At 39.9% G+C, this 72,089-nt stretch overlaps 3 protein-coding genes across 3 annotated transcripts in view; all 3 read left to right on the top strand.

Moving 5' to 3' along the window:
* LOC308104248 (uncharacterized protein) overlaps nt 1–2,021 on the top strand; it is a 3,303-nt gene extending 1,282 nt beyond the window's left edge. The window contains exons 3-4 of the mRNA XM_080454631.1: nt 751–960; nt 1,665–2,021. Of these exons, the coding sequence (XP_080310757.1) occupies nt 751–960; nt 1,665–1,711 (257 nt within the window). The 3' untranslated portion in view covers nt 1,712–2,021. The remainder of the gene's footprint in view (nt 1–750; nt 961–1,664) is intronic.
* A 13,115-nt stretch (nt 2,022–15,136) lies between these two features.
* Nucleotides 15,137–36,783, top strand: LOC308104623 (uncharacterized protein). The gene is made up of 6 exons (XM_080455077.1): nt 15,137–15,305; nt 22,330–22,647; nt 33,665–33,934; nt 35,998–36,021; nt 36,200–36,283; nt 36,620–36,783. The coding sequence occupies exons 1-6, from the start codon at nt 15,188–15,190 to the stop codon at nt 36,697–36,699; spliced, it is 894 nt and encodes a 297-aa protein (XP_080311203.1). The 5' UTR covers nt 15,137–15,187; the 3' UTR covers nt 36,700–36,783.
* A 4,854-nt stretch (nt 36,784–41,637) lies between these two features.
* On the top strand, nt 41,638–66,102 carry LOC308104918 (uncharacterized protein; the record flags this gene model as incomplete). Its single annotated transcript, XM_080455560.1, has 14 exons — nt 41,638–41,761; nt 47,832–48,272; nt 49,119–49,562; nt 51,695–52,402; nt 53,854–53,972; nt 55,550–56,216; nt 56,581–56,648; nt 56,750–56,828; nt 58,740–58,807; nt 58,898–58,976; nt 59,401–59,468; nt 59,963–60,098; nt 60,334–60,467; nt 65,578–66,102. The coding sequence occupies 14 exons, from the start codon at nt 41,638–41,640 to the stop codon at nt 66,070–66,072; spliced, it is 3,630 nt and encodes a 1,209-aa protein (XP_080311686.1). The 3' UTR covers nt 66,073–66,102.
* Between the last annotated feature and the right edge of the window lie 5,987 nt (nt 66,103–72,089).

Here is a 72,089-nt window from a genome sequence, read left to right as displayed (position 1 = left end):
GAGATGTCCCATGTGTTACTGAGCTTGTGTGTTTGTGGAATGAGTCCCAGAAAGAACTAATAGACTAATTAATTTGTGGTTGCAAACAAGACAACAAGTCTATAACAGTGTTTATATTCTTTAACTCATTCTGTATTCCCATTAAGATATGGTCATTACAATACAAATAGTAACTCTAAACCTGGTAATACCACCTATATTCTGAGGTGGTATCCAAAAGAGTGGACACCTGAAAAGCCTTCTTTTATTTTCTTTACATTTATTACATTCGACAGAGTAAGGCTTCTAATTAAATTACTTGGTTTTCAGTGCCTGCCTTTACATTAAATACTCCTCCTCCTCCTACTACTACTACTACTACTACTACTACTACTACTACTACTACTACTACTACTACTACTACTACTACTACTACTACTACTACTACTAATAATAATAATAATAATAACAACAGTAATAACAACAGTAATAACAATAATAATGTTATATTTGCCATACAGGTATGTGCTGTTTATTAACAAATATTTTGTAACACATTTGCAAGAGCAAGAAATTACTAGATCACTGGTTCTCCAGAGGGTCCCTGGAGATCCCTCTGGGTTCTTTGAAGGGGTTCTAAATGGACCCTTACAGGTCTGTAACTCTGAGAGTTATGGGGGTCCTTGAAATTAAACAAGTTTGAGAACCAGTCGGGTTGCAGCAAAAATACAAGTACTGTACCATGTGTCGTTATCCATCCCTTATGAACAGATCATTTTCTTAATGACCTTGGTGACTGTGACAGCAGTGTGAGCAGCAACAGCAGCAGCACCAGCAGCAACAGCAGTGACAGCATTAACAGCAGCAACAGCATTAACAGCAGTGACAGTGACTGTGGTATGAGCTGGCTCCTGTTGGTTCTCTCCAGAGCGATGAATCTTCTCCTGCTGCCCTGTGCCTACTATATAGGAACCATCTGTGGTAGGTCAACATCAGTAACAAAAACAATTTACGCAAATACTGTACTTAAGATACATTTTGAGAATATTCTAGTTTACTTGATTCTTCAACACCTTACCCGACTACAAATATTTGAAAACTTTAGTTACTATTGACTTTGTACATTCTTATTAATACAAAACCCCAATTCTATAAAACAGCAGTTCCACAAGCTTTGCTATTTTCCAAATCATTTCGCCAATCTTCAAAAATGTGTGTATGAGTACTTTTACTTTTGGTACTTCTGATGCCACTACATATGTACTTTTACTCAAATAAAATGTTGAATACAGGAGTATATCTAGACTATGGTACTTTTACTTAAGTAACAAATCTGAGTACCTCTTCCACCACTGGTCATCATGTAGATTAAGCCTTGATCATTGAGAGAGCTTCTAATCTAATGAGGCTTAATTTGGTTTACAATTGAGAACCATTAGTATAATTATGGAACGCATGACACAATCTCTCTCTCTCTCTCTCTCTCTCTCTCTCTCTCTCTCTCTCTATCTCTCTCTCTCTCTCTATCTCTCTCTCTCTCTCTCTCTCTCTCTCCTGTCTAAAACAAAAGACAGTTGATAAAATGAGTATTGTGATCAATATGATTAAAACAAACATGCTTGTATGAATTACATTAATATGATTTATATATCAGTCTAATACATTTGTCTTCATGTTGTAACCAGGGTACAACCGTAGCAAGAGAGAAGAACTTCAGAGGAGAACCAACTGAACCAGGAACTTTTTAAATAAATAAATTACCTTAAAAAAAATAATTGCTTGAAACAGCTTTGCACATAATAAAATAATTAAGAATAGATTTTGAACAGAGTAGCCGTGATTAGCCTCTCCTGACAGTGGAAGAATTAAGCCACATACCAAATAAGAAATCTGGGTAAGCTCCTGTTCACCACCGTAGAGACTGTTTCCTACTAAAGTTTAGTCACCCTGATGAAAGCTATGTGCCGCAATGTGTAGACCCTTTCTTGCCATGCATTAGCCAATCCAATAAAGGCTTTTTAATTGGTTCCTTTTCTATTTTGTTATTCAACATTTACATTGGTGTGTTATCCGGATAGTTGATGAATGTATACTACTGTCAAGATTCAATGAATGAATAAATAAATAAAGGGAAAATTACATTATGAATGAACCACTTACAGCCCTATTTCAAATATAGTGAAAATAGCAAATGTACAATGTATGTATATATGTATATGTATATGTATATGCCACTTTAGATTAGGCTAATGCAGCCTTTAAAACCAGGAAAATATTCCCAATTCCCAGATTTACCATAATGAATTACTCTATGAGATATACAGTATAGGCCTATACCAGTCACACATCACTCAATATATTGTGAAACCTGCCTTACAAAGGTTATCCAGGGACAGACAGACTGCCACTCCCTCCCATTGTTGATGTGCCAGGCGGCAGCATAGTTTCAGTTGAACCCAGTCACCATTATGTGTGGGTGTTGTTTAAAATATATTAATTTGCGATCATTAGGTAGGCTATACTCTGAGATCTATTTAGCCACTGCCTTTTCATCTTATTATAGACCCCTAATTCAAATAATGCAAAGAGAGCAAGTCAATAGTTTAATATGTAAATTTATGAAAAAAAGTGTAATGCACATCAAACAATAATAAAAACATTATTTATGATTTACATACTGATGATTGCACGTAGATTAAGCCTTGATCATTGAGAGAGCTTCTAATCTAATGAGGCTTAATTTGGTTTACAATTGAGAACCATTAGTATAATTATGGAACGCATGACACAATCTCTCTCTCTCTCTCTCTCTCTCTCTCTCTCTCTCTCTCTCTCTCTCTCTCTCTCTCTCTCTCTCTCTCTCTCTCTCTCTCTCCTGTCTAAAACAAAAGACAGTTGATAAAATGAGTATTGTGATCAATATGATTAAAACAAACATGCTTGTATGAATTACATTAATATGATTTATATATCAGTCTAATACATTTGTCTTCATGTTGTAACCAGGGTACAACCGTAGCAAGAGAGAAGAACTTCAGAGGAGAACCAACTGAACCAGGAACTTTTTAAATAAATAAATTACCTTAAAAAATGAATTGCTTGAAACAGCTTTGCACATAATAAAATAATTAAGAATAGATTTTGAACAGAGTAGCCGTGATTAGCCTCTCCTGACAGTGGAAGAATTAAGCCACATACCAACTAAGAAATCTGGGTAAGCTCCTGTTCACCACCGTAGAGACTGTTTCCTACTAAAATTTAGTCACCCTGATGAAAGCTATGTGCCGCAATGTGTAGACCCTTTCTTGCCATGCATTGATTAGCCAATCCAATAAAGGCTTTTTAATTGGTTGCTTTTCTATTTTGTTATTCAACATTTACATTGGTGTGTTATCCGGATACGTTGATGAATGTATACTACTGTCAAGATTCAATGAATGAATAAATAAATAAAGGGAAAATTACATTATGAATGAACCACTTACAGCCCTATTTCAAATATAGTGAAAATAGCAAATGTACAATGTATGTATATTTGTATATGTATATGTATATGCCACTTTAGATTAGGCTAATGCAGCCTTTAAAACCAGGAAAATATTCCCAATTCCCAGATTTACCATAATGAATTACTCTATGAGATATACAGTAGACCTATACCAGTCACACATCACTCAATATATTGTGAAACCTGCCTTACAAAGGTTATCCAGGGCCAGACAGACTGCCACTCCCTCCCATTGTTGATGTGCCAGGCGGCAGCATAGTTTCAGTTGAACCCAGTCACCATTATGTGTGGGTGTTGTTTAAAATATATTAATTTGCGATCATTAGGTAGGCTATACTCTGAGATCTATTTAGCCACTGCCTTTTCATCTTATTATAGACCCCTAATTCAAATAATGCAAAGAGAGCAAGTCAATAGTTTAATATGTAAAAATATGAAAAAAAGTGTAATGCACATCAAACAATAATAAAAACATTATTTATGATTAACATACTGATGATTGCACTTGACTTGATATTTTTATATGGCAATGGTTGAAATTTCAGTTCCTTAGTTTAATTATTTTTCTCAGTTCTCTGTCTGCTGTACATGTCTAGTCAAATGATGTGTGGTTTGTCCGCAAGTGTCTTTCCAAGTTCTCTTTCTTCACCATTACTGCAGTTCTTGCTGATGAGACAAATACTTACAGTAGAATAATGATGAGAGAGCTCTATCCAGTTCCATGTATGGTACACAAATACATATGGCTGAGATTTCAGTTCCTTTTTCTCAGTTCTCTGTCTGCGGGAAAGGTCTAGTCAAATGATTTATGATTTGTCAGAAAGTTGACAAATCTTTCCAAGTTCCCTTTCATCACTTACTGCATAGTTGTTGTAATTCATTTTCCTATAAGAAATAATGTGTTATAACTATGCCTTTTGTCTCATGAGGTCTGTTACCAAACTCATTCAACTGATGTCTTGTCTCATTAGATGTGGTTGAAAAAGTAGTAGTAGCTAAATAAAAAAGTAACACACGTGTACCTTTGATATGCTGCCAAGGTCAGTCCTGTGTTAATTCACACTGCACCACTCATTTGTTAGTTTCAAGAGTTGTGGTTTCCGTTAGGTGAACAAGTATTCAATGTTGATGAGAAAGTCTTAGACCATGCGTGGGTGGTGTAAGGTATGCCAGTGGAACAATGAAAGAATTAAGGCAGCTATTAGTAAACATTACTTCTTGCTGTCTGTCTTGTCTTGTATCCTCACCTGATGCAATCATGTACCGGTACCAACACAACAAATCTGCTCCAACATATTAATGAGCATGCCATCCCGACACTGTACGAGTCACCAAAATCATTCAAACTAATTATTTAAAAATAATATTGTGAATAATTACGATAGACTATGTACATAAATAAATACATAAATACAAAATGTGGCACGGACATGGACAAGTCTTGCCATGGACACGTTTGTCCGTGTGCGGACATGTTGATGACCCCTGGTGTAGTATTGTTAGTGTTAAGAATTGGTATCATAACTAGCATTAAAGCGTGATGGTAAGAGTGTGAGAGAGGACATGCAGGTGGCTGCGGCAAGAGACAATATAAGCCGTTTCGCGGATACCGTCATTTTGGATATCCCGAACTGCATTATGGGTATGCGCAAAGCCGTATGCGAGTAAAAAGGTCCACCCGCACTTTGATAGTCTTGGGCTGTAGTGTGATGACGGCAGGATGACAGACACGGATGATCAATGTAGTAATTTAACTGTTCGTCAGTTAAGACAGTATTACTAGACCGTGAATTGTTGTGTCAAATGCATTACAAAAGGATTAAGTTGCCCTTTGCCGTGCAGCAACTGCTCAGCAGCTGCATGCAATTTCACAAGCAAAACTCATCTGTGCAAGAGTAATCCAAATAATATCAGAATATCAACATGCACTCAATCAGAGTCAATCACATTTGATTCTCTTTGTCAATAAAGCTATCACTGGGCTTTGACAGAAGACAAACAAATAAAAGCCCTAAAGAAAACAGCTGCCAACTGCATTTCTCCAGCCAGTAGTCTTCATGGCTAAAAAATAAAACATTTACAGCACTGCACCTACCTCAATGACACCATGTGGAGAAACAGTAGAATTTGAGGCAGTTTAAATAGATATGTACTGTATTGTATTGTATTGTATTGTATTGTATTGTATTGTATTGTATTGTATTGTATTGTATTGTATTGTATTGTATTGTATTGTATTGTATTGTATTGTATTGCATATGTTGTTGATTATTGAGCTCTGCATCAAACACTCTACAGATCACCCAAAGCTCTTTAAAACCTGTAGATGGAGTTGTGTATTTCAGATTTTTTTTTGCTATGATACAAGTATAATTATAATTGAATGACTTTTGGGAGGGCAGATGCCCATATATTAGTTAAAAATGTAAATCATGATTATTAGAAAAGCCCTAAGAGTTTTGAACGGTTAACCAATTTAAAAGCCTATCAAAGGGACAGACAGTTGAAAGTTGCACTTTTGGGCATAACATGCACGTGCATGAGATGAGACTACCCGTAGAAGCCGGCTTCTTCGACATAGGAGCAGAGACGAGCTCATGGCTGCACGACACTGAGTAGGCCATGTGACGATACATGAAAGAAGAAGAAGAAGTGAAAAAGAAAACCTTGGAAAGACACTTTCGGACAAACCTCAAACCGTTTGACTAGATTTTTTCCAGCTGAAGACAGATGAAGGAACTGAAATCTCAACCAGGTATATACGGTTCATGAAACTCGATCAGGATTTTGTAAGTCCTATGAATAATTTATCTTGCTTTTATTTGCCTTTGCTGGTCATATAAAGCTACTGACTTCTGTATTTGCTTATAAAATGTAAATGTAAAATTTCCTTGTCTGAATGTAGATCTCACCACCACCAGTCTTGAAAAACGATGAGTAGATCTCATTCCCAAAAAGCTCCGAAAGGAGTAAGCAGCAGAAGTAAATATTTAGACTTTCATGGGTAGAAGTGATTGTTGAGACTGTTGGGACCCTGAGCAGAAAATTCTGACCTTCTTGAATGAGCCTTCATGGGACACTTATTGCTCTGGGTACAGTAATTTCCTACTTTGCCTGATCATGAAATATATCTCTATATGTGGGGTATATTTTTGGTTCCGCTTCTGATATTCAGCATCAGGCTCTGGAGCAGTAGGTCTCAGTTGGCCCATTTTTCTATGTACAATGGAACATGTGGTATTGAGTTACAGTAGGACTGAGGGAAGGACAGTTTTGGTTTCTTTCATTGCATGTTAAAACACTGACTACAAAATGTGACAAGGGGCCATACAGCTCAAGTGTCACAGAAAAGAACCACAACATGAAAACATTTCACTCAGCTAACCAATCACATTATTTTGATCTGCTTATCACATGGTCGTGCCTACAGTATAGGGCGTACAGTAAGGTGTTTCGGTAACACTTTCTATGAAGGTCGCCTCTATAATGCTTTATAAGCTCATTTATAATGCCTTATAATGCCCTTATATGGCATTATAATGCTCATGTATAACGACTTATAACCACGTTTATAACGTATTATAACTGCTGGTCATAATGCATTATTTTGCTCAATGGAACAGCACATTATAACTACCCTAACTTAGTCAGTTGTAAAGGCTCATAGAGAGGTGCTGTAATGTGTCATAACGCATTATAACAAACATGTTTATTAAATGGAATAATGTCTTATAAACATCAATAATATGCTATAACATGACTTTGAGACCTTTAAGTAAAGTGGCCACATATGCATGCGTTATTGTCTCCGCCAGGCCGAAAGGCATGGCGAGAGAGTATGTTTTACCCTCCGTCCGTCCGTCCGTGTGTCCGTGTGTCCGTGTGTCCGTGTGTCCGTCTGTCACCAGCTAATCTCCGCCACCGTTGGCTTGATCGCAGCGAAACTGTGCACACACACTCCCTGGATGCCAATTCCGAACTTTTGCCCCAAATTTTTCACATGGGCCTTTTATAGCGCCACCAGGAGGCCGATTTGTGCAAAACATATTTTTTGACAGTACTCCTACAGATTTTGTCCAAACATCTCGCAAATCGGTACACAGTATCTCTATAGTCATTAAACAAAACCAGTCTTTCAGATTTTTCATATTCCATCCGGATTGGCTAAAAATGGCTTCCAAAGTTTGCAGGAATGCTCCATTTTCAACAAAATGCCTCAAATCATGAACACAGCATGCAATTTCGGTGAAATTTTGCACGCATATTTCCACTATGCCGAGAAAGAAATACCACTTGAAAATTTTCAAATCAGCCTCATGGTGGCGCTACAACAGGCCGATTCATGTTTTTACCTATAACTGCACGGATCTGTGTAAAACTTTGTATGCGCACTCCCTAGAGGTCAAGGAAAAACCTTTGCCCTGCATTTTTTCCATCTGCCTTTTATAGCGCCACCAGGAGGCCGACTTATGTAACGCAAATCGGTACACATGATCTCCATAGTCATGTGATCAAGACGGATGTGTTTGATTTTTCATATTCCATCCTCATTGGCTAAGATTGACATCTAAAGTTTGCAGTAGTGGCTTGTTTTGAACAAAATTCCGCAAATCATGAACGCACCGTCCGATTGCGGTCAGACTTTGCACACACATTCACACTATGTTGAGGAACAAATGCCACCCTTTTAACATTGGCCTGTTATAGCACCACCAGCAGGTCTAATTTAGCAAAATGCCTCAAACCATGAATGCAGTGTCCGATTGCCGTGCAAGGCCTAAGAACAAATGGTAACCTTTAAACATTGGCCTATTATAGCGCCACCAGGAGGCCACAATAACCTACCTGACCTGGCGGAGACCTGTGCTCCGAGGAGCACTTTTTCAAGTTAGACATTGTATCATACTATAATACCCTATAGCACGACACAGTGACCTTTAAGTAAAGTGGAAACATTCTTTAATGGTTATTAGCACTTGTATCATACTATAATACCCTATAGCATGACGTAGTGACCTTTAAGTAAAGTGACAACATTCTTTATAAGTCATTAGCATTTGTATCATATTATAATACTCTATAGCTTGATGTAGAGATAAGGAATGAGTCCATATCAGTGTGCTTTGAGTTTGTTCATTTTACTGGACATTATGGAACTGCAACAAGACAGTTAAACACATAAACAATGAATTTAAGGCACGTTTCTTCATCACATTATCATAACAGGATGCATTGGCTTTCTTTTTGATTGATAGCCATACTGTAACTGGACATAAACAGAATAATACATACAATAATACAACAGAAATAACATCACATTTAAACAAAAAAAATTGTTACAAAAATATAACATAAATACATGACACCAAATAGTTCTGTTGTTTCCAAAATAGTATTACTATTACAGTGGGGTAGAATTCATTAATTAATCAGAACACAGTCACACAGTAGCAGCTTGGGGCCTCTGCAGTTACTACTTCAGTGCAAGTTAGCTTTAGCTGCTAAGCTAAGATGCTAAGCTTAGTAAGCTAAGATGCTAAGCTAAGCTGCTCAGCATGGAGGACAATACTACAAAACAAACATTGTGGGGACAAATGGCCAACTTTCCCACGATTAAAGTACACCCTCGTCATATGCTACTTTATGCGTCTAAGTTTAGTTTACCCACTTTATGATATATCACCTACAACAAGAAGGTTAAACACAAACAATGAATTAAGGCACGTTTCTGTCCAGTCTTCATCACATTGCATAACAGGATGTTATGTTATTGTTCTCTTTGACTGCCAGAATCCTGTAGCACTCACTGGAGTGTAATGCCCCCTTGTGGCGTGGTGGAGCTATTGCTCTGTATGTGTTGTTGCTTTTTTTGATTGATTGAATATTTTATTAGGCAAAAAATGTAAAACAGCACAGTTACATTTAAAATACTTTGTCTAACAGGTCCGTTCATAAAAGTCCTTGCGGACTTGTTTCCAATGAGGGCCTTGGTATTTAATTCATAGGCAATTGCTATTCAAGTTCATAGTCGATGTCATGGTATTACAAGTTAAATAGTTTAAAAGAGAGAGTTCACGCATACGTGTATTTATTTTCTGTCATATTGTTGTAATATTAGTCTATTTACTTAATAGTCACTGTGTTCCATTCCTGCAAAAGACAACACATACAGAGCAATAGCTCCACCGTGCCACAAGGGGGCATTACACTCCAGTGAGCGCTACAGGATTCTGTCAGTCAAAGAGGACAATAACATAACATCCTGTTATGCGATGTGATGAAGACTGGACAGAAACGTGACTTAATTCATTGTTTAATTATGTGTTTAACTATCTTGTTGCAGGTGGGAAATCATAAAGTGGGTAAACTTAGACACATAAAGTAGTATATGACCAGGGAGTATTTTGATGGTGGGAAAGTTGGCCATTTGTCTCCACAATGTTTGTAACTACAATTGTCCTCCATGCTGAGCAGCTTAGCTTAGCATCTTAGCTCTTAATTTAGCAGCTAAAGCTAACTTGCACTGAAGTAGTAACTGCAGAGGCCCCAAGCTGCTACTGTGTGACTGTGTTGTGATTAATTAATGAATTCTACCCCACTGTACTAGTAATACTATTTAGGCAACAACAGAACTATTTGGTGTATTTATGTTATATTTTTGTTTTAAAAAAATTGTTTATGTGATATATGTGTTATTTCTGTTATGTATTATTCTGTTGATGTCCAGTTACAGTATGGCTATCAATCAAAAAGAAAGCCAATGCATCCTGCTATGATAATGTGATGAAGAAACGTGCCTTAAATGCATGTGTTTAACTGTCTTGTTGCAGTTCCATAATGTCCAGTAAAATGAACAAACTGAAAACACACTGATATGGACTCATTCCTTCTCTCTACATCAAGCTATAGAGTACTATAATATGATACAAATGCTAATGACTTATAAAGAATGTTGTCACTTTACTTAAAGGTCACTATGTCATGCTATAGGGTATTATAGTATGATACAAGTGCTAACTAGACGCGTCGCAATTCTGGGAAATTGCAAAGTGTGGTTGCGCCGTCGCGGGTCGCGGCCGGCGGCCGCCTGGACTCGAGGAATACGCCTGGAGGAATACCGTAGCGCGACGTGCGATTCGAATTCGGTGCCGATCGGATCCTGCGTTCGTGACGCGTGCCGTTTCGATTTGAGGAAACAGGCCCCTCCCACTAAAGAAACAGGCCCCTCCCACAAATGTAGCGGGCCAATGACATCGTCATGTCACTCCTGAGATCACTTGTATATCATTTTGAGAGAACTTATCCCCCAAAAATCATGTTTTTGCGTCAAGCGGTTACATTTTGCGCATTTGTGGCACCCCCTATGGATCAAAGTGGAAATACTTATGGGGATTCGTTGAGTGAACCACCCTTGACAAATTGATCAAATTTGGGATGGACCGGACGTTCTGTTTGTGATTTTTGGCATTTTTTGTAAAACGGACACCTTCCGCTAACTTTGGAAGCCATTTACGGACAAAAGGTAATGACTATCAAAATTCCGCTTGGAGATGTTTATCGCATGGGTCCAGAGATCATCTGTACCGATTTTTGTGAAATTTGGACACAAAATATGTGGGAGGAGGAGCTTAAAGTGTGTTTTGAAGAAAATTCTAAATGGCGGAAAATCTATCCTAACGCAAATGGGCGTGGCCTATATGGGGAGTTGCGTCATGACCCAAGGAATCCAGGGGTAAAGATTTTTTCATTTTATGACCTACGGTTCAAAAGTTATAGGCCAAAAGGTAAAGTGGGCTGTTATAGCGCCACCATGTGGCCGACTGGTGTAATTTTTTTATTATCAATTTGGCAATAAACTATGAACCTCCCCTCCAAGTTTTTCAACTCTAGCCTTTACGGTTTCTGAGAAAAAAATACTTGAATTTGAGTTTTTTTCATTTTCCCATTAACCCTCCAAGACCCGCAGTTGTAATATTACAACATTTGTATTTTATCAAAAACATGGTATAAATCATTTGTTTTCCTGTTATTCTTTCACCTAAACATCATCATTGGATCCTATTGTTTAGTCTTGCAATGTCATTGGCCGGGATATTTGCATATAAATACCCCCCACAGAGGCAGGAAAAGTCACAACTTGAAAATCCTTGAAGGAAGAACAATCTCTTTTTCACTGGACAGGATTTCTCACAAAAAAGTAAGTAAAATGTCTGCAATAATTTTTTTGGTGATCATTAGAATGTCTAGAACATGTACATATGATATTATTGGGAAAGATATCCCCCAAATGTAAATTAGAGCATGCTTTATACTTGTTGTTTTTTTACAACTCTGGGTCATAGTGGTAGCAAATAGCAATGCCACCTGTTCACCTGGCTAAGTGGAGTCTTATAGTTTTCACAATACATTTATACAATTATGTGTATTTTCCCCACATTGCATTACTATATATATATATATACCACAAATAACCACAAACATTACCAAAATGTTTTGCTAAAACATTATAGGCAATGAAATGTTATAACTTATAAGCTAAAGCAGTATATTTGTCTTCGAGTACAATTGGTTAAAACATACAAATTGGTATGTGTGTGTGTGTGTGTGTGTGTGTGTGTGTGTGTGTGTGTGTGTGTGTGTGTGTGTGTGTGTGTGTGTGTGTATATATATATATATATATATATATATATATATATATATACCAATTTGTATATTGTAACCAATTGTACTCGAAGACAAATATACTGCATCATTAGCTTATAACATGTCATTGCCTATAATGTTTTAGCAAAACATTTTGGTAATGTTTGTGGTTAGCAATCAGTGTATGGTAATTGTTCATATGGGAGTCGCCCAGTTAAGAATCTCTCATCATTGTTCATGTGATGGGTGTTGGGATTGCCCACTTACAGTCATCCCCAATCCCTTTGTTAGGCTAAGCATCATCATTCATCACTGATGGTGCTAAGTACCATCATCACTGATGCCACTTGTGAGGATAAGCAAAGTACAATAGGTTGGCCAGACAGTATTGTGTGACTTGTGAAATATGTACCTGCAGTGAGATGTGCTAGTACTAATGTACTAATGGTATTTCTTTATTTTCATTTCAGAATGCCACAAGCAAGGAGAGAGCCTCGCTTCACTGCAAGGGATGTGTTGGATATTGTAATGAATGGAGAGAGTGATGTGGACATCGACTTTACTGAAACTGATGAAGAGTCGGATGAAGAGGCCTGTGGAGAGGAGTCCAAAGAAAACCATCCACCCAGTGAACCCAGTGAACCCACTGACCCACTGCCCCCCCCCCAACCGGCCAAACACGCCAAACCCAGTGAAAGATATCAGTGGCAGAAGAAGACCTTCATCAGCCCTAATACAGACTTTTCTGGTCCACCTTTGACTGAAGATGTGAGTTCACTCCACACACCACTGCAGTACTTCCGCCGGTTTGTGTCCGAAGACATGATTGACTCCCTGACAACAAACACAAATGTGTACAGCCTTCAAACAACAGGAACATCAGTTAACACAAGTGGAAAAGAAATAGAGCAAATGATGGGCATGCATCTGAACATGGGCCTTGTACAAATGAATGGATGCCGAATGTACTGGGAAGCCAACACACGATATGCCCCTGTAGCTGATGTGATGCCACGCAACAGATATCAGTCTTTGATGACCTCGTTACATCTAGTTGACAACTTGACAGTGCCAGAGAGTGAAAAGAAGGACAAACTCTGGAAAATCCGACCATGGCTGAATTCGTTCAGAGAGAAGTGCCTACAGGTGGTGCCAGAAGAGCACAACTCTGTGGATGAGATGATGATTCCATTCAAGGCCTAACCCTAACCCAATATTATTCATAATGTATACTGTTCTGAGGCCAAATGATAAACCATAACCATATAAATGAACCCTTAAGTTGTTTTAGTGAAGTATATAGACATTTGCCATGCTATTCTGACAGTGAGTAAAATGGCCTATAGGAAATTCTGCTACCCGTTAGACCCACTGTTGTAATATTACAACATTTCAATAAAACCTTACGAAAACTATTTTTTTTAAAAAACATTATATTTTCCTCTCCAAAGTACTCCTAAAACACCATCTGAAAGGTTGACAATTGACAAAGGTTGACAATTTTTTTTTGTAAGTAGAAATATATCCGGGTCTTGCAGGGTTAAAGTGGATGGGGAAATTTAATGCACTAATAAATCAATATCAATTAAACTATGTAACCAATCTCTAATCTCTAATGATAATGCCTTATAAGGGCATTATAATGCATTATAGAGGCGACCTTCATAGAAAGTGTTACCGGTGTGTCTTTGTGGTTATGTCAGAGTCAGAGTGACGTCAGAGGTCCACCCGGCTGCCCACCGGTCCTCCCTTAAGCTAATTTTACTATAAGATGACCTAGTAATTTGTAGAAGTCCTGTTTCACAAGTAATCATATGTATAAAACATCTTTTGAAAATAGCAGATCTACAAGCTCACAACGCGTGATTGGCTATTTTCAATTGCCAAAGTTTAAATAGGGCTGAAGTGCTTAATGTATGTTTTGTAATAATAATCCAAATCTACAAAGTAACTAATAACTAAAGTTTTCAAATAATTGTAGTGGATTAAAAGTACAATATTTGCCTCTGAGATGTAGTGGAGTAGAAGTAAAAGTATTGAAAATTGGAAATACTCCAATAACATAAAAATATCTCAAAGATTTACTTAAGTACAGTACTTGAGTATATGTACTTAGTTACTTTACACCATTGGTATTGGTGCCATTCTTAACCAATCAGGATGGAATGTGAAAAATGTGAAAGATCTTTTTCGTTTAATGACTATAGAGATACTGTGTACCGATTTGCGTGACGTTTGGACAAAATCTGTAGGAGTACTGTCAAAAAAATTGTTTTGCAAAAAGCGGCCTCCTGGTGGCTATAACAGGCCCATGTAAACATTTTGGGGCAGAGGTTCTGAATTGGCATCCAGGGAGTGTGTGTGCACAGTTTCGCTGCGATCAAGGCAACGGTGCCGGAGATTAGCTGTTCACAGACGGACGGACGGACGGACGGACAGACAGACGGACGGACGGACAGGGTGCAAAACATACTCTCGCCATGCCTTTTGGCCTGGCGGAGACAAAAATATGCAGCTCACTGTATTATCCACAAATGGATCAACTGTTGGAATAAAGGAGAGGATGTTACTCTCTGTCTTAAATTGACTAAGGTTACTTTTGTTAAATACACATTTGACCTCTTATTTTTTACCATTTTGGAACCGATAAGCAGAACCGGAATCGGAATCTGACTCATAAATATCCTAACGATACCCATCCAGTCACACATAACTCAATATATTGTGAAACCTGCCTTACAAAGGTTATCCAGGGACGTCAGACACACTCTACCTGGAGGCTGTGTATACTGTATAGATGAATCCACAGACACGCTGCCTGTGGCAGTCATAACTGCGGTGTCGTGTTGCGGACACCGCAGTTATGACTGCCTACAGGCAGTGCGTGCGTACATGTATCAACAAATCCCTGTAACCGACCTGCATATTTGGGAGTGTCACTCCCTCCCATCTTTGATGCGACAGCATAGTTTCAGTTTAACCCAGTCGCCATTATGGGATGTTGTGTTGTTTAAAAGTTGTTAATTTGTGATCATTAGGTAGGCTACACTCTTCTGCATGGACAAGATGGGGATCCTGATTCAACACCTGATCCTGAGTGCTCCATTGTGCATCTGCCTGTTGGCAGCAGTTGGACATCTGGCTGTTGGCAGCAGTTGTAGGCACAGCATGGCAAGTAAGTGATGCAACTTGTCAACTTTCAGCACTTGTTTTACTCCTTCATGTTGTTTTGACACCTTTATATCCTACATTATATGGTGTAGAAACACTTCATCATGTATAGTTGTCTCCGCCAGGCCAAAAGGCATGGCGAGAGAGTATGTTTTGCACCCTGTCCGTCCGTCCGTGTGTGTGTCCGTGTGTGTGTCCGTGTGTGTGTGTGTGTGTGTGTGTGTGTGTGTGTGTGTGTGTGTCCGTGTGTCCGTCCGTCCGTCTGTTAACAGCTAATCTCCAACACTGTTGCCTTGATCGCAGCGAAACTGTGCACACACACTCCCTGGATGCCAATTCAGAACCTTTGCCCCAAGTGTTTCACATGGGCCTGTTATAGCGCTACCAGGAGGCCGTTTTTTCCAAAACACAATTTTTGACAGTACTCCTACAGATTTAGTTCAAACATCACGCAAATCGGTACACAGTATCTCTATAGTCATTAAACCAAACTGATATTTCAGATTTTTCATATTTCATCCTGATTGGCTAAAAATGACTTCCACAGTTTGCAGGAATGCTCCGTTTTGAACAAAATGCCTCAAATCATGAACACAGCATGCAATTCCGCTGAAATTCTGCACGGACATTCCCACTATGTCCAGGAAGAAATGCCACTTCAAATTTTTCAAATCAGCCTCATGGTGGCGCTATAACAGGCCGATTTGTGTTCTTAACTATAACTGCACCGATTTGTATAACATTTTGTATGCGCACTCCCTAGAGTCCAAGGAAAAACCTTTGCCCTGCATTTTTCACATTTGCCTTTTATAGCGCCAACAAGAGGCCGACTTATGTAAAACATTTTTTTAAATATTACTCATTCCCATTTTATCCAAATTTCACGCAAATCGGTACACATGATCTCTATAGTCATGTGATCAAGACGGATCTGTTTGATTTTTCATATTCCATCCTGATTGGCTAAGATTAACAACTAAAGTTTGCAGTCGTGCCTTGTTTTGAACAAAATGCTGCAAATCATGAACGCAGCGTCTGATTGCGGTGAAAATTTCCACGCACATTCACACTATGCTGAGGAAGAAATGCCACCCTTTTAACATTGGCCTGTTATAGCGCCACCAGCAGGTCACATTTAGCAAAACACATTTTTAGAACAAAATGCCTCAAATAAATGAATGCAGTGTCCGATTGCCGTGGACGGTATAGGAAGACATGGCACGCTTTTCACATTGGCCTATTATAGCGCCACCAGGAGGCCAAAATAACCTACCTGACCTGGCGGAGACCTGTGCTCCGAGGAGCACTTTTTCTAGTTTAGGGCTGTGCCCCTGTCTGATAAAATGTATATCAAATATCTAAATGTTGAATAAAGCAACTTGAAAACTGTCTGGGGTGCAATTAGTGTTTTAAAGTGAAATACCCCTTTAATTGGTTAATACATTTGTAATGTACCTTTTCCCTTCCTATAGTGTTGTAATTGTCTAAATGTAGTGTGGAGTCAAAAGTAGCCTACAATATTTGTCTTCGAATTAATGTAGTGGAGAGTGAAAGTCCAAAGTATCCCAAAATACAAATACTCGAGACAGATACTCAAACATTTTACTTAAGTACAATACTCAAGTAAAGATACTTTGTTACTGTCCACCACTGCAGACCAGAGTTCCACCCCTGCAGCAGGGCTGTTGCTGCAGCAACCACCATTGTGTCAAGAGGCAGCGCCAAACATCCGGTTAAACCGGGCGGTTAAACCTGTTGTAACCTATACGTTGTTATACCTTTCAATCCGGGAGCCACCTCTGTGTCTCATTAGTTGTTGCTATACATATAGCAACATAATTTTTTTTGTTTTCAGAAAACTTATGTTAGGTTTTAGAAGGCGTTTTTAGAATCGGCCTCAGGTCTAAGTGGGTTAAACCGTTTAGACACAGTAAAAAAAAAAAAAAAAAAAAACATGACAGGGGGACAGTGTCCAATAACAGCATGGCTGTGTGAATCTCACACTCCATGTGGCCAGTCTGTGACATCAGTTACCTTTGGGCACAAACAAACAAAACATCATTTGGCAAGAACAAAACATGTAGAACCAAAAGACAGAACAAGTTAAGGAACGATGTAAGTTGGGAACAATGAAAATAAGCAATGCTTGCCCCACCCTGTTATGCAATATGTTTTAACTGTCTGTCTGTCTGTCTGTCTGTCTGTCTGTCTGTCTGTCTGTCTGAAAATGACTTCCAAAGTTTGCAGGAATGCTCCGTTTTGAACAAAATGCCTCAAATCATGAACACAGCATGCAATTCCCCTGAAATTATGCACGGACATTCCCACTATGCCCAGGAAAAAATGCCACTTCAAACTTTTCGAATCAGCCTCATGGTGGCGCTATAACAGGCTGATTCGTGTTTTTCTGTCTGTCTGTCTGTCTGTGTCCCTTTTGTGCCCATATATGGAGATCTTTGTATCTGTCTGTCTGCCTGTATACCTTTTATGGCCATATGGAAATCCCCGATGTTATCAGTATACATGTTACAGGTAGATTGGCATTCCAGGTAGAATGGAAAATAAGCGCTTGTTTTCACCGCCCGTCCGCCCCCCAGGCAATTCTGTAGAACCAACGCCAGAGGGCAATGCAAGCCACACATGAGTCCCACACCACACACGCACGCATGCACACGCACACAAACGAGCACGCACACACGCATACGCGCACATGCACGCGCGCGCGCACACACCCGCGAACAAGGGGGCGAGACTGAGGAGGCGGGGCTGGCGGGCTATGTTAGTGCAGTGAGTGGCAGTTGGGGCAAACCATAGCGGGGCAAACGCAGTCCCCACAACATCATTTACTATTCTGTGCCTATCGGTACATAACTCGGACGGCGCTTAGTCGACTAGGAGACCATCGGCCGGTCGTCGCGGGCACTCGCGCCTGGAGGCGCTCGGGCGCGACTCCTTGGCCTCAAGGTCTCCTTAGTCGGAGCGCCTCCGTCATGGTCCAAAACTATACTTTATCGGCGAAAAAAAAGAGTCCGCGGTTGTTTGAAAAAGTAATGTCCCGAGCGGGAGTCAAACCCAGACTCCCAGTGATAGTGGATGGGGAGTCCAATGATTATCGAAGTGCGCCACTGAAGCCAGTATGTATGTATATTCATGTTGTCGTTGTCCTCGCATCGCAGCCCCGTCCCGAGCCTAAAAACAAGCGCTCCACTTCCAATCTACCTGGAATGCCAATCTACCTGTGACATACACACACACACACTCACACTCACACTCTCACACACACACACACACACACACACACACACACACACACACACACACACACACACACACACACACACACACACACACACACACACACACACACACACACACACAACTTATAGTAGGGGGTACTAAGTGAAAAATCGTTACGCGGCGGATAAAAGCATGAAATTTGATACAGATGTCCCTTGGGTCATCCTAAAACATCCTAGAAGGGGTGCCCAAAAAAATCTTAAACAGGAAGTGAGTTATGGACAAAATCCAAAATGGCCACGTAAACTGTTGACCGTTGACTCAAAAGACATCAAAAGAATCTCCAAAAAGCATAAAATTTGGCACACATGTCCCTTGGGTCATCCTAAGACATCCTAGAAGGGGTGCCCAAAAGAATCTGAAACAGGAAGTGAGTTATTGACCAAATTGAAAATGGCCGCCTAGTGTTGTCGATTGACTCAAAAGACAACTAAAGAATCTCCAAAAAGCATAAAATTTGGCACACATGTCCCTTGGGTCATCCTAAGACATCCTAGAAGGGGTGCCCAAAAGAATCTGAAACAGGAAGTGAGTTATTGACCAAATTGAAAATGGCCGCCTAGTGTTGTCGATTGACTCAAAAGACAACTAAAGAATCTCCAAAAAGCATAAAATTTGGCACACATGTCCCTTGGGTCATCCTAAGACATCCTAGAAGGGGTGCCCAAAACATTCTTCAACAGGAAGTGAGTTATTGACAAAATTTAAAATGGCCGCCTACAGTGTTGGCGATTGGCTCAAAAAGCCTATAGAATCTCCAAAAAGCATACAATTTGGCACATATGTCCCTTGGGTCATCCTAACACATCCTAGAAGGGGTGCTCAAAATAATCTGAAACAGGAAGTGAGTTATTGACTAAATTGAAAATGGCCGCCTACAGTGTGAAAGATCATGCAAGATACCTAAAGAATCTCATAAAAGCATGAAATGGGGTACAAATGTCCCTTGGGTGATCTGAACGCATCCTACAAGGGGTGCCCAAAGAGGTTTTAAACAGGAAGTGACCGCCTAAAGCAGTTGACACAAAAGAAAACATAAAGGGACGTCATAAAAGTGTATCATTTGGTACGTACATTGAGTGCTTCTTAATATATCCTAGAAGGTGTTATTTCTTTGTTTGTTTGCTTGTTTATTAAACTTTTTAGGAAGGGACCATGTTGAAGAAATTCTAAATGGCTGTTTAAACAGTTGACCACGGCAGTCTGCATATTATGCAGACTCAATACGACAGGTTATGCAGCGCATAACCTGCCTTATTTTGTAGTCTACCTTCTGTTTTCATTTCTACATCATCTTATTTATTTTACATTCTGCATTTTTTATTTTATTTTACTCTTTGAATCTTCTTTATTTATCTAACTCTCTGCATATTCTTATTTATTTTACTCTGCATCTTATCTTACTCTGCATATTCTTATTTTACTCTCTGCATCTTATTTATTTTGCACTCTTCTTGCTGGTTTTACACTCTATCTTCTCATGTATTTTCTTCTTGATCATTACTGTTTTTTTGTGATTAGTGTTTAGTAACTACATGTATTCATGTGTGCCATTTCGCAATTACCAGCACATTGGCATAATGCTCTGCAAGGTAACCCAGCATCCCGGCATCTACACTTTCTCGAACAGAAGGGCTCAGCTTTGCAGCCACACTTGAGTTCTCTACAAACTTTGGCAGACTCTGGCAAGAGTGTCCATAAAGGTGTCCACGAATCAGTGACTTTAATCCATCCATATTTGTCAGGAGATGGTAGAGATTGCATAGCTTTCAGGCTTCTGGACCAAATGCCAGATTGGCAAACTGCTCGATTTGAATGTTGTAGCAGTGCAGCCCGTGGGGGAGGAGTGTTTTCCATTGAGAGACTATTAAAACTTTTTTTTGGCACCCCTTAAGATGCATTCAGATCACCCAAGGGACATTTGTACCAAATTTCATGCTTTTATGAGATTATTTTTTATGAGTGTCTTCTGCATCATCTGTCAACACTGTACACGGCCATTTTCAATTTAGTAAATAACTCACTTCCTGTTTCAGATCATTTCAGGCACCCCTTCTAGGATGTCTTAGGATGACCCAAGGGACATGTATGCCAAATTGTATGCTTTTATGAGATTCTTTAGTTGTCTGTTGAGTCAATCGACAACACTGTAGGTGGTCATTTTCAATTTTGTCAATAACTCACTTCCTGTTTAAGATTTTTTTGGGCACCCCTTCTGGGATGTCTTGGGATGACCCAAGGGACATGTATGCCAAATTGTATGCTTTTATGAGATTCTTTAGTTGTCTTTTGAGTCAATCGACAACACTAGGCGGCCATTTTCAATTTCGTCAATAACTCACTTCCTGTTTCAGATTCCTTTGGGCACCCCTTCTAGGATGTCTTAGGATGACCCAAGGGACTGCCAAATTTTATGCTTTTTGGAGATTCTTTTGATGTCTTTTGAGTCAACGGTCAAAGGTTTAAGTGGCCATTTTGAATTTTGTCCATAACTCACTTCCTGTTTAAGATTTTTTTGGGCACCCCTTCTAGGATGTTTTAGGATGACCCAAGGGACATCTGTATCAAATTTCATGCTTTTATCCGCCGCGTAACGATTTGGCCATTTTTTGTGCTTAGTACCCCCTACTATTAAAGGGATATTTCACTTTCAAAACAACGTTGGGTCATTTTATCGTCTACTCAGGCTTTTGTGAGCCCCCCAGACCGTTTTTAAGTTGCTTGATTCAGTTTAGATATTTGATATTGATTTTATCAGACACGCCCCTTCCTATACAAACCCATTATAACTTCAAACTCCATTTTTAACATGTTAGATTCATCAAAAACACCCGTCCTTGGTTCTGGTGACTCACCCTGCCCTCCTAATACGCGAGGGGGCCGTGTTCTTTCAATTACTTTTTCCCCCCCTAAAACATAATCATCAGGTTGTACTAGGAGGAAGATTTTTTTCAAAAAAGTGTACAGAAAGTGTTAAAATTATGTTTTTATGTGGGCACGCCTCCAGTTCATTAAGTATACCTGGTTCTCACCTTAGCACCTCCTCCACCACCTTAGCACCACCCACCTGTCCTAGTCCCTCCTCCTCCTCATGTCCACACCTGTTGTGTTATGACAATGAGGGGGAGGGTATATTTTTACTGTGTCATTAAATGGCTGTTTTTCTGTTGAAACGATTGACCCTCAAGGTTTCAGCCTCCAGGAAGAAACTCAAAATAGTCAGAGAAGAGATAAAACATCATAAAAACACCACCAGAGGCCTTAATGAAAATCTATCAACCTCATAGACACATGAAAAACAGAAAAAGTGCAAAACCATGGCACCACCTCTTTAAAAATAAATGAAAAAAGTTATCGAAAAAACACGTCCCCCTCGCGTATTAGGAGGGTAGGGTGAGTCACCAGAACCAAGGACGGGTGTTTTTGATGAATCTAACATGTTAAAAATTGAGTTTGAAGTTATAATGTTTGTATATGAAGGGGCGTGTCTGATAAAATTAATATCAAATGTCTAAATACTGAATCAAGCAACTTAAAAACGGTCTGGGGGGCTCACAAAAGCCTGAGTAGACGATAAAACGACCCAAAGTTTTTTTGAAAGTGAAATATCCCTTTAAAAACTGTCTGGGGTCTGGGGTGCACACAAAAGCCACAGTAGACATTAAAATGACCCCATAAGTGTTTTAAAGTGAAATGCCCTTTAACTGACAGAATGTTTTTCCTCTACACAGACCAACAAGATGTGACATACATACCATTGGAAGGATGCCTTCAATTGCCTCTAGATTTCAACCTCACCACCACTGTCACCCTAAGGAAAAAGAAAACAGACTCAGACCAACCCGTGGTGGCAGAGTGGGATCGGAGCTCGCCTGGAAAAGAGACAGACTATGAAAACATGACATATGAAGGCCGCACAGAATTGGATGGAAAAAAAAAAGTAATCTTCATCAAAAATATGACCACCGAAGACAATGGAGTATATTACATGGTGTTTGGTGGTCAGAACCCGTATGTAAATCCTAAGTTGCACAGAGTTGAGGTCATCAGTAAGTATGAATTATGTCCTATTAAAAGACGTTTTCATTTGTTTGTATGTTCGTTCGTTCGTTTTAATGCCCATCTGTATTTTCTGATGTCATTAGAAGAGAAAATTAAATCATCACTTGTTTTACATCTGTTAAAGGAGCATTTCACCCATTTTCAACCTTATCTTCATATCATTGGTCCTCACTAATGCTCATTATAAGACACCATTTATCTGTCTACTCACTGTCTCTGAGGTGTGGATAGCTCAGAAACCTGCCTACTGATGATATCATAGGTGGTAATATGAAAAAAAAAGTATTTCCAGGTAGAATATCTATGGACGTTTTCACAATATAAAATTAAGTGTCCGTAACATTAGCTGCAGAACGTCTAGTTTATCAACCTGTGGATATTTATAACAAAATGATATAAATTATTTCTAATTGTCAGTAACAATATCATAAGTGTCCTGTCCTGTCCTTCTAGAAATAAGGTTAATTAATTAATAAAACTGCTCCACTGTGACGCTGCCATTGTTATACCCGGAAATCCATTTTTTGTTGTGGTAGCCTGAGCTACAGAATAAAACAAAAAAGGACACATGGCTCTATCTTGCGCATGCATCACCTTGCCCCTTATGCCTAAACTTTCAATTTTTTTGGTATTTTTGACTATTTTGATTTTGAAAAAACAAATGTTAAATGTTCTTCAAAATAGTAAAACAATTTTAGGAATAAGGGGTAAGGCGGTACGTGTGCTATAAACAGGGCCCACAGTCTCCACATACAGCATCTCGCCCCAAGCTTAGGCAAGAACGTGAGCAAAATACATTTAATGACAGTGTCATATACCATCACAGTAAATTCTGATATCGCTACAGTGTCAACAGTATAAATAGTAGAAAAAGCTTGGAATCCTCACCGATGATGTTATTGGTAGGCAGTTTTCAGAACTGTCCATAGCCCTCCAATGAGATGCAGAATTTTGCTCATTTTGGTGCATGATTGACACTTGCACGCAACCAAGTAAAAAAATGGCATGTAATCACAGCATCAAGGCCAGTGTTTATCTAATGGGGGTACCTGTAACCCTAGGGGGATGCAGAGGCACTATTGGGGGTATGTGAGGGAAAGTGCAAACTAAAATGTATTTTACCGTATACTGTTAACGATAAAACATTGACAAATGTCATGTGAACGTCTACTGATCTTGAAAGTAAACTTGACTAGCATTACTGAATATAAAGTAATGTAAGTCATTTGCCATTATATTGCTTTAATTATTGACATAAAAACTGGACCTTTGTCAATAGTTTCTAAGCTAAATATTGCTGTCAGGTAAAGGACTTAAATCAGGGAACGAACGGGACTGAAGCCAGACAAGTTTGAGAAACACTGATCTAGGCTATTAGCCCGACTTACAACCTTACAGTGTAATGATGGTGTCGTGTATCAGTATTCAAGACTGATGAATATGAAGTTAATATGCTATTAATATAATATGAACACAAATTGTCAAGAAGTTTCATGTCAGAGTGAGACCAAAACAAGGAGGCCAGAGGGTTGTGAGTGGGGGAGAACAGCTTTAGTGATCTAACTAAGGTAAACAGTCTAGCTATCCTGTCTATTGTCTTAGGTGCTAACCTAAAAGACCACACCCAGCCGAGTTCTTTGTTCCCAAAAAGGCATTGTAATTATGCGATCTATTCACACATGTTGCCATCTCTCTCTCTCTCTCTCTCTCTACAGCCAGCCAGTAAAGAAATAGACTTAAACTGAATTATTGTAAATTATAACTAGCTCACAGTAAAAGCTTATTCTATAGTAAGTACACAAATGTGAACAAATGTGGTTGGGGAGAAGCCAGTTAGTTGCATGTAGACTTTTCTTCTTGAATCTAGGGAAAACGCCAAGTCCCCTTTTAAATCATCTCTTTCTGTCTAAATCATTCATACAAAGTTGAATACAAATATGTGTGGTCTTATTTTGAAGGTAATAAGGTGTTAAACAAAGATTGCATAATATGAGCTTGTGTAAAGGTACAGTTTTATAGATAAGGGTTAAAGTAAATTGTCACATGTTTAAACCAAGTGAGATGCTAATTTCTTGTGCCGATTGAGAAGGCCTGCCCAAGAAGGTCTATTGTTCTATAAAATCTGTGTTGTGAGTGGTCAGAAGGAGGAATATCTGGTTGCTTATAACATGGTGCTATTGGGAAAAACGGGACTCTCTGTGTTTTTGGGCTACACACAGATGTCGCGTCCAACAGGATAAAATGGATCTATGGACTATGCACTGTACGTTGAATTGACTTGTATGTATGGGATGCTGAGAACTCTGACAATAAAATGGAATTGTTGGAAATGACTACCTCGGACTTTAAAGTATTGTGATTTATTACCGCCCAGAGAAACATGTCTGCTTCCGTCTTCCAAAATGGGCTCAGTTTACCACACAAATTATTGGCGAGCCAGCTAGGCCCTTTGCTGCTGGAACACGGGACATTTCTACAAAGTTTTCGTTGAAGGTATGTGTGAATTGTACCTCTAATGTTGAAACTTTGTCCGTGTTTATGGCGGTTGGAAAAAAAAAGACCTTACATGGGCCATTTTGGCTCCGGCGGAAATGGATATTCTCTGAGTGGTTTTAAGTTGCGTGCTTGGGGCCGCTTGGAGCCTGTGGAGTGTATGTTTTCATGCACGCATTGGTGAGACACTAACACGGGAAGCGTAGAATTGTGTGTTTCACCGTTTCCGTGTACCACAAAAAAAATGTTCGATCTCTTCACGGGGGTTCAAGCCGTGTCTGGGTTAAACTGCATTTCGGATAGTATAAATGGACTTTTGATTTGTCGTGGTACATTAAGCGTATAATTTCTTTCTAGGGGTTCAAGCTAGACATCAATTATATGTAGGATCTGATCGGAAAGTGTAAAACGCGCATCTGGTCAAAGAGGGCTCTTGTGATAAAATAGAGCCTTGTAATCTAGACTCTCGCTACTGGTATTTAATCTTGCTAGTTATAATACACGCGAGCGCACCGGATATTTCAGCATGGTTATGGTAAAGAGAAGGTATGTAGGTTGACAGAGTACTGTGGAAAATATTCGGTTCGGTAAGAATGTCTATAAGTATGTAATGTAAGGGCAGCCCACTGATGGCACTTAAAGTTGGTTCCTGGTACTCATTGTGCGTGTTTGCATATGTTGTTTCCAAGCGTCGCGGTGGCTTTTTGCTTGTAGCGTTTGTGACCTGTTTGTTAATGGGTCTCGGGTAGGGCTACGGCTCTCTCTCTCTCTTTTTCTCTCTCTCTTTCTCTCTTTCTCTCTCTTTCTCTCTCTCTCTTTTTCTCTCTCTATCTATTGTTAAGTGACTGTGGACTTGAGCTGCTGGTGCACGCAGCAGTTTGAGTCCATTTCCAATTTTTCTACGTGAATGGATTTTGTTGAGTTGAAACAAGGACATTCGGTATACGATACATGTTTTTTACAGGACTTTGTATTGCTTGTTCGTTAGTTTTTTCTCAAAACATTGTTAATAGGTATAATGTTTTGAAGAGGGGAGTGGAGTATGATAAGCTTTTAAAAACTTTGTTTGGACTTAGGGTTCCGTTTGTATTATTGTAAGAGATGGACAGAACTATATGGTTGAAATTTGAGGCTTTAGAGATGTTGGTTGAGAGGAGTGATTCTTTTATCTTGGCCTATTGTGTCGAGTGGAAATTTGTGTAAATATGAAGCTGGATTTGATTTTTGGAAACCTACGAAGGCGAATGGAACGGTTATGTTTTGGTTAGGAGCCAGTTTAGAATGTGGCTGTTTATAGGATTAAAGAAGCGTCTTGCTTCTTGACTTTGTGAACAGGTGAGGATAGGAGGTTTAAATTTAGAGCAGTGTAGGCTACTGTTTCGTGTTGTTGTTTATTCTAGAGGGGGAAGGTATTTTTCGCATAGCTCATTCTTTGTTCTTCTATGTGAGAGCTTTCACTCGCGCAATTTGTAGTTTTTGGGCCGGGAATGTAGTTTTTCTACGCGTCTTGACTTCCGCGTTTCTACGTCATATCCGGAGAGACGCAGTTTGGAGTTTTAACTTTAAAAAACTTAAAAGCTACTTTCTTATGTATATTACATTCGTAATATCTCCTTATTTCAACGCTTGTACGAGATTCCTTTTGTTTTGATGGAATAAGATCTTTGAAGGGAGTAAAGTATTAATTTTTTATTTTTACATTTAGAATAATTGTACGTTATACCCTGTAGTTGTACAAGGACACACGTTCTCTCGTGTGTGGGAAAGGCTTCTTTTCACTGTGTTTAAGCACAAGATGGCGTTTAGTTTTTCACACTGTTTTGTTTATGAAGCTTTTTTAGCTTTCTTTCTTTTAATAGGAAGACTTGTCTTTTTAAGAAACTACGGATCAGGTTTCTGTTGTTTTTAAGGTTCTCTGTAATGGTGTTATTTGTCTGTTTTGACACGTGAGTGTGGAGCAGTGCCATAATTTTCGTTGAGATGTTTTACCGTTGTTTTTCTTTAAATAGTCGTTAAGTGGTCGGGTGGGAACGTTGTGTGTGTATATATGAGTGGATGTAAGAAGGGGTGGAGTGAGGTTGGGATGCTGGGTGTATTGTTTATTGTGAGGAATGAATTGAATTGGCGAAAGTAGCTGTTGATGTTCAAATTAGGGTAGTTAAGGTATTGTGTCTAAATATGTTTAAATGGTTTGTTATTGGCCTGTTCTGCGTGCTTTATCCACGCCCGTATTCATTAGTGGTCTGGTCGTTAACCTGTGTGCTATGGAGAACGTTGTCTTTATGTTAAAATATGGTCTTTTTAGTGCACACACAGTAACCTTGGGGTACGCGTCCCCAGGGTCCCTAATTCTGGCTGGTTCCAGAGGAAAGGATTCTGTTGTGTGCCTTTGGAGTCACCATGGCATTCTGTAGTAATATGTTTAAACTTAGTCATGGTTACTTTGTAGGTTGGGCTAGGGTGTTTTACATCTGTGTGGTTCAATTCACAGATGTATTGCATTTTGGCTCACTGGGCTGTGGGAAGAAGTGAGATTATGCGTCGAATTTAAAACGAATTGTTTGATTGTAACTAAATAGTAAATGCTAGGATAAATTTGATAAAAACGAGTGCCTGCTTAAATACCCACAATGAGATATTTTCCCCATAATATCTGAAAGGTGTTTAAGAGTGGTGCTATAAGTGGCTTTAAAACCCTACTAGAGGTATAAATTAAAATTGTTTATTATGAGTGATTATTTGATGGGGCACAACCATTCGAGACTATTTCTGTCCTTTTAAACTGATGGACATTGCCAACGGGTAGATGAGAGGAATTATCACACCGTTTAGTAACCTATTTAGATCGATATGTTAAAGGAAAGTAGATATTCTTAAATAGATTAAACCCGAATTTGAATGACAATTTATGAACAGTTAACCAGTCTATGTTACTATTTTTAATGACACGAATGTGTAGGATTTGAAGCTGCAAACGTGTAATTATACTCGATTTTTGTGACGTACCACTGGTGGCTAAAAATAAGTTGAAATACGTTTTTTGGTTAAAGTATTGTAAAGAGAAATTAAAAGTTCACCCCACTGGAAGCACGTACCGTCACGTGATCATTACGTGATGACGTGTTGCCTGTAGGAGTGATCTATTTGATAGTGTATTTTACCTCTGAGGGGGCTGAGCTGACATTGTCAGATTGGCTCCCCCTGGCGGTCAAAATATGAAGCCTGTCCATTAATGACAGTTGATTTTCATGATGACAGAGTTGCTTCCTTCTAACAGTTCTTAGTTTTAACGAGGTTACCTTAGTAGTATTTTTTAGGTCTAGTGTGTTAAGAATGCTTGAATTAACATTGTTTGTCTGTTGAGTTAACGATTAATCCTTTATTTCATAGATGGCCTATACAAGTGAGGCTTCATAATTGTCAGTATGGCTTGAGTGTCTTGTACCAGCTTAATAAGGCCAGCTCCTGTCTGGACGAAGTAATGTATCGACCAGACTTTTAAAATTATTAGACGCTCAGAATGTTTGATTTGTATTTGATTCAGTTTTAGAAGTAACTAGAGGGGCTTAGTGTAGTCCCAGAGTGTCTTAATTCTAGAAAAAGGACCTTTTATTATTGATTTTAACCATTCATAGATAAGACCAAAAGTTTCTAAAACAGAGTATTTTTAAATTGAGCTTAAAAAAATTCCTATCCTTGGCGATATAGCCTAATACCTTTTGTTTACATTTGCTACAGCTTCTAAACAGAAATCACGATAATACATGTATTACAGCATGTACATAGAGTGTACATGTGTTGACCAAATTCACACCCATTTTCTATATTGTATTGACAATGCTTAAAAGTTTATATGTAATACTGGTTGTAGAATATTGTGTGTTGTGTAGAATGACACATTTTTCATACAATATTAAATTAGTATTAGTTTCCTTTTGAACAAACTGCTCTGAAGTAACCAACATAATGGTATCCATCGTTTGTGTTTTATTTTCAAGGAAGGGAAGTACAGTGTAAAACATACTTTCAGTAGTCAGAATAGTAAGAGGAGAATTTAACATTTTTATGAAAACAGCTGTATGCCTAGAAAATGAAATAGAATGACAAATGTTTGTGACTGAAACGATTTGAACAAATACTAATTAATGTGGCCTGAGGGGAGCATATTTGATCCAAAATAATTGGGAAAAGAAGGAAAGTGGTCGTATTATTTTTCAAAAAAGGGAACGAGGTAACCAAAAAGCTCAAACAAAAAAATCCCACACTAAAACTGACAACCGTATGGTGGTCCAGTGATGTCTTGCAAGAATTCCATGTGTCCCAACAAGTTTGATCCAGTAATACAGGAGACCGCAGTCACAGCAGAAGGAAGGTGCGACCGTTTCGATGACGGTATGCTGATACAAGCCTGCTGTATGTGGCACACCAAAGGTTTTCGTCAAACTCCAACTGACGGACACAAGCAGGACAACAGGTTTTGCCAACACACAGGTGCAGCTCGACGGACGTGGTTGATCATCAGGATTGTTTCATGCATAGAAGTCACATCATCTTGCATAATCCTGTCCACGGCCTCTCAACAAACCTTCGGCTCAACGTCTCATATCATGGTGTCCCTGAGGGGGCCCAGCGATTTCGCGAAGGAACCGGTGATCCATTGTAATGGTTCACCGGAGAGGGGAGGAGTCCAGTGGGCATGAGGTAAGCCTGAAGATATCGATTGCAAGAATTCAAAGTTATTACAGAAAAAGACATTTGAAGGACACTTGAAATGTACAGAGACATTACTTTAGGTGTTGGTGAATATTGGAAATACTGGAAAATACCAGAAGAAGCATCACCGTACAAGGAAAGAAAAACAGTAGTCATCTTTTGAACTTGACACAAGGACTTGACACAGCACAGATTATAGTACTGGTGTGGGAGTTTAAAAAAAAAAAAGAGCTAAATAATTTGCTTCCATGCCTATTTTGAAACTTGATAACAAAACTCTTTCCCTAAAACTAATGTTAGATTTAGCAAAATATGCTTTCAAGAGTCTACTAAATTGTAACAAAATTATAGAGTATGCAGGTTGCAGATATTGTCAGTTTATTTTGGAAAAATGCTCATTTAAAGAAAATATAGTTCTGTGGTTGTCCTTTAGACTTCACAGTTTTGGAATATTCTCATAATTATCAAATCATGGCAAAACACATTTTTGAACATGCTTAAAAAACGAAAACAAATAGTAAGTTAACCAGGACTCTAAGAGAATCACAGTAAATTAAGAGATTTGTCCTTAAATAAATTACAAACTTTGGAAATAATTACAGGAAAATTTGGAGCAAAATAAGATGCAATTGCAGTGTGCAGTAAAAGATTTAAAATAGGAGATTTATTATTAGGAAAATACAAGAGTCATATATGGAAAAAGGAGAAAGCTGTGGTAAATGAATAACGAAATGGAACGATTGATTGACAAAGTACAACAGGAATTAGAAGAGTAAAATAGGGATAAGGTGGCAAAGATCACTTTAATATTGGAATTTAGTTAGTACAATGTATGAAGGAGCGAATGGACCAGCAGGAGAATGTACTGTCTGAAAGAATCGGATAGCAGTCAAAAATGTGATGATAGGTTCTCTAATTTTAACAGCATGAGTTAAACTGTGCGTCTATGAGTGACTAATCCCTGAATGTATGAGTATTAAAGCAGTTAGGCATCTGTTTAGCTTCTGTGGAGCAGGTATAGGTGGACTTTTGTTTTTGTACTAGGAGAAATAAAGCAGGTGCTGAGATTGGAGCCATCCATCTTGACCAGGATGACAATGCAGAAGGGAACAGCTGACCTGGAACAAACAGAGGTCGCCTGAACTTCTACCTCCAGGGAACCACAGCTACCCTATCTTCACATCTCTCCACCTACCAGTGACCATCACAGACCATGGTCGAGAGGGGAGTCGTGGGGATAAAACCTGCATGAGATTCAGCCGGCCACACCGGAGGAGAGAGTTCCAGACCTGACAGCCGTTTCATCTCCGCGTCATAGATCCAGCAGGAAGTGGCGACCACCAGCTATCTGTCAACTCATCATCACCGGCCCTACAAAAACACCTTGCCAAGGCCAGGGTGCAACACCTCTGTCGTCACAGATCTACAATAGTTTCTGACAAACCAGCAGCGGTTGGAAGTTCCAGGTACCTATAGGAGTTACCCGTGACACATCAAGTTGCATCTGCAAATTGAAAGACATGACACTTTCTTTCGATCATATGAAAAGAGGGGCACCCGTACGGATCAGGTATGGATAAGAGAATCCTGATTGTCAATATCAAGTCAAGTACTGAAATAGCTGTGATTCGGTTCAGAAGCAACACCCTTAGGATGACAATTCTTGTGTGATTCCCAAATTCGGACAGAAAGGATATGGGCGGGTTTTTTGGGCTATGGTGGTGTGCAAATCTGCAGATTGCATATTCCATCATGTCCAGAGAATTCGTACTTATGCCTCATGTCAAATTGTGCAAAATGGACGGTCAAAAGAATGAATTGCGTTCGTTAGAATAGAAAAAATGAGAGCAGAGCTGTGTCTCTGTATTTGCGCGTTGTCAATGTAACCGCCAACTTGTAATAATGATGTTTGTATTAACTTGACTTTTCTTAGGTTTTGTGAAAAGAAGTCCAGCTGAGAGTACAGCGATATTAGTTCTGTGTGTTTGATGTACAATGTTTGTTGATGAGTCACTTTTATAATTCAACAGTCTTGAGGGGTTACGGATTGACCATTTTAATAGAATAAGTTGTCTTTTGGTTAAAACAGATTCTAGTTGATACCTACACAAGTGACATCAGTCTTGAATATCCTTTTGTGGAGATGTATTAATATATCTCCATGAGGGGAATATGTCGTGTATCAGTATTCAAGACTGATGAATATGAAGTTAATATGCTATTAATATAATATGAACACAAATTGTCAAGAAGTTTCATGTCAGAGTGAGACCAAAACAAGGAGGCCAGAGGGTTGTGAGTGGGGGAGAACAGCTTTAGTGATCTAACTAAGGTAAACAGTCTAGCTATCCTGTCTATTGTCTTAGGTGCTAACCTAAAAGACCACACCCAGCCGAGTTCTTTGTTCCCAAAAAGGCATTGTAATTATGCGATCTATTCACACATGTTGCCATCTCTCTCTCTCTCTCTCTCTCTACAGCCAGCCAGTAAAGAAATAGACTTAAACTGAATTATTGTAAATTATAACTAGCTCACAGTAAAAGCTTATTCTATAGTAAGTACACAAATGTGAACAAATGTGGTTGGGGAGAAGCCAGTTAGTTGCATGTAGACTTTTCTTCTTGAATCTAGGGAAAACGCCAAGTCCCCTTTTAAATCATCTCTTTCTGTCTAAATCATTCATACAAAGTTGAATACAAATATGTGTGGTCTTATTTTGAAGGTAATAAGGTGTTAAACAAAGATTGCATAATATGAGCTTGTGTAAAGGTACAGTTTTATAGATAAGGGTTAAAGTAAATTGTCACATGTTTAAACCAAGTGAGATGCTAATTTCTTGTGCCGATTGAGAAGGCCTGCCCAAGAAGGTCTATTGTTCTATAAAATCTGTGTTGTGAGTGGTCAGAAGGAGGAATATCTGGTTGCTTATAACATGGTGCTATTGGGAAAAACGGGACTCTCTGTGTTTTTGGGCTACACACAGATGTCGCGTCCAACAGGATAAAATGGATCTATGGACTATGCACTGTACGTTGAATTGACTTGTATGTATGGGATGCTGAGAACTCTGACAATAAAATGGAATTGTTGGAAATGACTACCTCGGACTTTAAAGTATTGTGATTTATTACCGCCCAGAGAAACATGTCTGCTTCCGTCTTCCAAAATGGGCTCAGTTTACCACAATGGCGTTTGAGACATGGTAAAGACATTAGACATGATCGTAAAAGATGCCAGTGCAGTGTTTCACCCCAAAAATTGTCCCAGAGTTGATCATCAAAGTAAAGAGTGGCTGAAATATAACACAAAGTCATCTGAGAGCATATTGGTGAAACTGCAGCCCTGCACAAGTTAACACCCCAACAAACACACTCTCATTCCCTAAGCACAACATCAATTATACAGTGCATTACTGAAGCTTAAACTTATAGTACTGTACGATTGTGTCACTTGCCAAAAAGAGTAGCAAAAAATGTGCCACATCGCAAGTCAAGGGGCACCGTCATATAAATTAAGATAACAGTCTGCTCATTCAATAGACTGATTGCTTGGAACGGTTCAGTACAGTATGGACAGTATGGATATGCTTACTGTGTGTTCTCTTATTTTCTTTGGCCTGCCCTATGCAAGCACTGTTGATACCCTGCTGTATCTACAGTGCAACCGTACCTTAACTGCTGTACTTTGGCATCTGAATTTCAACTGCAGGAACAATACATGTCCTATTTATATCTTATCCTTCTGGTAAGGGATGATTTCAATGAGTTTCCTATCTTTCTTCACTCTTTCTCCTAACAGAGAATGTCACAAAGCCATCAGTGGTTTACAGACCACCTTGTGCACCTCAATCTACCACCTGCTCACTGGTCTGTGAAGGAAACATCACAGATTCAGGTCCGGTCACCTATCGCTGGAAGAAAGATGAAGGGGAATGGATGGAGTCTGGACAGAACTGGACTATCACCATCGATGAGGAATGGAAGCGGGTTGAAAAAGTCTTCTGTGAAATGAAGAACCTATTCAGTGTGGAGCAGAGTGATCCCTGTGACAACCCATTTTATATAAAAGGTATGTTTGTGTTTCTTGTTATTCTGTTATGCCATCTCAATAAATATACTTTACAGTGTTATTGTAAGAGATTGTGTCATGCTGTGAAGATGATTTCTTATTCCTCTATCCGCTCTATGTTTTTGATGCCTGATGATGTGGCTCTGAGGTTAAGCTAGTGTAGGATCGGGACCCATTTTTTGGGCACGGAGCCACGGACCAATTTTTATGGGTCGCAAGTAAATTATACCCCTCTTTGTTTTCGTGTCCTGCATTAAAAATGTCTATTATTTTTTAAACATTTTCAACATTTTCAACAACAAAAGAAAATACATTTTTCATGAATAAAAATAATTAAAACATTTTTTGAAATAATTTCATGAATAAAGTTTTTTTGAAAGAATTTCCTTTGAAAAAATAATTAAGAAGTAGTGAAAATGGCAGATCTACAAACATCACATCGCATCGCAAGCGTTGTGAGCTTGTAGATCAGCACAGGTACAGGCCGCGTAACTCATTTTAATTTGGCTATATGGGCTTAATCCTAGCGGTTACCTGAGGAAGATCACATATTGAGGAGAGAACTCTGAAAATGTTCTAGGCACTCATTCAATCCAATCGAGGAAAAAACTGTGACCATTAATCACGCACCAATGTTCCAGCTATGGAGACTTTATCAGGGTTTATTAGCATGGCTAAATTGCCAACATGAGAACCAGTTGTCATCAGGGCATACTGTAATACTAATGGCAAACAGGTGAGGCCTGGCTTAGCCAGTGGATAGGCAAACTGGTAAAGGAGATATCATGAAAGTTGGTGAAATTCATAAAAAATAGGAGTTCCTGTATCAGCTTTTCATTCACATGGCTAACCCTTATTTCACAATTGTCAAAGTGGATAACTCTTAAAAATACATGAGAGGTCTTACTTATTACATTGTTGCAGGGACAAATCCCAAGTCCATGGGCCCCTGGGCCTGAGAAAGCCTTGCCCATTTAGTGATTCAGACCTGCTGTTGGTGATAACTCATTGGTGATAACTCACTGATTCATTAATCACCTTTGTTGATGCAGCTGTAAGAGATGATACTTTATGGGGTGCCTAGTGGTGCAGCCAGTTAGCACACTGACCACACATGCTTCTTGTCGTCTCAAGGACTTGTGTTTAAGTCTGGCTCATGTCTGCACTAACTGTCTGTATGTATGTGCATGTCTGTTTCGGGGGATAATTTTGCAAAAGACTAGAGTAGTCTTGCTTGGCTCAGTAGGCCAATACTAGTACCTGTACCTATCCTGTTATTTACAGTGTGGCTCTGAAAGAGGCTAAATCGTCATTAAGGTGGTCTGTTTAAATTGTGTCTGCTGTCTGGAGCTAATCTGGCAAACTGCTGGACTGATCACCTTCAACAATCGGACAGTGTTTTGTTCAAATAATTATGTTCTATATACTTTAATTTGGGCTTTCATAGCCAAGCTGTCTATAAGGAAGTGAATGGCTGGAAGTGGATGGATGGATGATGAAAAGTAGTCTTGGGGATAAAGTTGGATTATTGTTTGGGATTAGGGCCCACTGCAGTGATGTTCTATAAGAACATAACGAAAGTTGTCTTGCCCATGTGATTCAGATATGCTTAATATTAATATAAGCTTAGTATTGATATTTATGAACTGTTTTATTTTTTTGTTTTTGGAGCACCTCCCCAACATACGTTTTTAACAGTGTGTACTTGTACATCCTTGTTACAATAAATCTCTTGAATCTTGAAATCTTGAGATGATTTCAGGATCTGCAGCAATCGTTCTAAATATAGATCAGTGGGAAAAGTATTACCAAGGATAGAACAAGGAAAATATTGGAATAATACAAAGATCTGAACCATGCATTCAAATGTTGTCCATTTGGTGTATTTTGATGAGTTTCATATCAAAGGAAATACATGTTAAATCAGTCCTGTTACACTCACATGACAAGACCAATAGAAATATGTGACTTACAGTAAATGAGCCTGAAGCTGGTGTATATTTCCTAACTTGACTGTAACAATGTGAAACAAAACTGATTTACTTTTGTTCTCTACTCCGCAGCCACACCAACGAACACAGATAAAGGTACTAATGGTCCCAAAACTCCCAATGATTTCTATCTCATGATGATTTATCTATAGCCTAAATGTTTTTTTATTTTATAAAACATGCATCACATAGGCAGAGAATTCAAGACATGCTACAGATACTGTATATTAAACTGGACCCAGTAACAACAAATGCTTTTTCTTTTTCTTTTAAGGAAATACACCCGTTGTTGGAGGAATTATTGGGTTTCTTATCTTTGTTCTTATTGTCTGTTTGGTGCTGGGTGTGAAATATCGTGGTAAGTTTCTCTACTGATTTTAAATGACACATAACATACAACATTCTTGCAAAGTTACTGCTCAGCAGCTACATGCAATTTCACAAGCAAATATTGAATGCTTTAATATTTAGTTTGTTCTGTAATGCGCGTTTAATGTGCTGTGTGTGTGTGTGTGTGTGTGTGTGTGTGTGTGTGTGTGCGTGTGTGCGTGTGTGCGTGTGTGTGTGTGTGTGCGTGTGCGTGCGTGTGTGTGCGTGTGTGTGTGTGTGTGTGTGTGTGTGTGTATATCCAAATAAGCCAACGGCTGTAACCTCATCACTGTTATGTTATCATTGTGTTTGAACTTCATAACAGATCATATACATGAAACGTGTAGGTTGTCTCCATGTGGCTCTGTTGATCCTCAATATGGTGAGTTTGAGAATTTTATTTGAGCAGTGACTTAGTGGCTAGCCGTCTATAAGAGGGTTGATGTGTTTCTCTGAGTGTGTTTTTTCCAGAGCTAATCTAACGAACCGCTTGGCCAATTAGTTTAACCAGACTATCAACATCAGGGGCCAGTTTCTAAGCATTTGTGATTTTCATAATGCCATAGTGTGTCAGTTGTGAGTGCAGTTTTTGGTTTGTTAATGTTCATCATAGAGAGTAAGAGAACGCCTGGCCTGTTCACAGAGATATGTTGTTGTCCCGAACGTGCGAAGGATCTTTGAGGCAAAGTCTGTTCTATTGGGGGCAGGGGCGTAGCCAGAATGCTGGCAGTAGCTGGGCCTGGGCATTTGTGAGTGCCATGCGTGCGCGCCCGCGCTTTGCGCGGGCGCGCGATTTTTTGGGCGGTTTTGTGCGGATTTGGGAGTTTTTCGGGCGGTTTTGTGCGGATTGGGCGAATATATTAGGGTGAATGTATATTAAAAAAAATATTGGGTGGGCACAACAGCCAGGTGGGTGGGCCCAGGCCTACCTATGCCCACCCGTGGCTACGCCCCTGATTGGGGGTATGTTGTATTAGAATGAGTCCAGACCCACACTATCACATTTAAATTTCAATACTGTCTGAACATCAATTAGTTCCACATCATTGAAAAAATAACAACAGCATTTGGGGGCAGAACTCCTGCACAACTAGTGGTGTGGTAGGGTAGGTTGTGTCCTGTTTTACTTTTGAACAAAAGAGTGCGGGTGGTAGATGCTTATGCGTTTCTTGAAGGAGAGATCCGGACATTTTAAGTGTTATCTTTGATGTGTCGTTAGTCACTCACCCACGTAGAAAGTGGCGTTGATTTTTTCCAGCGATTCCCCTGTCGTCATTTTTTCGACCCCCTCCGTTGGCATAATGGCATCTCTCCCAGAACCTGGCAACTCGGTGTTGCCAGGTAGAGAAACAAGCAACTAGCGTTAGCTCGTTCGGCATTAGCGTTAGCTTCTCATGGACTTTCAGTGCATGTTTGAGTATCATGAGACTCTACAATGAGCAGTAGTAGAGAAAAAAATAACTTTGCATCGGTTATAATAGACGAATTTCACTCAGACACACGCTCCCATTATGCCAACGGAGGGGGTCGAAAAAATGACGACAGGGGAATCGCTGGAAAAAATCAACGCCACTTTCTACGTGGGTGAGTGACTAACAACACATCAAAGATAACACTTAAAATGTCCGGATCTCCTTTAAGTTCACACAATTTAAATGTAGCAGGTGGCACAGCCACAGACAATAGTAAGAGAGTAATGAAATGAAAGCGGCTGCTGTGCACAGATACATAATAAATGAGAATATCTTGTCACTTAGGACCAATTTACTTTATTTAGGACCAATTTATTGACCTGGCATTACAGCAATAAAACAGAACTCCAAAACTGTGTGAAGTGACCTGTTACAGTTCACTACCATTATCTGAGTAGTCTCCTCATGTAACTAGCTCAGAAGACGCCACACAGTGCTTGGTCTCTGTTCAGGCAGGTACCCCGTTTATCGTCATCAATCAACTGACGAGGACAAGACAACATGATGTGGTCAATTACTGCAACGTACTGTATGAGCAGATTTGACCACAGGGAAGTTTAGTTCAACCAGAAGAGGGCACTGTTGTTTAACAAAGTATTACCAGGGATAGAACAAGGAACATTGACATAATACAAAGATCTAAACAATGCATTCTGTTTTCCATTAGGTGTATCTTGATGAGTTTCATATCAAAAGAAATACATGATAAATCACTCCTATAGAAATATGTGACATACAGTAAATGAGCCTGAAGCTGGTGTTGATTTCCTAACTTGACTTTAATGATGTGAAACAAAACTGATTTACTTTTGTTCTCTACCCAGCAGCCACACCAAGGAACGAAGATGAAGGTAATGGTCCCAAAACTCCGATGATCAATCTCATGATGATTTATCTATAAAATGAATCACATAATGCAGAGAATTCAAGACATGCTTAGGAAGGCTGGCCCTGTGCTCAGACCTCCACATAGACGCTGGTCTGCTAAAAGGACATTTCTCCATGAGAAACAATAATATTAAGTCTTTGTCTTCCTTTTTAAATTGCAGTTGTATTTCTGGTGGACACAGAACTCATAATTAGCATCATAAGAGAACTGCTTCTCATTTGTTCACAGAAGTGCCTCTACAAGTGAGGGCAGAATCAACACCAGTAGAGAACAACCTTCCAGCAGATGGTATGTCTGTTCGTTCAAGCCGAATTTTCAATTTGTGTTTTTTAGAATACCTAATTATTTTCATTTGTCTTATTTTCACTCGTTCCCTCCATGCGTGTATGTCTGTGCATGTGTGTTTGTGCATGTGTGTGCAGATCTAATCTCATAAACCGCTGGACAATACCAAATATTTTGTGCACACTGCCATGGTGGTGCTATAGCTCACTTTATGTTTTTTGTCTTCAGGGCATAGCAGTGGTAGCCATTGTGTGGTGCCACTGATAGAAGACCCATTTATTTTTCCCATAGAGATTTCAGAAAATATTTTGTATCAATTATTTTAAGCCTGAAACCAAGCCATCCGGGCTCCTGGTGAATCATGACCATAAAACCTTTGATTCTGTGTCCAAAAATATTTGAATATTTAATACTATATCTAATAAACACTGTACCATTTTTTTGCGGTTTTCAAATATTCTTTGACACAGAATCGATTTTTTTTTGTCACCAGGAGCCTGGAAGGCTTAGAATTATTTATAAAATATTTTCAGAAATCTCTGCTATGCCCTATAACGGTGGTTCTCAAAGTGGGGTCCGGGGACCCCCAGGGGTCCTTGGGAGGGTACCAGGGGGTCCCCAGCAAAAGTAGTCACAATCATTTTAACCACTATCGATTTATATGTTGGCTATTCAAAAGTAGCAGATGTACAAGCTCACAGCGTTATCACAGCTGCGAGCTTGTAAATCTGCTATTTTAGATTTTTTAATGAAAAATATTGAAAATGTTTGGGAAATTGTGAATATTTAGATTTTGTTTTAACATAACTCTTCTCTTCTGGGGGTCCCTGGCACAAATCCTTTCAGATGGGGGTTCGTGGCCAAATACATATCAATTTGGGGGTCCTTGACATGAAAGTTTGAGAACCACTGCCCTATATCTCTTGAACCTAGATCGTACGATGACATGGTGTCACAGCTTGGCTCTAGGCCGTGACAAACATCAGGGAGGACCAGGTTGAATGTATAAAGTAAATACATTTATTAAACCAAAACCTAATAACAACAAACAACGGAGGTATAAACAGAACATACGGATCCTATGGAGTGTGAAGTCAGTAATCAGTAGTGTAGATGTGGATGTGTGGAGCATGGTGTGGTGCGAGGTGTGTGGATGGAAAGAAAGAACATAATCATAATGGTAAGGGCATGGAGAGTAGAGTTGGAGCTGGTGGAGATAGGTCTGCTTCTCTCAGGCTTCTCCTAGAGACTGGCCAGGGTGGGGCTTTTATAGCCTCCTGGAGGCACCGGGCCCAGGTGCTCTCCAATGAGCAATCAGCTCCACCCTGCTCCCCTATAGGGCAAGAGTTAGTGCAAAGCATCCACCCACAATCACCCAGACTAATATATGGGGCATCACACCCCCCCCCCCCCCTTAAAGTCGTGGTCCCACTAGGAACCACGGCTCCCCATTGAACAATACTTAAATACTAAACAAATAATCAAACCCCAAAATTCAAACATAACCACTTAAGTGCACTTTATCACACAATTTTAACATTTATATTTTACCATTTTAGACTCAAATACTTTCAGAAAATCTGTCTACTACTAGAGTGTCATAACACCCTTGGTCCCTTAGAGCCCTGACTTTGCAACCCCCCTGGACTCTCCTCCCCCCTCAACAGCTGGATCCTGGTGTTTCAGCTAGCAATAGGGCTGTCAAGGAGCAGGACAGGCCAGGGACCACAACGCCAGGCTCTAAAAAAAACCAAAAGACATCAAGGATTAGACAGACATTTTGACTGGTGCATTATCTCTGGCTCCAGTTTACTCTAGACACCAAACATTGGGTAGCTGACCCAACTGTCTTCTACCTCAGTCACTGCCACTGACTGAGAAGAAGGACCGAAGGTGGCTGACCTAGGACCATAGCTAGGTCGTAACAGGTTTACATGACACAACTGAGTAGCATTTCGCAGCTTCGGAGTTGAAATGAGGTAGCTGACCTCTGACATGCGCTCAACAAAATATGGACCTGAAAGATTCGCTTGGAAAGGCAAAAGAGCCAGCACTTGTTCACCAGGTCTGAACTGCCGACGTTCAGCCCACCGACCAAATGAACGCTTACTTTTCACCGTAGCATTTGAACTGACCTCTTTAGAATGCGTAGCAGGACCTACATGATTCAACAGTGGTGGTGGCGACACATTAGCCCACACGCGGCCCCCAGCATGCATGTTACCCAGGAGAACATCGACCCCAGCCATCGGCAACGCTGTGCGCAACGCCACTTCCACCTCGCCCTGAACCAGACCACACTCCAGATTGAGTTTGTGTATAGGAGAAGGGATTATGGACATGCCCATACCACGGCTCAACATGTCACCCCCAGTAGCAGACTGTGCAGAGAATGGCAGGAGAGAGTCAAGCACGTATGTGCCCAGTGCAGCTGTGTCCCGCAGAATTGTAACGGGTACTTTTTCACTGGACCCAGCAAGGGAGACAAATCCCCTCTCCACGAATGGACGGTATGCCTCGTCTACAGCCGCTGCCGACTTCACCTCCCTTTCTTCTCTCTGTTTCAGTGCATAATGCTTTAATGTGACCCTTCTTGCCACAATAGTGACATGTTTTGTCACCGTCACGGGCAGCCCAACTTGTCCCGTCCTCCATTTTAAAATTCCTACTGAAAGGTGAGCTGCGCCCGCCGTCGCCATGGCTGGATGCGGTGCCCTCCTGCTGCGTAATATGGGAGCCCCGTGGTACCCATTCACGGTGCGTCAAGACGTACTGGTCAGCCAAAGCGGCTGCTTCTGCCACAGTCTTAATCTGCTGCTCGGTGATATAAATTGCTATGTGACTGGGAATTGCATTTTTAAACTGCTCTAGCAGTATCAAGTCGCACAACCCCTCACATGTGCTCCCACCTGCAGCCATACGCCAACGGTTAAAGTTGATCACTAATTCCCGTGAGAATTCTAAATGTGACTGTTTGTCGTCTTTTCTGTTGTTTCTAAAGCGCTGACGGTAACTCTCAGGCACCATTTCATACACTTTAAGAACAGCAGACTTAACAGTGGCATAACTTAAACTTTCCGTTACTGATAATGTCGAAGACGCATCCTGTGCCTTCCCAGTAAGCACGCACTGCAGCATCACAGTCCGGTCCGCATCAGGCCACCCTCTCGAATTTGCCAGTCTTTCAAACAATGAAAAAAAAGTTTCAGGCTCCTTCTCACTGAACTTTGGCATCAAACGCAAGCTCTTCACCAAATCAAAAGGTTGCTTTTCTGAAGCTACACTTCCTCCTCCCAACATTCTCTGGTCCATCTTACCTTCCTTTACTAGCTCTACCTTCTCCCTCTGCAGAATAATTCTCAATTTTTCCATTTCAATTCTCTCTCGCTCTACTTCTACCCTTCCTTTTTCAATTTTAAGCTGTTGTTTAGTCCTCTCCATTTCTAGCTGAATAAGCATCAGTTGTTTTTGTTCCGAAAAAGACAGATTTTGGGTTGGTGGCGGCACCGCTGCACCGTCTCTCCCCTGTTTCAATACCTGGCAAGATACCCATATCTTCCAAAACAGCACTTAATACTACCTTAATTGTATGTACTTTACGTCTCCTGTCCCCAATGTCACATTTATAATAGTCAGCAATTTCTAGGAGCTGCTCCTTTGTACAGCTTTCCAAAAAATCTTCTGACGGCGACGCAACAAATTTATCAATTTGAGCCATTTCAATTATCACTTGAATGTATATTGGACACAAGTTAAATACAACACTGATACAAACTAACTGCGTAATCAGGAGCGTCCCCTAGCTGCCTAATCCAATCTTATATAACTCACCCTAGCTCTTCATGAGGTGTTGCGGGGGTATTTACGCACTAAAGATACGCAGGAGACAACATAATCAGTTAATAATTATGCCGTCAGCCACGTACCGTGCTCCCGAGACAACTGCTACTACCGCGTTCACCCCAACATCACAAAAATACAAAAAAAAAAAAAAAATCCACGAAAGTTTAAAAACTAACCGTGGCTTATGCCTAACATGGGACAAACAGTAGCTCCTATATGTATACTCAATTTGTCAGTACCAGTGTGTCAAAAACTTAGCCCACATACATTCAAATAACTCCATGCTCAACGAAAAAAATACGGGAAATCAAAAAATGTAACTAACAAAACGTTTAACAAAACACCGCACGCACTGAAAACACTTTGAAACCGCTTTACACAAAGAAAAAGGGAATCCCGAGTTAGGCCCTCCCAAACCGCATTTGATTGGCCCAACTTTACATTACATCACGGGGAATCCCCAATTACTTCAAGACCGGCTTTCAAAAAACACTCAGTAACTGCGCGCAACAAAACTTTAACTTTATGACAATACTCACTTAAGATCGGAACGAGCCCCCATTTGTCACAGCTTGGCTCTAGGCCGTGACAAACATCAGGGAGGAGACCAGGTTGAATGTATAAAGTAAATACATTTATTAAACCAAAACCTAATAACAACAAACAACGGAGGTATAAACAGAACATACGGATCCTATGGAGTGTGAAGTCAGTAATCAGTAGTGTAGATGTGGATGTGTGGAGCATGGTGTGGTGCGAGGTGTGTGGATGGAAAGAAAGAACATAATCATAATGGTAAGGGCATGGAGAGTAGAGTTGGAGCTGGTGGAGATAGGTCTGCTTCTCTCAGGCTTCTCCTAGAGACTGGCCAGGGTGGGGCTTTTATAGCCTCCTGGAGGCACCGGGCCCAGGTGCTCTCCAATGAGCAATCAGCTCCACCCTGCTCCCCTATAGGGCAAGAGTTAGTGCAAAGCATCCACCCACAATCACCCAGACTAATATATGGGGCATATCACATTGATACAATGAATCTTTCGTCCCAATTGCCATTTTTCACTGCACACCTCGGGACACACGCCAAGTTTGAGACCGTTTGCTTTCTGAGTTATGTATGCATATATTCCCGACCTGCATTGTTCACGACATGCATGGCCCGGCCTACTCAGCCTACTCTATATATATAGAGAGAACAACACAACAGTAGCCTACACAAGATGCATCCATAGCTGCACAATGTTTAATTTCCTTTACCTTCCTCTCAATGCTTCTGATGTGAGAGGAAGGTAGTATGTCTGCTAAAAATCTAAATATCCTATAGACAAAAGACAGACATGAGCAGGATGTATAATTAAACCCATTCATGAGCCACTTATCGCATTGATTTAGAGCCAGGAGATAAATCACTGTTTCCCAAACTATGGGTCCGGACCTATTTGTGGGTCACGGACACAATTGTATGGGTCGAAAGTAAATATCCCTCTTTTTTCCCCCCTGTTTCCTACAGTTTTTATAATTATTTCAAAATATAAGAAATAACTTTACACATTGAAAAACAAAATGTAAAAACAAATGTAAAACTTTAAAAAAATAATACAAATATTATAAGAGTAGTGAAAATAGCCGATCTACGAGCTCATAACGTGTGAGCTTGTAGATCGTCTATTTTAGCATAAAAAGAGGGAACGACCTTTATTAATTTAAGTTAATGGTTTGACCTACATAGGTCATCATCAGGGATATTTTTCATCTGATGTTTTAATCTTTAGTTGTTCTAATCTAATGTGTTTAATAGTATACACACTGTGCGTGCGCTCGCGCGCGCGCGTGTGTGTGTCTGTGTGTCTGTGTGTGTGTGTGTGTGTGTGTGTGTGTGTGTGTGTGTGTGTGTGTGTGCGTGTGCGTGCATGTTAGTGTGTATTGTATCACTATTATGTTATCATTGTGTTTGAATTTCATAACAGATCAGGGTATGTTGCCTTGATGCTGAAGGTGAGTTTGAGAACTTTATGTGAGCAGTTTGTGAGTCTGATTGAACCTCCAACTAAGTTATAACAGATACATTAATTAATTCTAAACTAGAAAAGTGTGTCCTCGGAGCACAGGTCTCCGCCAGGCAGATCTGAAAAATCAAACGTATATCTAGTAACAAAAAGTCTGTTTTGAAGAAAACACAAAAAGGCGGAAAAAGTAATCTGGCACAATTGGCCGTGGCCTATATGAAGAGTGAGAATCCAAATAATCCAGAGAAAAAAATATTTTTAATGGACGAGCTGTGGTTCAAGAGCTATTGTCCAAAACATGAAGTGGGCTGTTGTAGCGCCACCATGAGGTCTTGATCACATGACTTCAGAGATAAGGTGTACCAAATTGCATGAGGTGTGGAGAAAATCTGTAGGAATTGTAGCAAAAAAAAAATGTTTTGCAAAAATCGGCCTGCTGCTGGCGCTATAGCAGAACGATTTGAAAAAGAAATTGGGGTGGAGGTTCATCCTTGGCCTACTGGGAGTGTGCGTTCAAAGTTTCTCACTGATCGAAATTGCAGATGGTCCCTTGGCTCTATTGTGTGCAGTGTGGTGCTTATGCACAGAGGGTGGTTAAGTGCATCTGTTGTTTTCTAAGTTAACTCATTGGCCGCCATTATCGCATTAACGCGATCTAATAAATAGCGCGCTTGGCCGCCAGGATCGCGTTAATGCGATCTATGGTCTTTATTGATCTTTATGCTCTGATCACGCTATTCTGTTATGAATCAGGCTAAGTTTCGGGTTCCACTTACTTCAACCACCACTGCATCCGGTTCCATGACTTGGGTTCCGTTTTCGGTTTTACATTTTTCCCCCCAGTCATTTTGACCATAATAGGGAAACAAACGGGTTTTCACACGCTATGAAAAACGATCGGAGACCTCCCCTCCTATAATCTATGGTCTGGGTGACGAACAGTCATCCCCGTTGTGTATCACAAAGTAATTGAGACATTTCACTTCCGGTTCATGTGTTTCACTGTGTGAGTGGGTCTGGGAGGGGGCGAGTGTGATCGAGAGGCGATCAAGCTTGGTATGTGCTGCTCTCTAGTGGTGGAACGATCAAAACGATTCAAGTGTCAAGCTAGAGTTTCTAGATGTGAATTAAATAACAAAATAACGAAACAAAAAAACACGAAAATCGCTGGCAAGGGCTGCTATGAACGAGGTTTTAACTCTGGCAGTCAATGAGTTAACACAACAAGCTGCTGTAGCAGGCGGAACACACAGTGGTAATCCTTTATACCAGAGAGTTGCATAAGGAACCGAGTCGAGCATATAGGCTACAGATAATGTGGCAGTTATATCTGTAAGTATAGCAGGTGGGCTGGGCTCACAGATCGACAAATTGTCAAGAGACAGCACATTTAATCTACTGTCACCAGTATGGCTAATACAGTGCAAATACATCATCCTATAAACATATTATGAACACTGAATAAAAACTCTACTCCATTTGCAAAGTAGCCTACTTAAGCCAATAAAACAATTAAACTAGCTGACAGTTGCAAAGCAAGCAAAACAAATGATGTAAGTGTCACAGCTTGCTTAAATATTAGATCCTTCACACACACACACGTGTCAGGGTGATAGATAGACAGACACCTCATCCATCTTCTCCAAGGAATGAAAATTAAGGTACAAATGATTCCAATAGTTTTCTAACGTGTTTTATTTAATAAAATGGACTTTGGGGGGCTGGACCTATATGCTCAGAACCCAGAGGCTGGTCTGCTAAAAGGACATTTCTCCATGAGGAACAATAATATTTAATCTGTGTTTTCCTTTTCCTTTTTAAAGTTCAGTTGTATTTCTGGTAGACACAGAGCTATGTGCATAACTGTGTGTGTGTGTGTGTGTGTGTGTGTGTGTGTGTGTGTGTGTGTGTGTGTGTGTGTGTGTGTGTGTGTGTGTGTGTGTGTGTGTGTGTGTGTGTGTGTGAAGAACAACCATAATTCAGCAGATGGTATGTTCATTTCTCTTCTTTTATTACCTGTCTATTAATATGTCATGCCAAGGAAGTCTCTGCACCCCACATTTTTTAAATTGGCCTCATGGTGGCACTACACCAAGCTACTTTACATTTTGTCTTCTAACTCTTGAACCGTATTTTACATAATAACATAGGCCCTATGCATTAGATTTTTACTAATTTCCAGGTCTGGATAAATATGGGATTTTTTTTTCCCCAGACTATATTTTTCCTATTTTCTTTCCTAAAATATTTGTTTCCTAAAATGTAAAACAAACATACAGGATTACGTAAAGTTACAAAGCGTTGGATTTGATGCACTGGGTAGGCTACTCTAATGTCTAGTACAACCGGTATTTCATAAACGGGTGGGGTATGCATTCCCAACTTGCATCGTTCCCAAGTAAGACAAAGCCGGATGCACCACTGTGAATTTTGACTCCGTGGTGGTGGTAAAGTACTTTACCACTGTGCCACTCGAGCGCCCTGAATGTGTCATTCTGATACAGATATGCAGGTAGTGTGTCTGGTAAAAATTCTGCATGTTTTAAAGCCAGACAAGGTATGCCACCTTCTGAAAACTGGGACTACAGTTATGCACAGAGCCTATTTAGCAAGATATCTGCTTCTCATTTGTTCATTGAAATAGCTGACGTGTGTGTGTGTGTGTGTGTGTGTGTGTGTGTGTGTGTGTGTGTGTGTGTGTGTGTGTGTGTGTGTGTGTGTGTGTGTGTGTGTGTGTGTGTGTGTGTGTGTGTGTGTGTGTGTGTGTGTGTGTGTGTGAGCTGAAGAGAAGTGAGAGGGGGGTTCTACTAGTTTAACGATCCATGTGAAGATGTAGTAGAAAAATCTGTCTATGATGAGTTTTATTTCAGCAGATATCTTAGTCACAAGAATAATTAACAATGATGTTTTGTCTTTCTACGCGTGGTAATCAGTTTGGGAAATGACAATCTCTAGAAAGCATTGCGGACTTGATGTTATGGTTCAATCTATTGCATTTCAACCTATATCTGTGCCCATTTCTCCTTTTTCTATTTTTTTTTCATTCAGTCATGGATCTCATCTTGTCGAAAGCAACTTCACTCTGCAATTTCTGTGAAAAGGTCAAGGGCAACAAGAAACAGTGCCAGCGTTTGGTTAAGCGTGTAAAAGGGCTGGAGGAACTGGTGGGGGCAATCAAGCAAAAAGGAGCTGGTCAGATCTCTGCTGATGTGGAGGAGGATCTCTGTGATCTCAATAAAACACTGGAGTCTGCAGAAGAAGTTGTTAAAAAGTACATCTCTGATAGTTTCCACGAGCATGTGTTTAAAGACTACAACGACAACAGTGAGTTTAAGAGTTTGAACCTTGGTCTGAACAGTGCATTCAACAAGCTTTCCAAGCCTCTGCAGGTTGACCACGATCATAAACTACACAAGCTGTTCGACGAAGATTCTCAACAGGCAGAGGATGAAGCAGACAGGAAGGAGGACCATGAGGAGCTGAAGAGAAGTGAGAGACGGGGTCTACTACTTTAACAATCCATGTGAAGATATAGTAGCAAAATCTGTCTATGATGAGTTTTATTTCAGCATATATCTTATTGGTTGATTAGTCACAAGAATAATTAACCATGATGTTTTGTCTTTCTACGCGTTGTATTTATTCAGTTTGGGAAATGACAATCTCTAGAAAGCATTAGCTCAAGTTGGCTGGTTGTCTCAAGAGGGACTAGAAATTGTCTCTGTCAGACCCCATGTGTTTCCAGGGAAGGGCAACTAGTTTGTTTTGAGAGCAAATTGCCCCACAATATGAATGAATTTTTTAAATGTTTTATTTAGATTCTATAATCACAGTATTACACTCAAGGGTGTGCTTTACTGTCATTATTGGCACTTCACTGATGCTTACGGCACTTGGCACAAACACCTCATCAAAAACAAGACCGCAAGGACTTTTTTGGTCGGACCTTTTAGACAAAGTATTATAAATGTAATTGTGCTGTTTAAAATTTTGCCTAATAAAATATTCAATTAATCACCGTTTTGCCAATAATGATGGTAAAGCAAACCTTTTATGTAATATTGCTTAAGTAAACAACTTTAAAATCAGCTGTCACTTCTCGTTCAATATAATGAGAAAAGCATGTTAATAATAATAATAATAATAATAATAACAATAACTTGAATTTATATAGCGCCTTTCAGAAAACCAAATACGCTTTACAATACAAAAAAAAAAAACGAATTGCCAAAAGCCTGAGTAAACAAGTGTCTCTTCAGTGCGGACTTGATGTTATGGTACAATCTATTGCATTTCAATCTATCTGTGCCCCTTTCTCTCATTGTTTTCAATCAGTTATGGATCTCATAGACCCCATCTTGTCGAAAGCAACTTCACTCTGCAATTTCTGTGAGGAGGTCAAGGGCAACAAGAAGCAGTGCCAGCGTGTGGGTAAGCGTGTGAAAGGACTGGAGGAACTGGTGAGGGAAATCAAGCAAAAAGGAGCTGGTCAGAACTCTGCCGATGTGGAGGCGGACCTCCGTGATCTCAATAAAACACTGGAGTCTGCAGAAGAAGTTGTTAAAAAATACATCTCTGATAGTTTCCACAAGCATGTGTTTAAAGACTACAACGACAACAGTGAGTTTAGGAGTTTGAACCTCGGTCTGAACAGTGCATTCAACAAGCTTTCCAAGGCTCTGCAGGTTGACCACGATCATAAACTACACAAGCTGTTCAACGACGATTCTCAACAGGATGAAGCAGACAGGAAGGAGGACCATGAGGTGCTGAAGAGAAGTAAGAGGCGGGTTCTACTACTTTAACAATCCATGTGAAGATGTAGTAGTGAAATCTGTCTATGATGAGTTTTATATCAGCAGATATCTTAGTCACAAGAATAATTAACAATGATGTTTTGTCTTCCTACGCGTTGTATTTATTCAGTTTGGGAAATGACAATCTCTAGAAAGCATTAGCTCAAGTTGGCTGGTTGTCTCAAGAGGGACTAGAAATTGTCTCTGTCAGACCCCACGTAGCATCGTGACGAGAGGAAAGTGGTTAATTCTGTCTGAGAGTTTTATAAATATTTAACCAGTGGAAAGCTGTAACCCATTAAGACCGGGAACGCATCTGTGTAAACACTTTAACCATTATTTTATACTTTGGTTAAGCTCATAGCGCGGCACTCGGTGCCGCGCTATGAGCTTTTAGATCTGCTATTTTTTAGAAAAAACATGAAAATGTGTGCAAATCTTTGAATATATATTTTTAAGCGAACATTTATAACTCAAATCTTTGCTTCTGGGGGTCCCTGGAACAAAATATTTTGAGATGGGGGTCCGCAGACAAATACATATTATTTTGGGTGGTCCTTGACATGAAAAAAGTTTGAGAACCACTGATATATAGCAACATAAGTAAAAGAAAATAAAACTGTTAGGATTTAGAAGACACGTTTAGAATTCACTGAAGCAAAGATTTGAGTTACAAATGTTTGCTTTAAAATATGTATATATATTAAAAGATTTGCACAAATGTAATGTTCGCGATTAAAAAAAATAGCAGGTATACAAGCTCATAGCGCGGCACTCGGTGCCGCGCTATGAGCTTGTATACCTGCTATTTTTGAATAGCCAAAGAAATCTTAAAATGACAGATGCGTTCACGGTCTTAATGGGTTAACAAGAGCTTGTGACTAAATAATAATTACATTACAGTAAATACATTGGAACACAGGCTGTTTTTTCTATTTCATATCAAGCAGTGTTCATTTTGTCGACTAAAACTATGACGAAAAATGTTCATCCGCTACCTTTTTATACTGACGGAACAAAAACATGAAATAAAAACTAAGCTATGATGACTAAAACTAGGACCAAATATATTTACAATTTCGTCAACAAAAATAAATAAATAAAAAGACTACAATGTTAGAATGAGGGACTGGTGTTCTTTCATGTCATTTTATTATGTCATTCTACAAGTTCACAACACGTCACAGACTTGTAGTGAGCTTGTAAATCGGCTATTTTGGGCACACAGCTAAGTATAAATCAGGCATTACAACGCTATCACAGCCCGCTAAAATACATATTTTTGTCGTCTAAATGAACTGTAGATCTAGTTGACTAAAATCCTATGATACTAAAACTAAAACTAGACTAAAACTAAAACATTTCAAATGACTTAAATATGACTAAAAGTAAATGGAATTTTATTCAAAGACTATGACTAAAACTACAAACTAAAACTGATGATAAGTAATGGTTTTGGACATACAATGTTTCCACCCGACAATGTGCACACGCACACGCACCTGCGCACACACACACACACACACACACACACACACACACACACACACACACACACACACACACACACACACACACACACACACACACACACACACACACACACACACATTGTTACATGAGTCTAGTCTACGTAGTAATGTACATTATTATGATTCTATGATGTCTCCTGGTGGACATTTGTTCTGAACTGTACACTGAACACACCTTTCTGCTGTTAATAATAACAGTAATAATAATAATAATAATAATAATAATAATAATAATAATAATAATAATAATAATAATAATAATAATAATAATAATAAATGTAATAATAATAATAATAATAATAATAATAATACATTTTAAGCAATTTCATCATTAGATATTAAGAAAAACATATAGACCTGGACGTATCCTTGTTTCTTAATCATATCAATCCTGGCATCCCTAGTTTGGGCATGTTGTTATACTGTAGGTGGAACTTTCCAAAGAAATCTACAAGCTCACAACAGCTTTTAGATCTGCTATTTTCACTATTTGTCGTGTGATGAATTATGTATTAATTATATGTCTTAAGTGGTTAAATAAGAAGCTGTCAAAGTGAAAGTGAACAATGTTTTTTTCTGACAGGACTGACTGACCTCAGGATTGTGTTGTTGGGAAGGAGTTGCTCTGGGAAGAGTTCAGCAGGAAACACCATTCTGGGAGGAAGTGGTTTTAAAGTTAGTCAGTCACTACAGAGGTCAGGGGTGCAGTGTGAGGTGAGACATGGTGAAGTAGCAGGGAGACATGTGACAGTGGTGGACTCACCAGGCTGGTACTACAACAGTCCACTACAGGACACCTCAGAGATGGACAAACTGGAGATCCAGAACAGTGTGTCTCTCTGTCCTCCTGGACCACATGCTGTTCTTGTGACGGTTCCTCTTCATAGAGCATTCACCAAAACAAATAGAGTAGCATTAGAGGAACACATGACACTTCTGTCACAGAGCGTGTGGAGTCATGCTATAGTACTGTTCAACCATGGAGACTGTCTGGGAGACACAACCATTGAGCAGCACATTGAGGCTGAAGGAGAAGACCTCCGCTGGCTTGTTGACAAATGTGGGAACAGGTATCATGTCTTCAACAATCAGAAGACAGATGACGCTCAGGTCACAGAGTTGCTGTGGAAGATAGAGGAGATGGTGACAGGAAACAGAGGTGGACACTATGAAGATGATGGAGATGTTTCAGAGACGTTGTCAGAGAGGAAGAAGATCACAGAGGAACATGTCCAGACATTCCTGACCAAGACACAGAGACAAAGAACTTCTCTGACAGCTCTGTTTGAAGGTGATGTTTATCCTATGTGTGTGTGTTTGTGTTTGTGTGTGTGTGTGTGTGTGTGTGTGTGTGTGTGTGTGTGTGTGTGTGTGTGTGTGTGTGTGTGTGTGTGTGTGTGTGTGTGTGTGTGTGTGTGTGTGTGTGTGTGTGTGTGTGTGTGTGTGTGTGTCTGTGTGTGTCTGTGTCTGTGTGTGTGCGTGCGTGCGTGCGTGCGTGTGCCTGTCTCTCTTTTTATTATGATTAATAATGTATATTCTCAATATTGTGCCACATTCTATATAAAAAGATGCTGTATAAATTAAGCTTAATTTTGTAACGCATGGGTCTTCAACAGGGGACCCCTAGGGGGTCCTCAGAGTTACTACAGGGGGGGCCGCCAAATCTTTTTGGGATTGGAACTTTTTAACCACTAGAACCCTAGCATCCCTATTCTGAGGGGAACATTAGTCCAAAACAGCAGATCTACAAGCTTATAGATCGGCTATTTTCGGCAAAGAGGTTTGGTGTAGACAGAGGGGGAAAAAAGAGAAGACCAAGTACAGAGTCACAGGTCAAGTTTACTCAGTATTGAGGGTTTAAATGGTTAAATGTCTGAAAATACACATTAACATGAATCCAACATATTAATAGATAAGATAATGTATAAACAAACATTCATTTACGCAACATTGATGATAGTGCTGTCAAACTAATCTATGAAGCTATCTATGAAATCTATGAAAAAGTTTAATCTGCAGCATAATTGTATCATGTATTGGGGGTCCCTGCTTCATTTGCTAAGGGGTCCTTGGCCTGAAAAACGTTGAAGACCCCTGTTATAACGGATCCATTGGTCAAAAGTAACTGAGTACATTTACTAAGTATGCAAATTGAGATAAATAATAAAATATAAGCAATACATACATTAATAAATATATAATATATTTAATATATATATATAATATTACTTTTGTAGCTTTAATAGTGAAAATGTCTATGCAGGACTTTTACTTTTGTATTTGTACACTCTGGTATTTCTACTTTTACTCAAGTAAGAGATCTGAGTACTTCTTCCTCCATTGAACTGATCTAATGACCAACAGATTGACACATTGGTGATTTAATTCATGTATTTTCAACTCATTTGCATAATAGATCACAAAATATTCAGTATAACTTCAAATTATTGATACATTATTTGTACTGTTCTGTGGTCAGTTTAGTCAGAATTGTTATACATGTATGTAATAACTCATTTAGCTGAATCTCTGAATCCAATCCTAAATCAGTGTGTAAAGTGAACTAATGTGGTGTGTGTGTGTGTGTGTGTGTGTGTGTGTGTGTGTGTGTGTGTGTGTGTGTGTGTGTGTGTGTGCGCGCGTGTGTGTGTGTGTGCGTGTGCGTGTGCGTGTCTGTGTCTGTGTCTGTGTCTGTGTCTGTGTCTGTGTGTGTGTGTGTGTGTGTGTGTGTGTGTGTGTCAGGAGAACATCAGAGTCTACCAGATGTGAAGGTGATGTTGGTTGGTGGAGAACAGGATCAGAGGAGCAGAGCTGGAGATCTCATACTGCAGCAGAATGTGTTTAAACGAACTCTATTCAAGGTGAATAATATTATATGAATGTTATGTTATAATGAATGACTTCACTCAAAGTAAGTAAACAGTAAAGTGATCAAATATGTTTTCTGAAGATAATGTAAAAGTATCTGCTGTCATGTAATGTTCATTGATCATGTGATCAATGAACTGTCAGTGATCAAAACACACAGATGTTCATTTTCAAATGAACATGGAGTCCAACACATGTTGATTCTCATCATGTCTGTAATCTTTAATGTAAACCATGACTGTGTGTTAGCTCGTGGTTCTCAAACTTTTCATGTCAAGGACCCCCAAAACAATACATATTAGTCTGTGGACCCCCATTTGAAAAGATATGGCAGGGACCCCCAGAAGGGAAGATTATTATAGCTATAGCAGTGATTCTCAACCATTTTAACTTCAAGGAGCCACAATTTGATATGCATTAGACCACTGTCTGTTTGATGGCCTTTTTTATCTCTGGAACCCCATCTACACAGTAAAATCATCAGTGTTCATTTAACTCTGAGAGTGTACAAATGGAACCAAATGGACCTGTGAGGGTTCATTTGGTTGTATTTGTACACTCTCTGAGTTACAGACCTATATTAAGGTCCCATTTGGTTCCTAACTATCAATCATTTGGCTGGGTACCCCCTAGAACCCCGTCAAGGACCCCTGGGGGTCCACCGACCCCACTTTGAGAACCACTGTGTTGGCTAACTGTATAGGGGTACACACAATAACAACAACACACTAATCAATTTATTTAAAAAAAATAAAATAATTCAATTATTAATTGAATATTTTAATTGAATATTTTATTAAATAAAACAATACATGAATAATCATTACCTATTTTGAGCATGTCATGGTTTAACCCATTAAGACCTGGAACGCATCTGTGTCACTTTTTGATTTGAGCTAAAAAGCATTATTTTACACTTTGGCTATTCAAAAATAGCAGATATATACAAGCTCGTAGCGCGGCACCGAGTGCCGCGCTACGAGCTTGTAGATCTGCTATTTTAGAAAAATCGTGAAAATGTGTGCAAATCTTTTAATATATATTGTTTTAAAGTGAACATTTTTAACTAAAATCTTTGCTTCTGGGGGTCCCTGGAACAAAATATTTTGAGAAGGGGGTCGACGGCCATATACAATTTTGGGGGTCATTGAGATGAAAAAGTTTGAGCACCACTGATATAGCAACATACGTCTTTTCAGAAAACTGTTGGGATTTAGAAGACATTTGTAGAATCTGCTTCAAGTCTTAATGGGTTAAAGTCTCAAAAGCTTTTTTTAAAACTTAAAAGTTTGAAAATAGCCGATCTATAAGGTCACAACGCGTCGCATCATGACACGTTGTGAAAGTTGAAACACAGAGTTTCAACTTTTAGAGCTTTTTTCTGTTTCAGAAGTCAGATTATTGCATAATATTAATCCCATATTACTGTGGCATTGTTAGACAAAGTGATGGAGAATAATACATTCAGAGAGTTAATTTCTGGTAAGCTTGAGGAGGAACTCCAGTGAAGACAGAATAGAGTGAATGTTTTGATTATTATGACTAACATACAGTAAACTTCATATTCCAGGAGTTTAAAACCCAGACTAAACTGACAGAATGTGCCAGAGAACAGAGTGAAGTTGCTGGAAGAAAAGTGAGTGTGGTGAACTGTCCAGACTGGTCGACTACACCTCCATCACAGAAGATCAAAGACGTCCTTCTACACGGTGTGACTCTGTGTTCTCCTGAACCCCATGCTGTCCTGTTGACTGTTGATGTCAGGTCCAGTTTCTCTGAAGCTGACAGGAGATCAGTGGAGGAACACATGGAGCTGCTGGGGGACAGAGTCTGGAGACACACTCTGGTTCTGTTCACAGAGGGATGGTGGCTGGGAGAGAGACGTGTTGAGGAGTACATAGAGTCTGAAGGAGAACCTCTGAGGTGGATCCTGGAGAAATGTGGATACCGGTACCATGTTCTAAACTGCAACAACTGTGACATTTCAGAAGTCACAGAGCTGATGGTGAAAATAGAAGACATGGTGATGAGGAACAGAGGACATTTTGGACAGATGCCACTGTTTGAAAGATTAAAAGGTATAACAGAAGAACAATGGAAGAAGAGAGAGCAGGAGATTATAGAGAGGATGTTGAAGTCTGTGGCGACGGAGCCAGAAGAACCAACCCTTCCAGCTGTCAGGAGAAGGAACAACATGGACCAAGAGGATGCAGAGAGCAAGGACTATCCTCCCGATAGTGAGTATCAATGTGTGTGTGTGTGTGTGTGTGTGTGTGTGTGTGTGTGTGTGTGTGTGTGTGTGTGTGTGTGTGTGTGTGTGTGTGTGTGTGTGTGTGTGTGTGTGTGTGTGTGTGTGTGTGTGTGTGTGTGTGTGTGTGCGTGCGTGGGGGGGTGTACACATATGGATGGTCGCATTTTCATGAAACTTGGAGGGAATGATCAGTAGGCTGCTCTGAGGGTCAAAGGTCAAGATGACATCATGGTTCATATGTGAGGAACAGAGACATGTAGAGATGTTGTGCTGGGCTGCAGGGTTTTCACATCCAGGTGTGTTTTTATTATCATTGTAAATGTCTTGCTGTCTGTTGTCTTCTGTTCCAGTGAGTGGTGGAACACGCTCTTCAGGATATGACACCATGAGTGAAGCTCCTACCCAGACTGATGCTGATGTAAGAGTGAGAGATAAAGATGTTTCATAGATGAAACTTTAGTCTGACATTAATCACACATTTTAATTATTTCTTTACTTTATATTTTATTTTATTACAAGTCTGTGGTGAAGGAGCCAGTAGAATCATCCCTACCAGCTGTCAGGAGAAGGAACAGCATGCAGTGGCTTCCTCCAAGCAGTGAGTATCAATATCAAGTACAGCATATCATCATGTCAGGTGTAAACCTTGTTCAATACTGTTACTTTTTAGGAAATGGAATAAAATAACCTGTATTTCAATGGATCCAATAGACTCTATTGGATCCATTGAAATACAGGTTATTTTCCCCATTTCCTCTAGTGGTTGTAATGTCACACTTCGGTGCTCTATTAAGCGTGCCAACGTGTCGTCACCACGGGGGGGCGAGGCATTGGGCGTGGCATTGGGCAATGTTAAGTCAACCTGGTTTTTACCCCTCAAAGATGTCCGCAGCTACCAAAAGACACTTGTTGACGCCCCCTTCAGGTTTTTTGGCACGCTCTATTGAATAGAGCACCGAAGTGTGACATTACTGCCGCTAGAGGCCGCTATCGCCCTGGGTCACAGAGTAATTTGTTGTATTAGGAATCCTATAAATCTTAGATTGTGTCATATAAGAACTGTGTTCCAAAAATAAATGAATTCCCTCTGTGATTTTACTCATATGGATATGAAGCATCAACAGATGGTGAAAAAGGAAGATTATTATTATGTTTTCTCCAAACACAGACGTCATAAACGACACAAAGTCACATTCCTGACAAAATGGCTGAGGTGATATTTATGTTTGGAACACAGTTCTTATATGATGTGATCTAAGATTTCTCTATGGGATTTCCAATACAAAAAACACCTCTGTGACCCAGGGGTAGTGGGAGGTGTCCCCACATGTGAAACTAAATGTAATGCCTCAACTCCTACATTTAAGTGCTTGTCAGGGTGGGGGGTCCCCAGTTAAATTATGATTATTTTGGGGGGTCACGGCCTGAAAAGGTTGAGAACCACAAGTAGTTATGGAGTCACAAAAAGCTCTTGTTAATACTTTCATTGGATCAATATTTCTAAAACCCACAGACAGACTATTTTCACTAATAACATAAAAAGTCAGAATACAGAGATACAGCTTCTGCTCGACAGCGATGATTTTGTAAGTGTGTGTGTGTGTGTGTGTTTTTTTTTGTTTTTGTGTGTGTGCGTGCGTGCGAGATGATGAATTTTTGTGTTTAAGAGGTCAAAGGTCAACATGACATCATGGTTCATATGTGAGGAACAGAGACATGTAGAGATGTTGTGCTGGGCTGCAGGGTTTTCACATCCAGGTGTGTTTTTATTGTCTCCGTCAGGCCGAAAGGCATGGCGAGAGAGTATGTTTTACCCCCTTTCCGTCCGTCCGTGTGTGTGTCCTGTCCGTGTGTTACCAGCTAATCTCCGGCATCGTTGGGACACTCGCTGCAAAACTGTGCACACACACTCCCTCGATTCCAATTCAGAACCTCTGCCCCAAATGTTTGACATGGGCCTGTTATAGCGCCACCAGGAGGCCGATTTGTGCAAAACCCATTTTTTGACATTACTCCTACAGATTTTATCCAAACGTCCTGCAAATTGGTACATACACAGTATCTCTATAGTCATGTGATCAACCCGGATCTGTCCCATATTCCAGCCTGATTGGCTAAGGTTGAATTCGAAAGTTTGCAGGATTGGTCCGTTTTGAACAAAATGCCTCAAATCATGAACACAGCTTGCAATTTCCGTGAAATTTCACACGCACATTCCCACTAGGCCGAGAAAGAAATGCCACCCATTTCACATTGGCCTTTTATAGCGCCACCAGCAGGTCTAATTTAGCAAAACACATTTTTGGAATAAAATGCCTCAAATCATGAATGCGGTGTCCGATTGCCGTGAAAGGCCTAAGAAGAAATGGCACCCTTTTCATATTGGCCTATTATAGCGCCACCAGGAGGCCACAATAACGTACCTGACCTGGCGGAGACCTGTGCTCCGAGGAGCACTTTTTCTAGTTATCATTGTAAATGTCTTGCTGTCTGTTGTCTTCTGTTCCAGTGAGCGGTGGAACACGCTCTTCAGGACATGACACCATGAGTGAAGCTCCTACCCAGACTGATGCTGATGTAAGTGTGAGAGAGGAAGTTTCATAGCATCTTCATAGATAAACAATAATAAAACAACATTTGCTATATGTTTGTTTTTGTTTTTTTCAGTCTGTGGTGAAGGAGCCAATAGAATCAACCCTACCAGCTGTCAGGAGAAGGAACAGCATGCAGTGGCTTCCTCCAAGCAGTGAGTATCAATATCCTGTTCAATCCTATGTTCAATACTGTTACTTTTCAGGAAATGGAAACAAATATAACCGTTTAAATGGGTAGTTATTATTATTATTTACTCACAAGATCATTAATACTTTTTATTGGTCATTTGTGTGTGTGTGTGTGTGTGTGTGTGTGTGTGTGTGTGTGTGTGTGTGTGTGTGTGTGTGTGTGTGTGTGTGTGTGTGTGTGTGTGTGTGTGTGTGTGTGTGTGTGTGTGTGTGTGTGTGTATACAAATTACATAAGAATGGATGGGTGTATTTTCATTTAACTTGTAGGGAATGATCAGTAGGTTGCCCTGAAAAGATACACTTTTGTGTGGAAGAGGTCAAGGTCAAAATGACATGGTTCATATTATCATTGTAAATGTCTTGCTGTCTGTTGTCTTCTGTTCCAGTGAGTGGTGGAACACGCTCTTCAGAATTTGACACAATGAGTGAAGTTTCCAGCCTGGCAGACACTGATGTAAGTGAGAGAGAGGATGATGTTTCATAGATTAAACTTAATTTGACTTAAATCAAACACATTTTAATTATTATTTCTTTACCTTATATTTTTTTCATACAGCACATGATCATTGTAACAGATTTATTTTGTATCATTATTGATGTTATTTATCCATCATACATGATCATTATAAGAACAGTAATACGTTTTCCTTTTTCTTTATTAATATTACATTACATTTAGTTGATGTTTCTTTTTATTTAACTATTATTATGTTTTGGCTAATTGAATACTTTATTAGTCAGAAATGTAAACACAAACAGCACAGAGGTACAGTAAGACATTTAGGCTAAAAGGATAACACAAAAAGGTCCTAGGGACTTGTTTCCATTGTGGGCCTATGTATTCAATTCATCAACATAGCATAACAAATTCACACAAAAATGCATACAAACACTATTATGTTGTTGTCTGTGAATTGTCCCTCTCTTACCTGTCGATATTGTGACAAGGAGACACGACCGATGACCCTGTTTGAAAGACTGACAGGAAGGAGAACTTTAACACCAGAAGAATGGAAGAAGAGAGAGGAGGAGGTGATAGAGAGGATGTTGAAGTTTGTGATGATGGAGCCACAAGAACCAAGTAGTGAGTCTTACTTTTATCCTCTTATGTGGACATAAATCATTTATTACAATGTGCATGTGTGCATAAAATAACAAGAATAGATGGGTGCATTTTCATGAAACTGGGAGAGAATGATCAGTAGTGTGCTCTGAAGAGATGATGAACTTTTGGGAACTTTGTCAAAATGACATTGTAGTTCGAGAGACATTTTTATTATCATTGTAAATGTCTTGCTGTCTGTTGTCTTCTGTTCCAGTGAGTGAAACATACTGCTGGTCACCTGCCAAAGTCTCTGATTGGCTGACTACACATTTTGGACCAATAGCGCCCTCTTCAGGATATGACACCATGAGTATAGCTCCCAGCCAGGCAGACACTGATGTGATGAGTGTGAGAGATGAAGATGTCTCATAGATTAAACTTTAGGATTGATTTATACTTTGTTGCAGGACAGTGTCAGCAGATCTACAAGCTCACAACTAGTCATGTGCATTGTTGGTTCTTTGCAGTGTACATTGAATCTTTCGAATCAGTTAAAACTTTCTGTTGTACAGGTGATTTTTTTATTTTATCATATATATATATCTCTATGTTGTATATAGTAAATGAGTCAGATTTAAGAACAGAAGAAAATGTATCTAAACTAGAGCCTGACAGTGACCAATACACTATATCATCCAGCTGATATTTGGTAAGTTGCTGTAATGCTGGTGAATTCTTCCTTTCTTAAATCTCTGTTTGTCTCAGAAATCCCACATATGAATGTACACTGTTCTGTTTCATCTAAATAAATCACTGGTTCATGTAAAACTACAATACTGGAAATATTTTTTTTTAAATACTAATTATTTGTAATTATTAATATGTAATTCTTGTCAACAATATTTACTAAAATACAGATTTGGTCAGTTAATGAAGTAAAGTAGCCTACATTACCCCTTCTGGTATAAAGGACACCAACAGTTGTAATTAGAAACAAGTCAATAGTTAAACTTCTTGATTGTTCAACAATTAACAATTGTTCAACCTTACAATGTTATTCATGCTTCAGATGCACAAGATTCAACCTCATCCACCTTTAAAAATGTTTTACTGCTTCATTAACACCATAGTATTATTAACTATTACTCTAATTGACTATAAGGGACTGCTGCTATGTTTGTTGTTGTGTTTACAGTTGGGAATAGTGTATTTGCTAGATGAGTAGCTTTGATAGCACTGTTTAACACTTTAATGGAGGAGTTCACCCAAAAAATTATTTATTTTCTATCAATTGCACACCCCATGAAGCCTTGAATACATGGATTTATTTTGGTTTTTGTCGCATTCCTAAGCCAATAATTTGATGACCGGGTGTATTTCCGGTAGGAGACACAAAGAATCTACTTTGTGTCTCCTACCGGATACATTAGCCGGTAGGAGACAGGAATCAAATTATTAGCTTAGGAATGCGACAAAAACACAAATAAATCCATGGATTCAAGGCTTCATGGGGTGTGCAATTGATAGAAAATAAGTCATTTTTTGGGTGAACTACTCCTTTAACACTTCAGATACAGATGTGTGCACAGCTGGGAGGGCCAGGAGTCAGGACATCTGTTCCAGCGCTGCCCGTCAAGCCAGCAGGCTCACACCTCACTCTTTTAGCCTGGTGACTAGGTTACATATCCTACCTGGGATTGGAACCTGGGTTCCCCATGAGAGAGCTGACATTTTGACTGTTCAACTATAATGGAGAGCATGTCTGGGAATGCTAGTTTTCCTTTGAGTTTTATGCAGTACCTCTTGTCAACCAGTAGGTGTCCTACCTGACCACAGGATCTAAATGTCAGAGCAGGGAGTCCACCTCCAACCACTGCAGATGTGCTAGTTAGATTGTATTATGATACAGATTGGTTAAAATAATGTGTTATTCCGCACACATAAAAAGTTATGGATTGCAGCGTTGAGTGCCTAGTCCATTACTTAAAAAACACTTTCAACCTGGTATTTGTCATTATAGGTGAAAATCTTCAAGAAGTTTCATATTTCTTCATGTTCTAAAATTGTGAAAATAGCAGATCTACAGGCTCACAATGCGTCACATTGCGACGCATCATGATCTTGTAGATCAGCTAAATTCCATGACACCGTCGTACGGTATGACGAATTAGAAAACAGGCCTTAAGTGTTGTTAAACATTGTGGGCTGATATTGTATCTGTGGTGGTTGTAGAATGTGATTTAGATCAGTGCTGCCTTTAGTTTTACAGACAGACGACAGAGACATGTCATGTACCAGGAGAACACTGGACTCACCATACAATAGATGTATGAGGACATGAAGGTCTAGCAGAACACTGGACTCACCATACAATAGATGTATGAGGACATGAAGGTCTAGCAGAACAATGGACTCACCATACAATAGATGTAGGAGAAGATAGAGGTCCAGGAGAACGCTGGTCTCACCATAGGGTTCCTGTAGGAGGAGATGAAGGTGTTGGAGTGTGTTTACAGGTAGTGAGGGGGGATGAGTGGTGTTTGTGGGGTTCAGTGGTGATCAGAGGTGTGGAACAGAACTGAAACCTTAAGAAGAGTCTAAATGTCAAAGTGTGTTATTTATCAAATGCACGATACACTGTTAAATCCTCAGTGTTCACCTAACTCCAAGAGTGTACAAATGAAACCAAATGGACCCGTACGGGTCCATTTGGTTACATTTGTACACTCTTGGAGAAGTTGGAGTCACAAATGGATGCATTAACTTTTTAGTGTGTGTACAGAAGATCAACTTATTAGAAAGAGTCACAAATAAGGGCAGAAATAGTGCAAGAATAGAACAAAATATATGAAGCATAAAACACTAGCAGCAGTTCAGAAAATGAAAACATTGTGAATATAACATAATGTATCAGTATATCTGGTGGTTATACACAATGGAGAGTATGAACGATAATAAATAATATACATATTAAATATTATAGAAATAAAGTGGAGGTGATATTATGTAAATTCAATTTAAGTAATTAATACAATGAATGTTCAAGATATCAGATCATATATGAAGTGTTGTGATTAATATGATCAATAAGCTTAGTGTTGCTGCTTATGAAATTCACTTGTTTATTACTGACTATATGTGACATTTGTACCAATCAATGAATTGTTCCTACTCTGGACATTTAGCATGGAGTTATATAAATACCATGCAAATTCACTTCAAGCTACAATCCAGGACTTTTTTTAATGAATACAATGATATTTTAACCAATTTGTAGAGTGTGTGCGTGCGTGCGTGCGTGCGTGCGTGCGTGCGTGCGTGCGTGCGTGCGTGCGTGCGTGCGTGCGTGCGTGCGTGCGTGCGTGCATGCGTGTGCGTTTGCGTGTGTGCGTGTGTGTAAATGACCAGATAGAGTAGGCGGGCTCTACTGTAGTTTCTAGTATATTCTAATAATGAAGAGCTCTAAACTGTACTTCAACAGGCTCAACAGAGCACGTACTGTATACACAATTAACTGCAAAAGCATATTAACTAATGCATCATTTATGCTCCGTTGTATGATGGTGTCGCATGCCAAAAATGTGTCGTACATGCAACGCCTTATGAGCTTTGAGATCAGCTATTTTTTATACGTGACACCATATGATAAAGTATGAATCAGGCTTACACTAAACACTTGATTAAATGGTGTCATGATGGTTTGTTTCTTGTGACATCTTCAAAGTGAATGTTTAGGCTGTTCCTTCAGTTTTCAGTAGGACTTTTGGGGTTCTGTTATCAACATGAATGACTGAGCCCTTTGACAAGAAACATCCCTCAAAGGCTCTGGCTCAGGGGCCCAGTGAGATCCTGGGCCCCTGGACCGAGGCCCAGTAGGCCATCCCTAGTGACACGAGGTTAGAACAACAAGGCAGGCTGAGGCTGACAGTGAGTCTTTGAGGATGATGACACACACCTGAGTGAGAGTCAGAGTGGCATCAGTTATTACATCATTTTGTAGCAACTGTGTCAACTGGTTTCAGTGTGATCTGTGTACAGTCAGTGATTACATTCCAGCTGGTTCATGTTTGTATGTGGAGTAAATGACAGAGAGTGAGGAATGTGTACTGACTATCACTGTAACAGTTTTGTTATTAGTTATGTTTATGGTTTATGTACTTATTTGTATTAATGAATGTTGGTTGGTGCAATCTGCAGGACAGTGAACTTAACATGTTGATGAAGTTGTATATTTGATCTTTGAAGTGTAGGCCCTACTGTATGTTACAAGAAAATTTGTTGATTATAAAAAATATATATATGATTTATGAAAAATAAACATGAATTATTTGCATTATCATGAAATCAATCAGAAGTCACTTGCTTCTAAATATTGACCCAAAAGGTTCATATACTGCATTGTTATACCACAATCACACAACAGGAGCTTTAAACACTAAGGGAGCAACACAAATACTGTAAGTGAAACAGACTACAGCAGTGGTTTTCAAACTTTTTCGTGCCAAGGACCCCCAAATTGATATATATTTGGCCGCGGACCCCCATCTGAAAATGTTTTGTGTCAGGGACCCCCTGAAGAGAAGATTTGTGTTAAAAAATTCAAAATTATCCAAAAATGACCAAACATTTTCAATATTTTTTAAAAATAGCAGATGTACAAGCTCGCAGCGTGGCAAGAAGTGACGCGCTGTGAGCTTGTAGATCTGCTATTTTTGGATAGCCAACAAATGATGGATAAAGTGGTTAAGATGATTGTGATGCTATGTTTACTACTTTTGCTGGGGACCCCCTGGTACCCCTCCAAGGACCCCTGGGGGTCCCCGGACCCCACTTTGAGGACCAATGCACTACAGGACATGTTTGTGAGCAGCAGTAACGGCTGCCATGAATCTGACTGCATAGGCCCAGATTTGTAACTAATACAAAATGACGACTTTTTTGGCATAACCCCAAGCTTTGTTTTATAGTAAAGTACTCATTTATGTTTTATGTTCTAATACTTCATTTACCTGAACTACTTGTAACTTGTGCATCTGAAGAAAGCAACGTCATCTGACCATCAAAAACTACCTGTCTATCAGGTGCATTTGCCACCTTGTGGCGAAAAGTGGGATAGGTCTGTTCCTAAAATATAAATTCTCTGTTCATTCCAAGACACAATAAGGCTCTTAAACATACATTCATAATAAAACAAAAATGTGACTATACATTTGTGTATGTCACACACGCTTCTGTACGAAATTTGGTACAGGCTGTCAAAAAAACTCAATTTTAACAGTCATTTCACAGTGTAATGTCATTTTACGACCCCTTATTTTACTTCAGATATCCGTACTCAAGTATATTTTGATGCCAATACTTTTGTACTTTAATCAAGTAACATTTTGAACACCAGCCTCATTTTCTTTACTTTTTTTTTAATGACTGTATTTTTATATTGCATTGCTTTTTTGCCTCCCAGTGTGAATGAAGAATTCTTGTACTGTGACTACTTTTTTTTTTTTTTTTTACTCCACAGGTTGTGCACAGACTGAAGCAGATAGAAGCCCAGGCTGATCCTCCTGAATGCCTTGTTGGAGCTGCAGACGTGGCCTGTGACCTATGCACCAGTATGAAACTGAAGGCTGTGAAAACCTGTCTCCAGTGTCTGCTGTCATATTGTGACGGCCATCTCCAGTCTCACCATCAGCTGCCTGCCTTCAACACACACCAGCTGGTCCAAGCCTCCGCGTCTCAGGAGCACATCTGCCCACGTCACCACCACATCAGGAAAGTGTTCTGCCGCACCGACCAGCAGTGTGTCTGCTGTCTGTGCGCCGTGGAAGAACACCAGGGCCACGAGACCATCTCGGCCGCCGCAGAACGGACCGAGAGACAGAGGGAGCTTGTCACCAGTCTCCTCCTCAGCTCAGAGACCTCCTGCTCCACACACTTCCTCCGGTCTTCAGCGCTACTCTCTTCTCGTCCCCGCCAGCCTCTGATCAGCTCCCTGGCCCCAGATCGTCTTCTCTAAAGGGCAGCCATCTTCTCCTCAAAGGCAGTGTCAGTCTCCTCAACTGCTCTATCAGCAAAGCGGCTGATGGACCCCACTGACTGGTGAAGCTGTATTCAGGTATTCCTCCTCCTCTTGGAGTCTCTGCTGGATGTTACTCTGACCCTCTCTAACAAACACAGACACAGTCAGTGTCCGGCCTCCTGAAGACAATGTGTGAAAGACGGCTGTGTCACAACCATTTTTTTTTATGTTGTAAGGATGTTTTGTTTATACAAATGACGCTTATAATAAAGGCTTGTTAAATATGACTGTTTTGGACCCATTTTGGACGGGAACCCCTATTTTCCTATAACTATACCTTTCAGGACTTAGCTTAGGGTTAGCTTAGGTCAGGATTTAGAAGGTGTTTTTAGAATCGGCTAAATGGGTTAACATAAATGCATGTGTTAAACGAGGATGAACACAAAGTCAACACTTATTTCCATTGTGGTCATTGGTTTTCAAATAGGCAATACAAACAAAACAAGAAATAATGGGGGCATACAAAGACATTAGACACTAACATTTTCATAAAAAGGTGTTTTATCTGGAGGGGCAATATTCCAGTTTGAGGCTCCAATGAACTTGGGTCCCCACCAACAGTACATATTAATATAACATCAACATTTTAACCTTGTTACTTCTACAATTGAAAAATAGCAGATCCACAAGCTCACAATGTGTTGCATGTGTTGTGAGCTTGTAGATCGGCTATATAAATGGGCGTCCGCAGCCAAATATTAATTTGAGGGTCCTTGACATGAAAACATTTTAAAACACTGGGTTTTTAATCATATATAAACAGGTTGGCAGCACTGGCTCTGGTGTTACCCACTCTCTGAAAGAGATGTGAGTTACTGGTGGCTGTAAATGTTGTGGACCACTATGATACAGATTGGTTACATTATTTTTGTTCGCACACAAGTTATGCATTGCAGCTTTACACGCATAGCCCACCCACATTTTGTCACATTCCTAAGCCAATAATTGACCGGCAGCGGATCCGGTAGGAGACACAAAGAGTCTCCTTGTGTCTCCTACTGGAACCGCTGCCTACCGGTCCGCTGGTCATCAAATTATTGGCTTAAGAATGCAACGAAAACAAAAAAAAGTAGCCTACAATAAATAATAAGTCTCCTTGGGGTGACTAATCGATTTTTTGTTTTGGGTGAACTATTCCTTTAAAACCACTTTTACCTGGCGGACCCGGCGTCCATATTTTGGCCAAGTCATTAGGTGAAAATCTTAGAGCACATACACACAATTAATTGCAAAAGCATATTAACTAATGCATCATTTATGCTCCGTTGTATGATGGTGTCGCATGCCGAAAATGTGTCATTCCAAAGCTTAGGGGCCCGGACTGCAAAAATGGTGTCATGATGGTTTGTTTCTTGTCACATCTTCAAAGTGAATGTTTAGGCTGTTCCTTCAGTTTTCAGTAAGACTTTTGGGGCTCTGTTATCAACATGAATGACTGAGCCCTTTGACAAGACACATCACACAAAGGCTCTGGTTCAGGGGCCGAGTGAGAGGCCCCTGAACCGAGGCCCAGTAGGCCATCCCTGGTGACACGAGGTTAGAACAACAAGGCAGGCTGAAGCCGACAGTGAGGCTTTGAGAGGATGATGATGCTCACCTGAGTGAGAGTCAGAATTGCATCGTTATTACATCATTTTTTAGCTACTGTGTCAACTGGTTTCAGTGTGATCTGTGTACAGTGATTACATTACATCTGGTTCATGTATGTATGTGGGGTAAATGACAGCCAGTGAGGAATGTGCTCTGACTATCACTGTAACAGTTTTGTTATTAGTTATGTTTATGGTTTATGTACTTATTTTATTAATTAATGTTGGTTGGTGCAATCTGCAGGACAGTGAACTTAACATGTTGATGAAGTTGTACATCTGATCTTTGAAGTGTAGGCCCTACTCATTACAAGATACTGCTGGAGAGAATTAACTGATTAACTAAATCAAAACAAAAATACACATTTCTAAATGCAAAAAGTACAATTACACATTAAACACTACAACAGGAGCTTTAAACACTAAGGGAGCAGCACAAATACTGTATTGTGAAACACACTACAGGACACGTTTGTGCAGTAATGGCTGCCATGAATCTGACTGCACAGATGTCACTACACACAACAAACTAATACAAAATCACGACAGTTCTGGCATAACCCCAAGACAAGCTTTGTTTTATTGTACATATAGGCTACTCATTTGGAACATGTTTTATGTTCTAATACTTCATTTATCTGAACAAACAGGGGAAAATGGCAGAGAGAGTCAGTTTTGGTGGTGTTCTGTTCTCTCTTCCTTGAAAACTCTTTAACCACCTGTCTCAAAGGCGGATTTGCCACCTTGTGGTGAAAAGTGGGATAGGTCTGTTCCTAAAATATTAATTCTTGCTCATTCCAAGATGCAATAAGGCTCTTAGAGATACAAGAAACATTCATAAGAAAACTAAATTGTGACTATACATTAGTGTATGTCACACACGCTTCTGTGCGAAATTTGGTACAGGGTGTAAAAAAACAAACAATTTAAACAGTTATTTCACAGTGCAATGTCATTTTACGACCCCATGTTTACCTCAGCCGTCCGTAGAAAAATGTCAATGCTTCAAATTTGTGATAAGACTGGATGACAATGTGTGCACAAGTCCCGAGCTACCTGGAGCAACAGGGCAGGTCACAGATGTGGCTACGGGAGGGAGGGGTGGTAGCTGGGTTCAATGGTGATCATAAGTGCGGAACAGGGCTGAAACCTTACACAGTTAAATCCTGAGCGTTAATATAACTCTTAGTGTGTACAATTATAACCAAATGGACCCATTTGGTTACTTTTGTTTGTGTGTGTGTGTGTGTGTGTGTGTGTGTGTGTGTGTGTGTGTGTGTGTGTGTGTGTGTGTGTGTGTGTGTGTGTGTGTGTGTGTGTGTGTGTGTGTGTGTGTCACACGTGTGTGTGTGTGTGTGTGTGTGTGTGTGTGTGTGTGTGTGTGTGTGTGTGTGTGTGTGTGTGTCAGAACACTTTCCTGACGTGGTGACGTGGGCAGATGTGCTCCTGGAGACAGTTTTTCACAGCCTTCAGTTTCATACTGGTGCAAAGGTCACAGCCTCTTTAGTACATGTAACCCTGTTATTATTTTGGGTTAAATAAAAGAGTCATTATTTGAAAAGGTTTGTTACACTTAAATATACTGTGAAAGAGTTATTGTTTCATGTGATTTTGCTATATTGTGACCTTAAGGTTTATTGTTAAAAGAAAGTGTTATATTTACCTGTAGTATTGTGTGAGGCTATTCTGCTGCTAGCATAAAAGGCCTCTCCATCTTAAAGTCTTAATAATATCCAACTTTTAATGTCCCTGTATCACCTTCTATGTCTGTCTCTCTCTCTCTCTCTCTCTCTCTCTCTCTCTCTCTCTCTCTCTCACTCACTCACTCACTCACTCACTCACTCACTCACTCACTCACACACACACCACCCAGACTGCAGGAACAGGGAAATTAAACTTGTATCTGATGCTGTGTGACTACAGTTCATTACAAACTAGAAAAAGTGCTCCTCGGAGCACAGGTCTCCGCCAGGTCAGGTAGGTTATTGTGGGCCAGCAATGTTCAGAATTTGCCAATCGATGGAAAGTAAAAAATCGGACGGTACCATCTTGATCACTTGACTATAGAGATAATGTGTACTGATGTGCATGATGTTTGGACAAAATGTGTAGGAGTAATATAAAAAAGAAAAATCGGCCTCCTGGAGGCGCTGTAATAGGGCAATGTTAAAAGGCTGGCGTTTGTTCTTCAATGTAGTGCGAATGTGCGTGCAAAGTTCCACCGCAATCGGACGCTGCGTTCATGATTTGCGGCATTTTGTTCAAAACGGGCCACTCCTGCAAACTTTAGATGTCAATGTTAGCCAATCAGGAAAGAATATGAAAAATCAAATAGATCCATCTTGATCACATGACTATAGAGATCATGTATAGGCCTACCGATTTGCGTGAAATTTGGATAAAATATGAAAGCTTAATCTCAAAAGTTTCACGCAGATCGGTGCAGTTACAGTTAAAAACGCAAATTGGCCTTTTAGAGCGCCACCATGAGGCTGATTTGAAAATCTTCAAGTGGCATTTCTTCCTCGGCCTAGTGGGAATGTGCGTGTGAAATTTCACGGAAATCGCAAGCTGCGTGCATGATTTGAGGCATTTAGTTCAAAATGAACCAATTCTGCAAACTTTGGAAGCCAACCTTAGCCAATCAGGATGGAATATGGAAAATCAGACAGATCCGTGTTGATCAAATGAATATAGAGATACTGTGTACCGATTTGCGTGATGTTTGGATATCTGTAGGAGTAATGCAAAAAAAATGGGTTTTGCCCTTTTTGCCTGTCGGCCTGGCGGAGACAACAACAACTAGACTAAATCTCAATCTACAGACAAGGACGGTGGTGTGGACAGACAGAACTCATTGACAGGTAAGGACTGAACCAGAACATTAAACACACGTTAGATGGTGTTACATTGTACAACTTTTAAAATGTATTCATTAAATACAAATGTACAGTCTATTGAAAGCAGTTTGTGAAGACATAATATACAGTATATCAGTTCATCCAGAAACGGTGCAGCATGTACAGTATGTGTGTGAGTGTGCAAGTTACCAGATACAGTAGATAGGCTCTACTGTAGTTTCTAGTATTTTCTGATAAATAGAAACTAGTTACATTATGAGACAATGGGCCCCTGGGCAGTGGGCACAGGCTTTTAAAATACCCCCTCAGTGACTGACTGGTATACTGTTAGGGGCCCAGTGAGATACTGAGGCCCCTGGACCAAGGCCCAGCAGGCCATCCCTGGTGACACAAGGTTAGAACAACAAGACAGGCTGGCCGACAGTGAGGCCTTGAGGATTATGAGTCATGTCCAACTGAGCTGCCCTCAGAGTTGCATCAGTTAAAGTTTTTAAATTGCATCATAATGTAGGCTAATGCTATTGTTAATAAAACATGTATATTTTTGGTTCAAAAACATCAACATAATTCAATGAAGCTAACTTAGCTTCTTAGCTTAGCTTGACAAGATGGATCAATGGGCAGAAGGAGCGAGTGCATTCTCCGGCAGCGGCAGCAGCCGCGGAACTGTCGTGGAACTGCCGGTGGAGGAGCGGCAGTCAACTTCATTTTTCCGCCGATAAAGTATAGTTTTGGACCATGACGGAGGCGCGCCGACTCAGTAGACCTTGAGGCCAAGGAGTCGCGCCCGAGCGCCTCCAGGCGCGAGTGCCCGCGCCGACCGGCCGATGGTCTACTAGTCGACTAAGCGCCGTCCGAGTTATGTACCGATAGGCACAGAATCGTAAATAATATTGGTGGGGACTGCGTTACACAAACGCAGCACACTCCCAAAGCTGGCGCCGCCGGCAGCTCCGCGGAAGCTGCCGCTGCCGGAAAATGCACTCGCTGTCCCTCTCAATGGGAGCCGATGGGAATGCACATCACTGTGTGTGAGGGGCGATATTAGGTCTGATACATTCTGCAAATGGGAGCATTATATTGGCATGCAGATTTCATTCTTTTTCCACTAATAAATAATAGTAAGCTGACATAAATGTGCATATGGTTAAACTTCTTGAGCAACATGAAAGGAGATGACTGTGAATGTATTTAGTAGAAAATAATATTACTATAAATATAAGTTTTAATCACAGTTCTAAACTGTAATCTCTTTGACATTACTTTTATCAAACATAATCAACCTGATTGGTGTGGTATGATAATCATCTATGAACTAACAGTAATCACATCTATGAATTCTCTGTGCACTTCTATATCACAGCCATGATCTTTCACAGACGTCAGACACACACATTCACAGGCACACACACACGCAGAGTCAAATAGTCTATTGTATTTTCTTGATTTTACTACTCTTGATAAAACCTTCAAAGTTAATGGGATTAAGCAGTTCCTAAATAAT

The sequence above is a fragment of the Gymnoscopelus braueri genome, assembly GCF_963280865.1.
Source record: "Gymnoscopelus braueri genome assembly, chromosome: 17".
Classification (NCBI taxonomy): domain Eukaryota; kingdom Metazoa; phylum Chordata; class Actinopteri; order Myctophiformes; family Myctophidae; genus Gymnoscopelus; species Gymnoscopelus braueri.
The sequence above is the reverse complement of the archived record's forward strand: the minus strand, read 5'-3'. Positions and strand labels throughout refer to the sequence as shown.

Excerpts from the sequence above, each read along its gene's own strand:
- LOC308104623 (XM_080455077.1), top strand. The coding sequence starts at position 15,188 with ATGGACAAGATGGGGATCCTGATTCAACACCTGATCCTGAGTGCTCCA. Across the intron at positions 15,306-22,329 it reads TTGTAGGCACAGCATGGCAA|ACCAACAAGATGTGACATAC; the intron begins GTAAGTGATGCA and ends TCCTCTACACAG. Across the intron at positions 36,022-36,199 it reads ACCAACGAACACAGATAAAG|GAAATACACCCGTTGTTGGA; the intron begins GTACTAATGGTC and ends TTTTCTTTTAAG.